Source organism: Sarcophilus harrisii, chromosome 3 (assembly GCF_902635505.1).
Source record: "Sarcophilus harrisii chromosome 3, mSarHar1.11, whole genome shotgun sequence".
NCBI classification, from domain to species: domain Eukaryota; kingdom Metazoa; phylum Chordata; class Mammalia; order Dasyuromorphia; family Dasyuridae; genus Sarcophilus; species Sarcophilus harrisii.
In genome coordinates, this window is record NC_045428.1 from 89,226,758 (window position 1) to 89,298,846 (window position 72,089).

At 36.1% G+C, this 72,089-nt stretch overlaps 1 protein-coding gene across 1 annotated transcript; it reads left to right on the top strand.

Moving 5' to 3' along the window:
- The first annotated feature begins 7,734 nt into the window (after nucleotides 1–7,734).
- OLFM4 (olfactomedin 4) lies at nucleotides 7,735–43,746 on the top strand. The gene is made up of 5 exons (XM_012546293.2): nucleotides 7,735–7,868; nucleotides 14,962–15,114; nucleotides 25,280–25,492; nucleotides 29,252–29,405; nucleotides 42,680–43,746. Exons 1-5 carry the CDS (start codon nucleotides 7,788–7,790, stop codon nucleotides 43,477–43,479), a joined length of 1,401 nt encoding a protein of 466 aa, XP_012401747.1. The 5' UTR covers nucleotides 7,735–7,787; the 3' UTR covers nucleotides 43,480–43,746.
- Nucleotides 43,747–72,089: the final 28,343 nt, after the last annotated feature.

Consider the following 72,089-nt stretch of genomic DNA (forward strand, 5'->3'; position numbering starts at 1 on the left):
AGACTACCTATTAAGAAGCAGTTGTGAAAAGTCACTTGCTAGATATATCACAGTATAGTTTTACTGTACAACTTTCTCCTTTCTCTGTCTCTTTTGTGGGCCTTAGGAGATCTTCTTTTTCTGTTTCTTGCAGATATTTGGAGCCCTATGCAGCCAGTGAAGAATCAGAACTAAAAAGAGGCCCTCATGTACTCATGGAGCCTGAGGGTTCAGCAGTGGAGTTGGAAATAGAATCAAGTCTCCTAGGGCCAAATGAGCCATTGGCCTTCTTGACCCCCATTCACAATGTGAGCTTTGCCAAGTACATCAAGCAAGAGAGAATAAAGAGCAGACTTTTTTTTTTTTTGCAATAGGAGCAGACTTAAGAGGCAAATCTAATAAAAGGGAAAATATGATGGATCTGGAAATTCTTGAGCAGAAGTTGAGTTAGTGGATAAGAGAAGACAAAATACAAAGTAGATTTTTAGAAATGCTATCGAAATAACAAGAAATAATGTTTTCATAGTGCTCTTAATTTTTTGTTAAAACTTTTTGTTGATGCCTTTTGTTTTACATCATAATAGTTTCTGAAGACCTTTTTTTTCTTTATCTAATGAACCCCACTCCACTTATAAAAACAAAAGAGAAAAAAATCAGGCAAAATAAGTTGACCTGTTAGTTTTATCTGCTGTGTCCTTTTAAGTTTAACATCAACCCTTTTGGGTGGAAAGTGCATGTTATTGTCTCCGTTTTACAGATGAGAAAATCATATTTGGAGAGGTTAAATGATAAACTCATGATTTTCTTGCTGGAAAGTGAGTCAGAAGTATTGTAATACTATGTAAAACATAGTTTGTTTTTACACAGTTGTTTGTGTGTCGTCTCCTGTGTTGCATTGTGAGTTCCTTTAGTACAGAGACTCTCTTTTTATTTTCCCAGCATTTGGCACAATGCCTGGCAAATACTAGGTACTTATTAAATGTTCATGGATTGATTGAATGATTTGAACTTGATTTATCTTATTCCAGGTCCAAAGTTCTATTGTTCTCTAATTATTTTGCATCCAGAAGATATACCAGAGATCTGATTTTGGTGTTAAAGAGTCATTTGTTTGAATACTACATTGATTTGTGATTTTAAGTGAATAACTCTGGGACTCTACTTTCTTTTCTGTATAATGAGACTACTGAATAGTCTCTAAATTTCTTCCAGATCCACCTCTGATCTTATATACCTCATCTCTTCAACAAGACTGTAAGCTTCTTGAGGGAAGGGGCTGTGTGTTTTTTGGTGTGATTTAAAAATAATTAATCTCTTTAAACCACTTAGCATTATTCTTGAAATAGCGCCAAAACTGACTAGGTTTTAGTGAAAAATTCCAGGGAAATATAGAATCTAACTGCATCCTGTATATCTTCTAGGGAGGTTGACAACTTTGATTGTATCCACAAGATGTGTACTCTCTCTCTCTCTTTCTCTCTCTCTTTGTCTCTCTATATCTCTCTTTGTCTCTTTCTGTCTCTCTGTCTGTGTCTCTTTGTTTCTCTCTGTGTCTCTGTTTCTCTTTCTGCCTCTCTCTTCTTTGTCTCTCTCTGTCTCTATTTCTCTCGCTCTTTCCTCTGTCCCTCCATCATCCCTCTCTTCCTCTTTTTCTCTCTCTCCCCTTCCTCAATTTTAATGAGTTAATATAGGAGTGGGGAACATCTGGCCCACGAGCCCTATAAGATCCAAGAAATCATTTGGTCTAGCCCCGCCAAAGCAACAGCAGGCTATGATGAATACAACAACAACCTTCCACTGCTTGAAATTCTAAGTTGATAATTTTGCATGGCCTGTGAATGATGTTATAAAAATTCAAATAGCTCTTGACAGAAAAAAAGGTTTCCCCACCTCTGCTAAGGTGACCCTTCTGACTTGCCATAGTCCGTCGTGCTTGAAGCAAGTGACAGGGAGCACTGTCTACATTTTACCAAAAACACTAGGAGCCTGAGTTAGAACACCAATATTAACAATAATGATCTTTCTTTTTGGCCCAGATAAAAGACTGCACTGGGCTAGGAAAGTTTTGGGAGCTATCTCCTTTTACAAAGGCACACACATTAGTGACCTTTTTGCCACTTTAGAGTCTTTGGATGTGTCCATAGCTTGGAAAGGATAAGGTACTTGCTGAGTCCCTTATCCAGTATGAATTAATAGCAGGATTTGCCCCTCCCTATCCTCCCTACCCTCACCCCCCTAAATAAAGAACTGTGAGCTGGAAACAAATTGTACTTTTGATGAACAAAATAGTCTTTTGTTGTACAACTGTAATAGTAGGATTATAAAATCTTGAGATAGCATCGATATTTGTTCAGTTCAAAAGTCAATGAATGAGGAAATATTTTTTTTCTTATTGGAAATTACTTTTTTTAGTAATGTACTGATAGCATGTTGAAAGTTATTTTCCTGGGATTAATTTAAGACATTTCCATTCTGCAATAAGGAAGAATAAGTAATCCCTTATGTTTTAACGTGCAATAATAATATTCCTTTATCCAATGGACATTGGAAATAATTCTTCCTCCCTTTTTTTTTTGTTGAACTTATTGAGCAATCATCGTGGGTGGGGAATTCAACAATTACAGTATCCATTATTTGAAGAATTTTTTGAGCTACTGATTATTTAAGGATATGGAGATTATGTTGCATTTGAGGTCAGGTAAAAATGTAACCTAGATTTCAAGGACATAGATAGTCATTTTCTCATCTAATAAGATCCAGCACTAGTGCTAAAGTACCTCAAATCAGCACTGAATCGCTGAATTTGATGGTTGGAAGCTTTTTTGGTAGTCTTACTGATATAGAGAGAGATCCCTTGGGTTAACTTACCTGACAAGAAATATCCATTAAGCACCTTCAACATATCAAGTGTCGTGCTACACATTAGAAATACAAGGAAGGCACAAAGCAGTCCCTTAACCTCAGGACTCTTACAGTCTAATGGGATAGACACCATAGAAAAGGAAGAAAGCTTTTCTTGATGACCTCTAAGGAAAGGTGGCCTACCACCTCTCAAGGTATTCACCATTTTCATGTTCATCCTAATATTCTCAGTTCATGGGCTTAAGGAACTTAGTCTTTAATTCATATATGAGGTCCAGTTATTTTCAACATTCTTGCTACATAGTCATCCATTGTTTATGGGATAAACTGCCTCTGGTTACTCTGTTGCTTGTGTTCTTTTTATTTTTTTGTGTGAGCACATAGGGTAATTCTATACATCCTTATTTCTTTGGCCTAATAGGTGATGATGATCTCCAGTGCTCTGCTCTTCATCATGTACTAACTTCCCAAGATCTGACCTTCTATTATGGACAATCCTATGGAAATTAACATTTCTGTAGTTAGCCTGATTATCACTAAAACTAAGTAAAAGATAATAGTTAGCTAGAAGAATTAATTCATATATTCATGGCAAAACAAATTACCCATCAATTCTTGTGCTCTTTCACCTTACCACATTGATTATATTGGGAGCATTGATCTTTGGCTCCTGGTCTGTACTATGCCTGGAGATGCATCTGTATTATCTGTGTTGTTGAAGAATTTCACCATAAGAACATACTTTAGTTGAAGCTGAATTATTTTATTCTCCTGGAAGGATCATTCTGACCTCTGAGAGCACAGAAAAAGCCAGCAGGCTCTTCTATATGCTTGGGTGGATCATTGGTTTGAACCACCCAGCAGCAATTCCATATTGAAGAATACTTTTTTCCATTTTTTAAAAATAAATATTTTTGTGGCTCCCTCCCCATTTTGGACATGCCTTTCTACCATTTCTATTAGCTGATCCTTTTAATAACCCTAGGCAGTAGCCCAGTATTGATGCTTTTACTTTAGAAGGAAAAAATATTTACTTGTAAATAATATAATTTTAAATGTGAATTTGCTGTATTATGAAAGATAAAAAACTGAAATAAACATATGTCTGTATGTTTACATCGATGTCTAACTCTATCTACTTCTAATTATTTAATTACAATGTTCATGAGCTAATCAATAATAACACAAATATAACTTCATTTTATAGATAAGTAACTTGAAGCTTAAAAGGGTTAAGGAACTTGGCCAAGCACTAGAATACAAAACTTTCTTAGGCAACTAGGTGGTGCAATAGATAGAGCATGGGCCCTGGAATCAGAAAGACCTGAGTTTCTAGTTTTGGACATTTACTAAATGTGTGATCATAGGGAAATCACTTTAACTCTTGTCTGACTCAGTTTCCTCAACTGTAAAATGCCTAGTGCCCCGCATGTGGGAGACACCTAATATATGATCTTTCTCTACCTTTTTCCTTCTCTTTTCTGTTTCCAGGTTCTTCTAACTCGAAATTTGTAATCATGTGATCTTATAACAATAATAAAAAGTGAAGTTGCTCCTGAAGAGGACACAAACAGATCTCAGATGTCCTCTTTTGAAATTAGATACCTGTGGGATAAGTCATATCCCTTTATTTTCTTTCTTGTATCCATTTATTCCAATACATGTTAGATTCTCTCTTCCCCCATTAGTCTATAAGCTTCTTGATTACAGGTACACAATTTTCCACTGTTATATCCCCAGCAACTTTATACATAGTGTGTTTTATACATAGTGAGCATTTGATAAATGTTTGTTTAATTGAATCCTAGTGTGTATATATATATATATATATATATATATATATATATATGTGTGTGTGTGTGTGTGTGTGTATACACACATATATATGTATATATATATATATATATATATACATAGATGTATGTATATATATTTATCTAGCTTGATGACATGACAGAGTGGAAGTTTTAGGGGGCAGAACTAAATTGAAGAGTGGATGATACCAAACCCAGACTTTACAAACACATATGATATATCTTACAAAATAACAATGACATATTTCATTTTATTTCTCAACATTCTAGGATACTGCTTGATATAAGGGAAAAACTATTTCCCTATGTGTCACAATGGTTTGTAAAATGCAATTTTGGGACATTCCCATAAAAAAAGATAAGAAAACAAAAGCTTCCATGTAAGATTCAAGTGTGGAATATCCCATTACTCATTGTGAGCCTTAATACTGGAGAGAACACAGAGTTTCAAATATATTTTATAAATCATATACTGTGTGATTTCTATCCCTGAGAACTTCCTCCTATCTCTGAGTCAGGTAATAACTAGCAGATCTGTTGTTTCTCCAGAACAAAGGTATTTGCAGAGGGACTGATCAAACCATTATTATTAATAATCTCATTATCCAGGCATCACCAGGGCTCTCATGCTTCTGTGGCTACTGAATAAATTAGAGTTATTATTCTGAAGATTGTTTAAAAAAAACAGAAGAGAGGAGTCTACCATAAGCCTAATGGGAGGATCATTCCTCTCAGGTTAGAGGTGTGTGTGTGTGTGTGTGTGTGTGTGTGTGTGTGTGTGTTAGTATGTGGATGGAGGAGAGACAGGATGAATTGCTCCATTAGTCATAGAAACAATACCTGGAGTCTTAGTGCTTTAATGTAGAACAAAGTGCTCTCCTTATAAAAACCCTTTTAGGTGGTCAATATGGGTGTCATTTTTTCCACCCATTTCCTCCCTCAATCTAGCATTTACATTTTGCACCTTGAGTTTAATCTTCTGTAGAGTGCTTTACATTTACTAACCATTTAAGACTTACAATGATCTTGTGGGGTCAGTCTTTAAAGATATAAAAAATTCTCCCTCTTTCACTAAGGGGGAAATTAAGGCCCAGAGAGGGTAGAAAGATCTATAGCTCTAGGTTAAATCTTAAAAAACACCCACGAAATTTAATAGGGAAAAAGTTAAAAGTCTTACACTTAAAAATTATTGTCACCTACCCAAAATGGAAGAGATGTAGCCATTCTGAAGTTCACATTATAAAAATATATGAGTTTTATCATATGAGGAATGGCTGAAGGAACTAGAGACAAAGAGGAGAATTTCATTGGGAGATAGATCGGGTGCTCCCATCCACATTTAAGGAGCATTTATTCCCCAACCTGAATAAGAGGACCAAATTTAGGCTTTAAATCTTTGTCTGTGAGGAGAATACTCTGTATGTTCATCTTTTTCCTCCAGAAATTAGGCAATAAATGGGGAGACCTAGGGTTGTTCCTTGCATTTACTTAAAAAAGAATCATATTCCTGAATCTTACAGATGAAAGGAAGTTTGAGATGTAATCTATCTATTTTCAGGCAGGTAAGATGTTATCTCTATTTTTATAAATTAAGCAACTGAGGCCCAGGGGGATGAATGAAATTGCCCAGAATCATTAATCTAATAAATGATATAACCATTACTCAAATCTAGGTCTCCTACCTCCTGATACAATCCTTTTTCCTTTACTTAACTCCTCTAAGTCTTGTTTTCCTTGTCTATTAATAGGGTGGTTGTTAGCTAAGCATACCAAAAGCTTTAACTACATCTATAAATAAATAGGGCAACTAGGTGGTACAGTGGATAGAGTTCCAGGAGTTAGGAGTCAGGAAGCTCAAATTTGGCCTCAAACATTTACTAGTTAAATCACTTACTGGACAAATCACTTAACTCTGCCTCAGTTCCTCATCCATAAAAAAATAAGCTGAAGAAAGAAATGGCAAACCACTTTAGTATCTTTGCCAAGAAACCTTAAATGGCATAATGAAGAGTTAGACACAACTGAAATGATTGAACAACAACAATGAATGAATGGAATATTGCATTGGGTATAAAAAAGCATTGCAAAAGAAGGATATGAAGATGGAAATACTTAAATGTAGGGCCTGCTGAAATGGGAAAAGAGTACCAATGAGATTGGGAATGGGAATGAGAAGGATTGCAATTCAGGAAAGGGGGATACATTTTTTCTTCTTGCTAGTTCTTTTGGAAATGTGTCTTTCTGGTCAGAGGAGGTAATTCTATGCTTAGTATTGCTTGGACAACTGAAAGCACATACCCTGGTCACTTAGCTTTAGATTTCTCATCTATAATATGAGGATTGTAAAGGTCAAATGGGATAATGTGTGTAAAGTGCTTTGGCCATCTCTCATCTGGGCTTTTGCACTGTCTGTTTCCCATGCTTGAAATTCTCTTTCTTCTCACTTCTGCCAACAGAGAAAGAATTATATGGGTCATTTGGAAATCATAATTATAGAGCATCCAAGGAACCTCTGGGTACTGACTGATGAAGCCCATTGTTTATACCCCATTTTGTAACAAATGCCCATCAAGGAGAAGAAATTATTAGAATAGAAAAGATGGATAATTGTCTTTCCTTCATATGGCTCCAAGTGGGTCTTACCCATAGGAACTGTTTGATCCAATCTTCTCTTCCTTCTCTTCTTTTTTCTAATTCTCCTCTTCCTCCTCCTCCTTCTGTTTCTCCTATTCTTCTTCTTCCTCCTCCTCCTTCTCTTTCTCTTCCTTCTTTTTCTCTTCTTCCTCCACCTCCTCCTCTTCTCCCTCCTTGTTCTCCTCCTCCTCCTTTTCTTTAAATAAAGTACAGGTCTGGAAACAAGATATTGCATTTCACAAAGGACTGCAAAAGTTAATATTGGCAGAAGATAATTGGCTCTGATGTAGGGTATACAATGCTGTTAATTTATGAAGTAGGATTATGAGTCATACATCTCCGTGTGTGTGTGTGTGTGTGTGTGTGTGTGTGTGTGTGAACTAATCATAAATCACATACTCGGAGAAATTTCTTTCTTAGGGAAATTCCCATTGAATAGTATAAAAAGCCTCCACAGACCTCCTCTTAAATATTGTCTACTCCCCCAAAGACAGCAAGATGAAGACCAAAGGCTTAGCTATCTTGCTAGCCTTTCTGCACCTTCAGACCACCCCCATCACTGGGCAGCTGCGTTCTGAGGTAAGAAGAAACCTTGAATCCTAACTTTCAGTCTTTTCAATCATTCTAATGCCTTTCCTTCTGCTCTTTGAGCTTCTCAATAGCATTTCACAATTGCCTTACTTTAAGGACTTGCTAAATAATTTGACTCTTTTTCTTTATGATATAGCCATCATAAAAGAAACATAATTTCTACTCACTAAAAAGGTGTCACATCTCAGCTCCTTAGCTGGAGCATGAGCAATTTGGAGCCAGACTTTATTCCATATTTTAGGTGTTGCTTAAAAGTTACTCCAAAAGAAAATAGATGCAAGTAGAAAAAATGCACTAAATCACTATTACAAATGCAAATGAAAACAATTTGGAAGTACTACCTAACATCCATCAGAATGGCTAATATGACTGAAAAGTAAAATATTAATGTTGGAGGAGATGTGGGAAAACTAGGACAACCAATATAGTGTTCATGAAGTTGTGAACTAATCCAACCATTCTGGAGAACAATTTGGAACTATACCCATGGGTTATAAAACTGTATCTCTTTGATCTAGCAATACCTCTACTAGGTCTATATCTCAAAGACATCCAAGAAAGGGAGAGAGTCATCATTGGAAAATATTATAGTAACTTCTTTTGTGGTGACTAAGAATTGGAAATTAAAGGGATGCCCATCAATTGGGGCATGGCTAAACAAGTTGTGATATATGATTGTAATGGAATACAAGAATTCAGTTCATAAGAAATGAAAAGCAGGATAATTTCAGAAAAATCTGGAAAAACTTACATGAATTGAGGCATAGTGAAGTGATTAGAATCAGGAGAACATTGTCCCAGTAACAGCAAGATTCAGTGAAAAACTGTAAGTGACTTAGCCATTCTTAGCAATAAAATGATCCAACATGATTCTGAAGGACTAATCTTTCATTTTTTTATTTGAGTCTTTTTGTACAAAATATCTAATGTTGAAATGTTTTACATCATCGCACACTTATAACCTATATCTGATTGCCTACCATGGGAGAAGGGGAAAGGAGGAAAAGAGGGATAGAATTTTGAAATCAAAATTTTAAATAAAAATGTTAAAAAATTTAAAAAAAGAAAATAGATGCAGAGACCCCTTTAAAGTCCCCCAGAGTAGATTTAAGTAGAATGCTATTAATGACAACATCCTGTCTATTCAATCAGTTGTTTTCCTATTGATGAGACAATCATTACTTGATAACAATAGTAACAAGCAATATTTATATAACACTTTAAAATTTTGCAGACTTTAAAAATTTTCAGGTTGCTTTATGATCATTATCTCTTTTGAACCTCAAAATAACCTTGTGAAGTAAGCACTATAGATATCACTATTTCCATTTGTACAAAGAAGGAAACTGAGGCATCTGATCTTCTAACTCTGGAGTCATGTAGTGAACTAAATGATATATTTTTGAAAGCATATTTTGATTGAAATTCAATATTTTATCAGTTTACATAGGGTTAGTTTCAAACTTTGTAAACTCACTTTCCTAGAGGGCTGGGGTAGTAGTGCAATATGACACAAGGGAATCCTAGTTTTCCTTTTAGGGAGATAGTAAAATGGAGGAGGAGAAAGGGTGAAGGACAAGAACAAGAACTTGCTTATCAACTTGAACTCTCCTTCTGTAGGAACTCTGTGCCAGTAAATCTTCTGAGTTGTTCATTGGTTAAAAATCCATTGAATTTGGAGAGTAATTAATCCTCTCCAATCACAGAATTCAGAGCTTATTATATAGTCCAATTCACACACTAAGCTAATAGGTGTTCATCTAATGTCTCTTTAAAGACATTCACAGAGATTATACCCACCCACTCAGGCAGCCTATTACCCTTGGACAGCTCCAATTGTAAGGAATTTTTTCCTGAGATCCAGTCTAACTTTTCCTCTTTGCAACTTCCAGCTCCTGGTGCTGCTTTTTGGGGCCAAACAGAGCAACTGTAATATCTTTTCCATATATTCCATGTCCTGTCCCTGAGATTTTTCTTCTTAACAGGGTTCAATGTTTGAATATAATGGATGATCTTATGGTCCTTATATATGTTTTTTGATGAAACATAGAAAAAATTATGACTATAACAGTAGTAATTTTTTTTCTTCAAGTACTTTTCATAGTTTAAGAATATGTGTACTTAGTATGGGGCTCACTGGAGGGGGAAATAGAGAATAGTCAGTGGTGAAATAGCAGGCTTTCCACTTCCCAAATCTTGGAACTTAGAATTGGAAAGGACCTTAGAAATCTTCTAGCCTAGCCTTCATATAGACATGATAATTGAAATTTAGAGGAATGGAATGACTTATTTAAAATCAGACAGGTAGTAAATAACAGAGCTGGATTTAGAACTCAATTCTTCTGACAGCTAAATTCAATGATGTTAAAACAATACATGCTGTTTCCTGAGTAGATAAGTGGTTCTTAAGTTGAGATCCCTGAGCTTATTTAAAAAAAAATCTGACTATATTTCAATATAGTTGGTTTTATTTTATGAATATAAAAATATTATTCTAAGAAGTTCAAAAGCTTCGCCAAGTGAGTCCAAGATATATAAAAGATTAAGAATCTAGGTTTGATTATATCCTTGTAGAAATGAAGACATAAATAGAATTCTTTGTATAATAAATATTAACTAAAACATTGATGTTAATAAACCATACTTTGAAAGGACTCAAGATCTCTTAATGTATCTCTGTATTTTTCTAGGGAGTATATATAGGAATGGTGGTAATGATTTTTTAAAGGACCATTTTATTTAGTGAGCATACAGATTAAAAATGCAAGCATAATAAACAAGGCAATAACTCCTAGTAGCCCAAACTCAGATCCAAGCTCTTCTTTAATACATGTCCTTAAAATATTTTTGGATATGATTAGCATTCATTGCTGTTTTTTCTCCTTTAGGGGAAAGTGAATATGAATCATTCATCAGCCCTATTCAGCAACCAATCAGACATTAGCATTTGGGTCAGACACGAGTCAGCTCCCTTAGCTAGATAGAAGTGGGTCAGGATGCAGAGAAATCCAAAATGCTGATTGGTTGCGAGGAGATGTCAAGGAGATAATGATTTGAATGTAGATAAGAAATTGCAGTTCTATCATGCTTAGAGTTTTTAATTTTCTTTCTATTTTACTTATCTTTAGCTGATAAATCAGTATCAGAAACTCCTAATACATGATTCTGTCATCTAGCTGCAAACTATTCCTGTTAGATAAAATAGCTTTTGAATCTACATTATCTTTGGGCATCCCCCAACTATTCTTTGTTAAAGACTAGATGTCACTTCTTTTGTAAATCTGGTTTTCCTAAGCCACCAGACTGGGTTCTTGTAATTTGCTGTGGACTTTCAAGCCTGATGAACCCTTTGAAAATGGTGGTAAACCTTTTGCCTTTAAACTGTCACTAGGTTGGTGTCAAACATAGTACTCTCTAAACTTTTAAGATGTTCAGTGTCTCCTTCCAAACGTTTATCCATCTATTTATTTATTCATTCTTTCAGTTATCCAACACCTTGATCTTTGCAGCTGTCTAGGCCCTGTTTTTAATCAGAGTAGTTTGAAATCTGGAATAAGAAAAATATGTGCTCACAACCATCTCCTAGGGAGCTCAAGGTAATTTACATTCCCTGGATTTCATTCTACAGAATTAGGGCAGCTATTATTGTCTTCATTTTGTTCATGGGGAAACAGATATAAAGAGGCTAAATGCTTTATTTAACACAACCACTGATGTAGGTGGAACTAGACAACAGATATTCAATACACAATCATAGATCTACAATTGGAAGGGACCCCAGAGACCCCCTAGTCCAACCCACTGATTTTTAGAGATGAGGAAAATGAGAGCAAGGGATATAAAGGGATTTGTACACAAGGTCATGCAGGTTGAGTAGTAAACATCAGAAGCCGGATTTTAACTCATATCCTTTGCAGAAGTTGGGCTCTTTCCCCTGTACCATGCTGGCTGCTCTATCTTGTGTTATTGGGCAGCAGATTATGCTATCTTTCTTCAAGAATTTTGGGATATTTGTAACACAGTGACTCTAATTTTCCTTTTTGCCCTTGAAAGGAGCAAACCAACTTCCTTTCCAAGTTTAGAGGGAAAGGAGAACATTCCTTCAGTTTCTAGCTCAGCCTTTCCATTCAAGTAAGTTTTATGCACTAGCCACAAAAAAGCGATTACCATTAGTATCATCAGCTGTGAACTTGAAGAGCAGTGATATATCTCCTGTGAGACACTGATCAAATTTATGGGCCACTTTGTAGTCAGCACAGCATGATGGACTGATGACAAGTCCAAAGACAGAGTTGGCAAGCTGGCTCTACTAGGCAGGAGGTACTAGGTAAATGTCCCATTTGCATGCCTTTCAGGTTTGCTTCAAGAGTGTAGTCATTAGCCAGGGGTTCCTAGATGTTTGTCCCCAGTCTTCTTAATGTCCACAGTTTTTTGAGTTGAAAGGACTTCCCAGAGAAGGGGAAGTACAGTCTAACACCTCATTGCTCAGTTAATTAACCTCCCCTGATCAAAATACTTCTGAAGTTTTCTCTTCCTCCCTTCTTTTCTTCTTTTTGGAATTATTATAATGATGTAATTTCTTCAAAATCCCTTGCCATGTTACTCCCCACAGCTAAAGTATTAGTGTCTTTGAACTGGAATCTTTCTTTCAAGTTTAGACAGATAACACAATTCTGACTCTAAGGAGGTATGGCTTGTCAGCTAAGTTCTACTCTTTCAGGATCATAGGATCCTTCTTGTATGAGGAACTTCTGTATAAGTTGAATCACATGGAGCATACCCACTATTCCCATGGATCAGATGGGGGAGATGATTCTCACCAGTGGCCCATTTTGCCTGGCCCTTCCCTTAGCAAAAGCCTTTTTTTTTCAATGCCCTCAACTCTGTGGTCATAGAATGAGACTTCAGTGTTACACTTTTAGCTAAAGTAAGATACACTAGATACAAATACAATTTTCTGTTGTGCTTGCCTCAGAAACCTGGAGAGATAAAATTTTTTGAAAGCTTTTTTTTTTCAATTTCTGGGAAGCTGAATTGGTCCACAGGTCCCTGATGGATTAAGTCTAGTTTATAGGGTCATCTAGTTTGGTCTTGTCTTGAAAACACAGTGGTTGGTGAAAATAGAACACACAGAGTATGTAATTACAGTTTCCTGAGACTTGAACTACGGGGACCAAGTCCCTTCAAACTTTGCAGTTCACTGCTGTTCAGACTCACAGAGAGGCCATTCAGGCTGACATCCCGTGGCCTGAGCTCTAGGCTCTAAGCAGAAGCGCCTGTTGACTCAGGCGGATAAAATCATTGAAAAAGTCCAAGGAGTGCTCAGGTCAGAAACAGGGTTTCTAATATTGACTTTGGGTGTTTGGGAATCATGTTGATGATAGTAATCAAAATGTTAATTGGGGCACAAAAGAGGGCAGAAAGAGGGCAAAAGAAAGAAATGTTTTTGAAAAATATGCAGTGGCAATTAATCATGACCCTGATGTTTTAAGGAAACTGTATTATTTAAAAATTAGTTTTCAGCAAAGAGGTTTCCCTCAAACTAAAATACTCTACCATTTCTTACAGACAAATGACTGAATCAATTTTCCTCCATCTTTTTTTGGAGGGTGTGTGTGTTAACTGAACATTTTTCCAGGTGTGGAAGAGATGAAAACCTACTCCATGTTCTCCCCCTCTGTCTTTCATTGCAAGGTGTGAAGGTCAGGAAGTAGGGGTAGAATTGATGAAATCTGAACAAGGAGATGAAATACCCATATTTCCAAAGGACACAAGAAAATAGAACCACTAGGATTTTGTTTCCAGAATGTCAGGACCAACAGGAACATTAATAATCACTTAGTGTGAGCTTCTTATTTGGCAGATGAGGAAATTGGGATCCAAGAATTGATCTTAGAATCTACAACTCCTGATTTTCAGACCTATGCAAAATATATTCAGTTCCTAACTATCAAGTTAGGAAAATATTTCTTCTTTTCAAACACTGAAGAGTTTTAATTGACCTTGGAAGAGCAACCTCTTATATAACAGCTTACTTGCCTGGCTTATCAAAGACATCTGTACTTCACTGTTCCTGGGAATTGGGAATCAGACCACCAAGAGGTAGCCATATAGCTTATCTTGTATGTATTCATTTTCTTTTTGAGAAACAATTGTAATAGAAGTATGGGAGTTTCAGGGAACTTGTAGCTGATGGGAGTGGGTCTAAATAGGAGTTGTTTCCTTCTTGTTGAGGTAGCAATGAATTGTTGAGGAACAATTTTACTAAGAGAAAAAGAGAGGGCCCTTTTCATTTGATTAGTGAAACTTATAGCAGGATTTGTTCATAGGATCATAGAGTTTAAACTTAAGATTATTTAGGCCAATCTTCCCATTTTACAAATGAACACATGGAGTCTCAAAGATGTTAAATGACTTGCTCCATTAAAAAAGTGGGAAATAAAGTTAGGAATCAAACCCAAATGTACTGTTCTTTCCTTTGTACAATGATGGTGACTTAGCTAACCGATTTGGGACAGTTGTGATTACTGGAGGAGGAGGAAGTGTCCTGTTTTTTTTTTCTGGGGTGGAAGAGAAGGATTTTCTCCAGTATTCTCCAGAGTTCATAAGGTCTGTGAGATTTGAAATTGTAAGAGATTTAAATAATGTCCATCATTTTATAAGTGAGGTAACCCAAGCCCTGAGGGATGATATGACTTTTCTGAAGGCACACTGGAGTTCAGTAATAGAGACAGGTATCAATTTCAAGACCCCCCAAGAACTCTGACTCCAGGGCTCTCAGGTTCTCTGACTACAAATTCCCCTCTTTATACAAATAAAATACCATTCTTTTAGTTGAGTCTATTGATTTTTCCTTAAAAAATTCTCTAGCCCCTAAATTTCACTTGTAGCTTATGTCGATACATGGCTCTCACCTGTGAAAATGAAGTAGTTATTACATTCTTTTCTAATCCTATTCATTTATGTATTTAACTTCACTTGTCTGCCTCTCTCTGAGTACTCTATTCATAAATGAGGATCTGTCATTCAGTTTGACAGTGACAGCTTTTCTGAACTGTATATATGAAATTTGTTTTTCCAGCTGTTCTCCAATTTCAATGGCTCTCTGGATGACCATGGAATCTGCACATGTTCGATAGAATTGCCAGACACATCTTTTCCTGTTCAGAAGGTGGAAAATTTGGAAATCACAGCTCACGCTCTCACAGAGAAATTTGAGAAAGAATTGACTAAAGTAAGCATCCCCCTTTCCTACCTCCTAAGATATTATCCATCCTTTATGCTAAAATGAGTGAACTCAGACTTGGCAATGTTTCACATATTTTGTAAGTAAACATTTTCTTTTTATATCAGAGTGAGAATGTGGGGCCATATTTTGTGTATATGGCAGCGTCGGTGAATAGTGGGTGTGCAAAGTGTCTCCTGGGTTCTTAGTTTTGTTTTTATAGAACAAAAAATGCAGAACAGTAAGTTTTATTTGTAATTGAAGGATTTATAATTTCATTGTGATTATTGATTGAATTAATGTGAACTGAAAGTTCCTCTCTGTCTTATTAAGTAGTTTTTGTGGTTGAAAATTTCTTGATCCACTAGTGGTCCAATGTGATTAGAATCAAGCAATTGGGAAGCTGGGAAGGACTTCAGTGGCCATCTACTCCTATCTATACATGAAAGGAAGCCTCACTACAATGTAATTGAGAAGTGGACATCTAGCCTCTTTTTAAAGATCTTCAAGGAAGATGGGTTCTCACCCATCACTTTTGGAGGTGTCCCATTTCACTTTTGGGTAACTCAAATTTTCAAGAAGTTTTTTCCTGACCTTAAATGACATTTTTTTTTCAGTGTCTACCCACTTCTGGCTCTGTCCTCTGTGGGTAAACAGAACTAGTCTAATTCCTCCTCTAAATGACAGTTCTTTAAATACTTAAGGACAGGTATCATATTTCCCTTAATCCCACTTCCCAAATCTTTTCTTCTCTAAAGAGGCTAGACTATCTCCAATCATTTTTTTTCATCTGACAATGGATTCAGGGATTCAAGGCCTCAGAATATAGATAGCCATTACTGTGTTAGAAGATTTCTTTTTCCTGTTTGGTAGGATTTGGCAGAGCTTATTCTTTATTGGAAGCCTTCAAGAATACAGGGTCACCTCTATGCTATGATGAAGCACTGGAGGATGACTTCAATGGATAGTAGGTTTATAAAGAAAATACAAACTTGCTGTGTCATGTATAAATGTTCACTTTGTGCAATCCCTTGCTTCAAGAGGCATTATGCTTCTTTCCCCAGGATTTTTTCTCCTTCTCCATCCTTTGTTATTATTTTTGTATTTTCCTTACTATCTTGATTTTATTTATCTCTCCTTTTCTTTCATTCCCTTTTCCTTTTTTGACCCTCTTTCTTTTTATACTCTCTTTTCTTATGTTTTCTTCATCCATTCTTCTTTTTATCTTTTCCCTAGCCTTTTTATTCTTTTCCTCCCTCCTTAATTTCCTCTCTCTTTTTCTTCTTTACTTTTTCTTCATGTCCCTTTCTTATTCTCTTCCATTTTTGTTTCTTTCCTTTTACTCCAGACTTAGTCTTCCTTTTTCTATCTTTGCTTTCTTCCATTCCATGCAGTTTCTATTCTTTTTTTTTTCTTCTCACTACCTTTCTTACACTTTCTTTTTTCTCTAGGTATTGGTTTCTAGTTATAAATTGCCTTGGTAGAGGCCCTGGTGCATTAGATGAGATAAGCTAAGCTCTTTTGGAGGAACTAAGAGAAGACTGCCCTGGGAGTTTGAACCACAGCTTTGCCCCATTGACCAATAGAACCTTCTTAGCATCATTGACTGTTTTATGCTGTGCTTTAGGGATGGCATACTCTTCTTGAGCATCTGAGCGTAGGAGGGATAGAAGGAAAAAATCCAAAAGGAAATAAGGCAAAAATAATTTGAAGTCAACTGATGTAAAGTGACAGAGAGTGCCAATTTTGGCATCTCCCACTATCTTGGCCAAGTTTAAAAGCCAATTAGAAAAGACTTCCATATACATCATCAATGAAGACTCAGCAATAAGATGCTTACATTTTGAATTACCATTTTATTCAACTATTAATTTATTACCATCTTGTGGTTTTACTGCAAGATTCAAAATAAGTTTTCCTGGCAATTTTAAGCTCAACTGCCTCAATTTCAAACATAGTTATCCTTTAAAATAAAATTATTGTGAGGATGAGACCCTGCTTTCAACTTGAATTGGTAGATAAATATTCCAAGTTTAAATGAGGTGTCCAAGAAATGTGTTTGACTGCTCCAGGAGCCAAGCTTCTTAAGAAATAAAATGTCCTTGAATTAATCAGCAGGAAAGGCACAGCACTAAATTATAAATTCTAGCCATTAATATTCATAACCCTATTCTAGCATAATCAAGAGTAGATAAGAAGTTATGCATAAAAACAAGTGGAGGAGAATCCTAGGTAGAGATCTTTTCAGTTAAAATCATTTGCTTTGAAATAAGGGAAGCTAATGATTTACATGTCTTCACTTGCTGGCAGGAATGTGAAGGACAGTTTGAAATCTGCATGCTGCTTAAGGGGGAATGTGTAACTTGGCAGATCCATGAATATGGGACATTTAATTCCCAGTCTGTAAGTCGGGGCAGACAGCAGCTGCCTTGTTAATAATTGGCAAGGAAGGAAAGTAAAGTAGGTGGGAAAACTCTCAGGTCTGAACAACAGTTATGAATTGGGAGAAAAATTCTTGAATGGGTCCTGATGGAACCATACTTCTGTAGATAACTTGCAATTGGGCACTAGAAGGAAAGAAACAAATATTTATTAAGCACCTACTATACCTGCTACATTATAAATACTATCTCACTGGATAATCACAATAACTCTGGGAGATTGTTGTTGGTATTCAGTTGTGTATGATTTTTTTGACACTATGGACCATACTGTCCATGAGGTTTTCTTGGCAGGGATTATGGAATGGTTTGTCATTTTCTTCTCCAGTGCATTAAGGTAAGCAGAGGTTAAGTGACTTGCTTAGGATCACACAGCTACTAAATCTCTAAGACTGGATTTGAACTCAGGTATTCCTAACTCTATCCACTGTGCCATCTAGCAGACTTGACTACATTTTATGTTTCAAAGCTAATTCATATCTTCTATGTTATTTGATCCTTACCAGTTTTATGAAATAAGGCAAGGCAGGTATCATAATACCCATTTTACAGATCTGTAAACAGTTTTCAGAAGTTAAATAACTTGCTCAGTTACATGTCAGTTAATTGGCTCAGTTGAAACTGGAATCCAGCTTTCTCAACTTCTAGCCCAGTGCAATTTCTGCTATTCCAGACTGCTTTATCAGAAGCCAATGACAAATTATTCTATTTTAGCCTCAGAAGACATGAATTCTATCAGTAATATCATCAAACCTACCGAATACAAACTCCATAGTGTAGAAGGTAGGATCTTGTGTGATCTGGCTCTAACCTACTTTTCCAGATTTTGATTCCATGCTCTTCTCCATAAACAATTTTCCATATTTTAACTAATTGTTAAACTTTTAATTCTATTCCCTAGTTACTAGCTCTCTAGTGAGCTTTCCCAGTGCTCAAGCTATTCTTTATGCTAGAGACTGGTGAGTATATATTATAGACTGGTATGCCCGGGTATATTTCCACACCTTGGAAGAGGGATCATTATTATTGGCCCTTCTTCATCACCTTGGGAGCAGTGCCAATGGTTGTCCTTGCCCCATGGCATGCTGGAGGTGGGATGGGCTCTATGCACAATTAAGCTTGGACCGTTTTTATCTCCTTACTCTTATTTAAGACTTAACTCTCATATTAGCATCTTTTCAGAAACTTTCTCTCATCCCTTTTATGATCTTTCTTTTTCTTTCTTTCTTTGTTTCTTTCTTTCTCTCTTTCTCGCTTTCTCTCTTTCTCTCTTTCTGACTTGGTTTGATTCTCTATTCACTGGTGTAATGGATAGAAAGAAGGACTTGGAGTTAAGAAGACTTGAGTTTGAGTCACCCTTCTCCCTTCATTAACTATGTGACCTTCAGCTATCACTTAACTACTCATCTATAATATGAAGATTATTATAATAATATCCAGCTCACAAAGTTGTTATGAAGTTTTTATACATATAAATTTTGCAAGACTTGTTTAATATATGTAAAATATTTTGTAAACCTTAAAATGTATATAAATGTTAGTTATAAAGAGAAGATAACATGTTGGTCTTCTTTATCAGATCAGCTCAAAACACATTTTTCTCTTTTTATTGAATTTTTGCTTTTAAATTACTTCCATTTTGGACAGCCCATCCTACCTCCTAACCAGCAAGCCATCTTTTATAACAAAAAGAAAAAAAAACAAAGAAAAAGAAAAGCAGTTTGGCAAGAACTAACTGATATATCAACCAAGTTTAGTATCACTTACGATATTTGATGCTCATTTTCCCCTGACTTTGTAAACAAAGGAAAGGGATCTTTTTCCTCATCTCCTTTTGAGGAGAAGCTTTGCCATACATTAACTAAGTAGTGATGTTTCAAGATGCTTTGCCATTCCCTGGAAGTACAAAGATCATATAAATAGCAGGCCCTACTCTCAAGAAGTTTATATTTTACAGGGGCAGTCCAATTTGACTGGAATCTAAAGTGCATGAAGGGAAGCATTTTAAAATTAGTCTGGAAAAGTAAAAAAGAGTTAGACTGTTAATATTTATAAATAAGCTGGGGAATTTGAATTTTAAGTCAATAAAAGTCACTAAATTTATTGAGCAGAGAAATATCAAACCTGTTTTAGAATAATTTTGGCTACTGTGGATTTGGAAGGAGCTAAGACTGAAAACAGAGAGATCAATAGAGAGGCTATTCCAATAGTCCATAAGAGATGATGAGTAACTAAACTAGCATAGTATCAAAGTGTGTAAAGAGAAAGGGGATAGATGAAAGCAATGTTCATGGGAGAATTGCTAAGACTTGACAGTTTAGTAGATTGATTGAATATGGGAGAAGGGAAAGTTTATAATTACTCCAAGGTTATGAATGTTGGTTCCTAGAAGATGGCAGGCTCAATGAAAAGAGGGAAATATGGAGAAATTGTAAGTAGGTTTTATGAGGAAAAAGTTGCATTTTGGATATGTTGAATTTGAGATGCTTATAGGACATTAATTTAGAGCAATTGGTGATACAGGGCTGGACAGGTTAAAAAACAATAGATCTGTGTCTATTATGGTTCTTAACAACCAAATCATCTTGTAAGTGGGTTGACCGAATTAGTTTTATTGTTTAAGAAAACAAAAAATGAATCCACTTAAAAATCCATTGGCATTATTAAAGACCTTGGTTTGGAGAAGCCTATAGAAACACAAACAAGACTAGCTTTTTAGCTTAATAGACAACAGTATGCTAATTATAGAAATAGAACAAGGCCACAGTCCTAGTAAGGAGTGGAAGAAATTAGTTTCCATTCTTAGAGTCCATTAACAGAGCAGGAAGGATATAACATAAATAAAGGGAAGCCCTGAGGGGCATGCTATTGACCTGAATCCCAAATAGAATCACAGAGATACAGAACTGGAAGGCATTGTAAGATAGTCAATGTATTACAGTGGTTGAGTCCTGGATTTGATATCATCAAGGCCTATGTTCAAATCTTGCTTAAGACATCATTTGTGTGATCCAGGGCAAGCACTTTAATTTCTTCAGGACTTTCTCAATTTTCTTCTTAAGGGTTTGGATGGTTTCTAAGATTCCTTCCTTTCTAGGTCTAAATCTATGAATCCATAGATTTAGATTTGGAAAGGAAGTTAGAAGTCCTTAAGTCCATCTCCCTCTCATTTTAGAGAGGAACTGAAATCTGGAGACACTAAGAGATTTGTCCAAATTTATTTGAACCTCAGGTTCTTGAAATCTAAAATCAATACTCTTTCCATTATACTGAAGGGATTATCTAGCTCAAATGCTTCATTTTGCAAGTGAAGAAACATTATACAAATCCATAATGACAGGATCTTAGTAAGCAAAGAGTATGTAAGATGTCAGACAAAAGGTGTTTTTAGTGACCAATTTGGATTTGGGATTTGGGATGGTTGACCAATGCTCTAATCAAATGGTTCTCACCAATCATCTTAACCTGTGTCTTGCCCCTGAACTCTGATGACTAGAGGAATGAGACCAAGAACTTTGCATAGCTCTGTCTCACTTAAATCCAATTTATTTGCAAGTCAGAATATCACCCTCCTGATGTCATTAGTCCTTTTTGAGAATGAAGGATAAATAATAACATCCAAATAACTTTGGCTCTTGGTGTCCCTCCTCTGAATCTCTCATACAAATCAGTGGCATGATGTGGAAAATTTATGCTGGTAATTCATTTAAATCACAGAGGAAGATCACATGTAAAATAATTTTACTCAAACCTAGGAATCTCACCTCCTTCTCTCAGAATTCCCATTGTGTTAAGCCTTTTAGTCTGTTCAAAACATTGTTGAATTAAATGTTGCCTACAGGGACTAGACCAAAAATCTATTTTTGCTTTAAGTTCTTTTCACTAAGAATTTCATCCATTTTTAAAAAAATGACACTATAGAGCCTCTTCATTTTGTGGCAGACAAAGACAAAACACTCTTACTTTTTTGTGGGAAACATGGTGCCGAGGACACATTGGACTTTATTGTAAACTGTGCAAGGGCTAGATATGGTGGCTAGCTTTTTCTTTTGCAGAACAATAACTGCACTGAATCACCAAAATGTTCAAGGAATGCTGAGAAATATTTCATTAGTTCCAAGAGCTAACAGACCAAAAGCCAATAAGCAGATTTGTTTCCAAAACTTGCATTTCTGCAAAATTTTGGCTCACTATTCCTGACAATATGTGAGTCTGTTCCCGGTTTTCATGGAAACAGAAACTCAGTCATCTTGTACATGTGTATGTGCTTCTGATAGAATCTTAAGAGGTTTCAGGCAATTTTAAAAAATCCATGTACCCACCTAAATGTCACCATTGTTGCTTAGGTTTGTCAAATTTGATGATTAGATATTTGATGACAGTGAGCATCAGTAGCCTGGAGAAATATAGTAGCAGTGTTAGAGGCTGCATTTTCTACTTTTATTCCCTGCCTGATTTGCCTGTAGCCTAGGTTCTTTCCAGTTTGTGGTCTATGAGTCTAGTCAAATTTACATGGCTGATTTAAGTGGGAGGGTAGAAATGACAGAAACATAAGACTGCCTTTGGGCAAAAAATGGAAGAATCTTAGATTTAGAAGAGACCATGGTGATTATTTAGCCCAACTCCTACATGAAAAATAATATTTTTCATATCATAGACCCTTTTGGAAGTCTGTTGAAGCCCAAGGTTTTCTTTATAGAATACCATTTCTAAATGCATAAAACAAAATACATAGGAAATCTGATTAGGCTCATAGATCTCTTTGCAGAATACTATTTCTAAATACATTCAATAAAATATATAAGATTACAAAGGAAATTATACTGAACACAAGTTATCTATTTACAAAATTCACAGATGCCACACTAAGAACACTTACTGTATAGGATCTCTGACAAATGAATGTTCAGCCTTTGCTTACATAATTCCGGTGTTGCTAAACTCACCACCTCTAAAAATATCCCATTCTATTTTTAGTCAGTTTTAATTGTTAGAGAAGTTTTCTCATATTGGGCTTAATATTATTTAGTATCTGTAATTTCTACCAATTCCTCTTTGGTTCTTCCCTTTGAGCCCAAGTAGGATGTCTAATTCTTTATTTTTGGTATGGAAACCTTTCAAGTTTTTGGATAATATTATTACTGTCTACCTCTCTCCTACTACAAATCTTCTCTTCTCAAAGATAAGTATAATTCCTTCTTTCAACCAGATCTTGTATGTCCTAGTCTCCAGTCATCTTACTATCCTACTCCCACTCCCTTTATCTTGATGGTCTCTAGTTTGTCAGTCCCTTTCCTAAAATGTAATGACAAAAATCAAACACTGTTTCAGATGTTATTTGACCAAGTCCAAGTATGGTGGAACTATTTCTCCTAACTTGTTTACTTTGCTATGAAGGTCCCTTCCCCTTGTCCTTTCCTCTAAGGTTTCAGTAACCAAGAAATTATTGGGCAGATATCAAAGTTCTACCCACGAAGGGTCCAGTGACACAGATTCAGAGGTAGCATATAAAAAGCAAGGTGAGGGTGGATAAAGAACTAATTAGCTTCAGTGCCAAAGAAACCTGGATTTAAATATCCTGCCTGTGACTGTGTGATCACGGCTATGTGATCCTGGGCATTCTACCTCAGAACCATAGACAGTTATTGGAAACATAAACTGAAGGGAAAATGCTAATCTATATTGGCAGAGAGAGTTTCCCCACTGGGAATAAAATCACAGACCTACTCCATTGCTCCTAAAGGGTTATACTCACTGCTTTTTTGGTTTAGATTTCTTACCATATTCTCATGTTATTATGAGATATAAATCATCAAGTCATCAAATGGGAAAAATGAAGCAGGGAGATGATGCAGTAGATAGAGCTCTGGGCCTGGAGTCAGGAAGAGTCATCTTTCTGAGTTCAAATCAAATTTACTAACTGCGTGACCCTGGGTTAGTCATTTAACCCTGTTTGCCTCAGTTCCATATTTGCAAAATGAGCTGGAAAACAGAATGGCAAAGCATTGCAGTATCTTTGCCAAAAACAAACAAACAAACAAACAAACAAACCAAAAACAAACAAAACAAAACAAAACAAAACAAAACTCCAAATGGGGTCACAAGGAGATAGACATAACTGAAATAATTGAACGACAACAAATTAATAAAATCTATATTGTTCATATTAATTTTTCATCCATTAAAACTTGTAGATATTTTACACTAAAATACTCTCTTGTCATCTATACTTGCGTATTTGATTTGGTGGTGGGGGAGCATCTGGCATTGAATTAATCTAGACATTGTGGTCTTGCTTTGTGACATTAATGCAGCCTGCTCACAGTGTATGACTAAAGCAAGAGGAGCAAAATAAAGCCAGCAACTTTTAATAAGCAAGTTCTTTAAAAAGCCCTGACATTTTCTTAAGAGATCATGCACAGAAAGAACCACCAACTGTGTTTATTGAAATATCCATTTGGAGATTCCAATTACATACTAAATACACTGAGGGAATTTTGGGAAATATTTTAACTTAATGATCAGACATTCAAATATATGCAACAAATGTGTAATTTGAAGGTCTGATTGCAATAATCAGTTCTTGGAATAAATGTAGGTGCATTTAATGAAATGTGCAGTTTTGCTGTTGTACACATACTTATAGAGTGCATGTTAAGTTGGTGTTTCCATTAGACCTCAGTAACATAAAGATATCTACTCTCTTATTGAGGTGGGCTGGGGTAGGATGGTGTGACTCTCTCTACTTGTACAATTGCAATTACTTCATGGCTTATCATACCACACAGCTCTTGTCCATGCCTTTTCAAAACTCCTCACAAGTCCTATGCAATGGCTTATCATGGTGTAAAAGTGACCTTGGATTTTCCAAGTCTATGCCAAAAGAATGCAAGCTCTGGAAGATCTTACTAAGCTATAAATGCTTCTAATAGATGAAGTCTATCGTCTGAATACCAGCTTAACTAAGTACAGAGAAATCCATGGCTAGTTCTTTGGCCAAGGGTATCCAAGACCTTGATAGCCACTTTACAACACCACTGAAAAGTCTAGATGCTCAAGATTAGCCTTTGTAAAGCAACCAAAAATGAAAATCTATGTCAGAAGTTTATGTCAAATCTACATTAGAAGATGGTAAGCTCTGGTCATATTAATATAGAAATCCTTCTAATAGACTTAATCTACTGTTTGAGTACCAGTTTAATTAAGTACAGAGAAACCTATGGCTAGCTCTTTGGCAAAGGATATCCAAGATCCACGTGTTTGGATCTTTATAAAAAAAATCTTTTTTCCCCATTTTTTTTTTGTATTGTTGTATGGATTGTTGGAGACAATCAAGGTCAAGTGCCAGATGAAGTGCATTGCTGAAAAGTCTAGGTGCTCAAGACTGACCTTTGTAGAGCAATCAAAAATAAAAATCAAGTCACCTCATTTTCTTTGTTATCAGAACCAAGACTGCTTGGCTTTTCTAGTGCTTTTATTTGTTGTTTAAGAATGATATGTCTTCATGCATTACTGGAGATGATGATATATTTACCAAACATGAAATTAAAGGTCACACTGTTTTCAACCAGTCCAGTTGGAGGACTAGTTGAAATCCACAAATACATGCTTTTATTTAGCTTCTTTAGAGAAAAATCCTTTAGATTTGGTTGTCGATTGATGGGACACATTCAGGAAGGTTAGGGTTTTGGGAATCATATTGTTATTGATCTGGATTCTTTTCCACCTTTCAGGTAAAGGAGTATACTAAAACGATGCAGTTATTTGAACAGAGACTCCTAAACCTAAGCATGAGAATTCAGGTCATGGAAGAGTCCAGCATTGCTTACAATAAACTGGACTTTGAGTTGCTTAAATTAGAAGTGAATGAGATGCAAAAACTGGTCACAGAATTGAAAGCCAGTTTTGCTGGAAGCAATGTCATTATTGACCAACTGGAGTTAGAGGTAAGTAGTTCACTATTTTCTTTTGAATTATTTGCTAGAAAAAAGTGAAATGTGATTTTTCTTGTGCCACAGCTACATATTTGCATAATTGCTATTTATTTCCATTGCTATCTTGCAAAAGAAACTGATGAAATACCTTTCCTAGGATTATGTATCAAGTTCTCTTTGAAAAACATGATTAGGTAAAGAGATAGGATTGTACTATTTAGTCATTTGGTAGCCAGTGCTATATGAATCAGGATTCTTTTTTTCACTCAATGGGGACCAGGTAACTGTGCTATTTAAATATAGTGCTAATGAGATCAAGTTTGGCAGGCTCAATCCCTATGTAGCCCTATGTCATGGGCTTCCCTGAAAACTATACCAAAATTGAGACACTCCCCATAATTTATTTTACTTTTGCTTGTGAGTAAAAGTAAAGTTTTCACTTCATGAAAAAGACATTTGTTCAAATAGGATAGCCAATAAAGTCATAAGAACAGAATCTTCAATGAATGTATATGTTACATAGACCCAAATGCAGATTATCCCACCACCAGTAAAAATGGGCAAATATGTATAGAATATTTATGAAGGGTCTGCTACCAGGAACTCACAGGTACATTTGTGAAGGACACCCATGTGAAGAAGGACATGAACATAAAGAGAATCTGAATGGTCAAGGCATATTCATAAAAAGTACACAAGCTGCAATAAGTAGGGTCTGTTCTCTGTTGAATGAATGTCATTTTTTGGGGATCACATCTTTTCTCATCATTGTTATTTCTCTTCTTCATCTCATTGTATCTGTTGGACATCTTTGCTAGTCTTGCAGTCAACTAGATATTCTCTGGCATGCTAAGCTTTAGCTCTTTAAGACTGTCTGCTCCCATCTATTGAAGTGCAATGACTAGAAGGTAGGCTGGAGTCATGTCCAAGATAATGAGCCACTATACCTGACTAAGGTATCAAATCAAATCAAGCCAAATTCCCTAGGCTAAGAGCAAATCTAGCTCTTTTTTTCTGAAGTTTATGACAACTCAACTGACTTGGGATTGGAAAATTATAGATAACTCCTGTTAAATTCAGAATTGTGAAACTGAATCACCCCCAAACACCACATGACTGTGCAGAGACTAAAGCATCAAGGATCATCTTCCTCTCCAAATTTTCTTTGCTTAGCATATAAACAAAACTATGGGCTAGAACAAAAGCTAGCCAAGCAGGGAAGAGTTTTGTCTTCTCCCACTTTAGTCTATCTTTTTGCCTTTATTCAGTGATTTGCAATAAGAACCCCATCCCCACCAATTTTTTCATTCTGTGCAGCCCACAATTTCACTATTTTTTCTGCACCATATGATTCAAAACTAAAAAAAATCCTAAAGGTCATCTGTTTCAACTCTTTCATTTTATAAATGAAGAGATAGATTTAAAGAAGTGAAGCAATTTGTTCTTAGTCATACAGGGAATAAGTAGTAGGGCTGGGATTTAAAGCCAAGTCATCTGGTTCTAAATAGATTATTTATTTCAGTATTCCATGTATTTTTGAGCTATTCCATGGTTAGGGGCCATAACATCAAGAGAAGTTGGGAATTAAACATCTTGCATATGTATGTGATTATCAGGCAGACCTGTCCATCACTTCTACTGGAAAAATAATTTAAAGTGCATATTTTGTGGACAGTGGTTTCATAGTATAATCTTTTTATGCTGTGGGAGACCACATTCTTTCATGCATACACTTGCATAGTGTATTAGAAAGATTATTGCATGGATAAATAGCTTTTCACTCAACTTGTCTATACCATTTGGCCTAGAAAGTACTGTCTTGGCTTTTTCCCACTCCCCTATCTGAAGGTAGAAATCCTACCTGTTTTTCAAATCCCAGATCACATACCATCTACTCTATGATTGCTTGTAGATATTCCATCTGGAAATGAATTTCTCGTGCTTCTGTGTTTCCATAGGACTTCAGAATAAATTTCGGGAGAAAGTCATGATGCCTTAATTCATGTCTTAATTGATCTTTGTCTCCCCCATAGTGCTTAGTAGAATCTTTACTAAAATCTGTCCAATAAATGAATAAACTGATCAATGAACTCCCACCTGATATAGTATGGTTCTTTTATCATGTTTTTGAACAACATGTCCATTTCCTTACTTCATTTACATTTTATTCTTGCTCTCTTGCCAAATTCTCTTTCCTGTTCTTACTCAAATCTGCTTGAATGAATCTCATGCTTTTGTCAAGGTTGTTACCCTGAGCTGTTTTAATGCTAACTCAGCCTTAATCAAAGACTGGATGTTGCCTCATGTCAAACTGAAACCTGTTAAAGACCTTAATTTTAAAAGGTCTTCCATTGCATATTGGTACCATTTCCAGACAATCTGTTCTATGTCTTGCCACTGGACCCAGGTGACTCTGGAGGGAAAAGTGAGGCTGATGACTTTGCAAAGCCCTCCCTTACTTAAATCCAATTCACTTGCAAATCATGACATCACCTTCCTGATCTCATGGTCCTCTCTGAGAATGAAGAATGAATGAGAATGAAGGACAAACAATAATCCTGAGATATGACCCAGTTTAGCTCCCAAGTGCTTCCTGGCTAATACTGTTTCTTATTCATAGCTCATTGTTTAGTCCACAAGATTCTCCAAGTTCTCAAATAATAATAATAATAAAAACTATCATTGAATAGAAACATGATTGTAACTACATGGATCCTGATCAGAAAGGTTTTTGCTTATTTGAATTGATGTGAGATTGATCACATGAATCAAACATCACCTGGTGGGGCAATGGGAAGATGATTGGACTTGAAAATGACCTCTAACCTCTCTGAATCCCAGTTTTTGTCATCTGCAAAATATGGGACTGAATGAAAGAATTTTTGTAAAGACACTTAAGAAATTACAAAACACTAGATATTAACAATTTATTTTCATTAATATCATTGTTGTTATAATAATTACAACAGGGTTTCAGAATAAAATTGGTCTTCCTCCTTCTTCAAAATGGGTGTGACCCACATATAATTAAATCTTGCATATCATGCCAAATCAAATAGCTGAGGCCTTCTCTTGTCTGGACTCAATTCTCTCACCCTACCTAGGAACGCTTTTATTTATTGTGTTGTGTTTGCTAAAGAACTGAAATGCAGAATAATAGAATCTGGTATATTTTTTTAAAATGTGGTTTTGTCCTTTAGATCCTTTTATAACTTTGTACTCCACCATTTGCTACCATCCTTAAAATAATATCTGGAGAATACATTTTGGTGAGGTCATTTCTGGTCTTTGAATAAAGACTATCTTATAGTATTATAGTCTAATAATGAATATTAACCAACACATTAATAAAAAAATCACCAATAGAAAAATTCACAATTCTTAATATAGACTTTTGAACTTGAAGTGTACAGAGAGCTTTAACATTCATTAGAAACATAATTATAAGATAGAATGAATAAGCACGTGTTTATAGGGGCATGTTATTAGAAATGAACTTTAATGGACATGTGTAGATGGTCTGAAAGAGGCTACAGTCTATTATTAAAGCTGTTAAAATTTTTGCCATTTTCTTCTTGTCACACACATTTGCCTGAAATCTGACAGGCATTCACGCTAACCCATAAAATGTATTCTTCCAAATGAAACCATTCACAAGCCCTCTGGTGTATTCTCTGGCAATGTTTCACTAAATGACAAATTCATCCCCCAAATGTTTATGAAAGAAATTGCACAATAATATAAAGTCACTCTGAATTTTTATTTCCTCAGATCAGGAATATGACTCTCCTGGTGCAGGAGTTGGAGTCACTAGACAAAAACAATATCCTTGCAATCCGTCGGGAAATTGTGACCCTGAAGAATAGACTGAAGGAGTGTGAAGAGTTTAGAGGTCAAAACAATACAGATCCCTTTATCCCACCTGGTAAGCATTCTTTGATTTACCACTTGGTCAGGGTCAAAGAGGTGAGGAAATGGGGGAGAATGTGGAGGGTTTTTTTTTTTTTGACACAAGAACTAGGAAGACAAAAAAATATGTAATTATATCTCTGCCAAAGTACTCAAACACCTTGGTGGATTGCATTCTTGATGTAGGAAAGCAGAATAAGTGGATTGCTGAAGTCAAAAAGGGATAGGATTTCACCTTCCTCCAGTGTTCCCTACAGGGGTTTGTTCTCATTATTTTAAATCTCCTTTCCACATAGTTCTACATAATACACACCAGGGGACTCTTCTGTGAAAGGTGCCAACACATTGGATTGGTTTTATTTTCTTCAGTTCCATACAACACACATTTATTAAGCTCCTTTTGCAGTGTGAAAGGCACTGTGCTGTTTGCTGGGGCTAGAAAGAGAACAACACAATAGTTTCTGTCCTCAGGGAGTTTACATTTGGGGAGGGGAGATGCAACACAACTACAGACAAATAAATAGGAGATTTGGGGGATTTAATACTAACAACGAGGAAAGTTCTAAGGATGTGGCAACTGGAATTGATGGGGTACAGCTTCTAGGAGAAATATTGCAGTAATCCTGATGCTCCCAAAATTTAGAAGTGCTTTTGTTTTAACAATCTGTTTGTCAATGATCCTAAAGTCTTCTGGCTTTAGGAATAGTATAGTATAATCCCATGAATATTGCTGACTGCCAGATAGCAATCTGTTGGTCAGTGATAACAGGATTTCTGAGACAAATTGTGAGGTGCATACCAAACTACTCCTTAGTTCTACCTCTAAGTCATGAAATTAGCATATCAGTGACATGAAGAATCAGATCTCTCTATCTTTTCCTGTAATTTTATCTTCTTGCTCCTGGTTCCTTGCTAAATTCTTTCGGAACTTAGCCTGCCTCAATTGGTATTACAATTACAATAAAGTTTGCCCCTTGACTTGGAGATGGGTTCAAGCCTGCAAAGTCTTTTGAGACAATTCTTTACACTTGTTTGCAACCCAAATCTTTTGCAGTCTTCTTTTGAATTTCAACAGACTGAATCTTGGAGGAAGATAAGGAATCTTAGAAACAGGAGGGAGTACTTTCAGGACACTGCAGATGGCTTGGATGAATTCTTGGATGTAGGAGATGGGATACTGAATTTGAGAAACACATGACAATCTAGCCTGGCTGTACATCAAGTGTATAAATGTGGAATAATGTGGAATTGAGATGGAAAAGTAGAGTCGAATCAAATTTTGGAGAACTGAGAAGTTTGTATTTTATGAGAACCATAGAATTTGGGAATTGAAAGGGATACCCATTTCACATCACCCTGAAAAGTATCCCTCCCCTCCCCAAATTCCCTATAAGTGGTCATCTATCTGTTCCTTGAAAGCTTCAAGGCAGGAAGAATCTGTTTCCCAAGATTCCAGTTTTTGATATCTCTAATTTAAATAGATATCTCCCCTCACATTAAATATCTATTTGCTATTTTGCATCTTCTACCCATTGCCTTCTGGGAACAAGCAAAATAGGACAATATGGAAGCACTGAAGGATTTTAAGCAGGTTAATGACATGTTCAAATTTGTGCTTTAGGGGAATTTTTTTTGTTTTGGCAGCTGCGAGGAGGCTGGATTGGAAAGGAGAAAGTTTGGAAGCAGAGAGATCAATTAGGAAGCATATATCTCAGCTTACGTTTGGCTTTAGAATTTGATAAAATGAATCCATATTGACATCAATGTTGGGGTATTAAAGTATATATAGAGAGAATATGTAGAGAGAATAACTAAGAGTTAAGGACTATTAGAAAAGGATTCAGAGTGGAAGTGAAAAAATTAGGCATAAAATGTTGTCCAATTATAAGTATTCTGTATTAAGGATGGTATCCTAGTCTTTGGCCTTTATGATTAAAATAACTTCTTAGGGAATCAGCTTCTTTCCAGAGCTGAGCCAAGGCACTTTTGGTCTTGGTCCAGGACTTCTTCCTTTATTATATTATAAGCTCTGATGACCTCTAAGTTCTAGTTCATGGTTCTAACTTTCATGAATTGTTTGGTCTCTGAGCCTGACTGACTCTTTAGATTCAAAGATTTGCTAGACCTTATCATTGATATCCTTCTACTCTATTTCTCTCAGTGCCATCAAAATCTGGTGTTCAATTTTAGCTTTTTTTTTTTTTCCTATTCCCTCTATAATTTTACTATATAACTGCCACATACCAGACTAGAAGAGTGCATTTAATAGAATTCCTTCAAATAGTAAAAGAATTATATATGGAAACATTCTGAGTAAAATGAAATGATAAATAATTGACAATGCTTATAAAGGAAACCAAGGAAAACTGACCCTATTGAGAATACATTTTAGCATTTCTGCTCATTGAAATCCTACTCATCCTTCAAAACTCGGTATAAATCCGGTCATCCTCATGATTGCCTCAGTCTGAAATGATCTCTGACCCTTCTAATTTTCTAGTGTTTTTGTTTGTTTATACCTCTCATAAGACACTATTTGATGACTTGAATTGTTGCTATTTTAGATTATATCTATGAATCTTGCCTTTTTTAAAAAAACAGAGAACATAGTCTTGGAAGGCAAAACTAGTATTTTGGTCTTTGTAAACCATAGAGCTCCTTGAATATAGAGTATACAAAGAGTATGTATTTAAGAGTCAATTTTATCAATAATGCATCTATTAAGTACCTGTTATATGGAGAGCAAATTTTAGTTCCAGGAATCACTGTCTAAGGAATGCCATTGACATTAGGAACATGTCCAAAGAAGGATAAGCAGAATGGTGAGGACACTGAAGACAATGCCCTGTGAAGATCAATGGAAGGAATTGGACATATATAACCTAGAGAACAGAACATTTGGAAGGTGGATAGAAGGGCATGATTAAAGCCTTCAAACCTTTCAAGGACTGTCACCTGGAAAAGAGATTAAATTAAGTCTGCTTGTCCCCAGAAGGCAGGAATAGGAGTAATAGGCAGAAATCGTGAAGAGACATATCTTGGCTTTAATATTACAAGAAAAAAACTCTTAACAAAGAGAACTATAAAATCTAATGGACAGCCTCCATGGACAGTAAGAACTCCATCACTAGAGATCTTCAAGCAGAGGCTGGATGATCACTTGTCAGAATATTGTTGAGGCAATGACTGTTTAGGTCCAGTTTGGACCAGATGGCTTCTAATTTCCCTTTTAACTTGGACTGGGATTCTGTGATTCATGCCTGAAACTATTGCAATAGTCTCCTTACTGGGCTAATTATGTCCTGATGGACATGATATCAGCAGAGCTCAGCTTCCTGGGCTAGAGCAGTCCCTCAAATCCACCACCAAGGCCTTAGGAAAAAAACTATTTTTTTGTCCATCTGGATTTCATTTTTTATTAGATTTTTAAAAATGGCTTTTTAAAATTCAGCTAGCATGAACTGAACCAAATTGCTCACTTGGAATACCCTCCCCTTGTGTTTTTGCTCATTGAAATCCTACTCAAAGCTCAGCATAAATCTAATCACCCTCATGATTACCTCAGTCTGTAATGATCTCTGACCCTTCTGAATTCTTAGCATTTTTGTTTATTTGTACCACTCATACTAGACTTATTATTTGGTGATTTGAATTGTTGCTATTTTGGATTATAGCTAGGAATTTTGCCTTTTTAAAAATAAGGAATGCATTCTTGGAGGGCAAAAAAATAGTATTTTGCTTTTTGTAAACCTCAGAGTACCTTGGACAGAGAATAGTGTGCAAAGAGTAGATGTTTAAAAGTCAATCTTATCAACAATGTATTTATTAGGCATCTCTTATATGCAGAGCACAGTAATGAAACAAATGTAGTTTTAGATATGAAGAGACCCAACTTGATCGATAGAAATGATAAGGAAACTGTGAATGCTTATACAAGAGAGTATGCTGTAAATGCACCAGAGAAAGAGGTAAACAAAGTACTGAGCTAGTTCCCAGAAGAGGTTATTGGCTACCAGGATGATCAGGAAATTCAACTAGCAAAGATATGGAAGCTTACTGATGTAGAAAAGTCTGAGAAACAGAATTTTCTGCTGTCTAGAAGCAAGAAGTAGCAAAAACTGATATCGATATTGTACTCAATGCTTGACATCATGCTTTGCACACATCATCTCATTGAACCTTCCAATGGAGGGATAGGGATAGGAATTGGATTAATATTTGATTGATATAAGAAATTTTTGGGTGAGCAAAATGCCTTTCACAGATTTGTATTTTCTCCATAAGTGGAGTCTTAGGGATCTAGTTTTGTTGAATCCCAAAAACATAACTCTTTCCACATACCATGCTTCTTCTGACTCAGTGGAAGAGAAAGAGATAAAGCTGGCACTGGTTTGTGGACAGTTATTCATCAGTCAAAGAGGTTTGAATTTTGAAAGGCAGTAGGGAAGTACTGGACATTTTTTATGCAGAGAAGGAATGAAATCTGGTTTCTCTTTAAAGAAATAGGCCTAAAATTGTTGAGCTAGAGAATGAAATGAAAAAGCCTTCCGTAAACCAGACGGTGCTAGCTTCCAATGCACTCAATGTATTCTCTAGACAAGCTAAATAAATGGTGTGAGCTAACAGCACTGTCACCAATCCTTTCTAGCTGTATCAATGATAGAGGAAGGCTGCATCTGACAACAGTGAGGATCATTGCATTGACTTTCTCAGTGCTTTCCATTTTTATTGATTTTTATTGCCTACAGTCAGTTTTCTTTTAAGCCTTTACTTTGTGCTACATGGCCAGGTGTCAGTCTTCTATAGAAGATCTCACCTAAAAAGTGTGAAAGTGTGTCATGGTTACAATCCTTTCAGTTTTGTGCCAAGTAGAAGAATCACTCAGTATCCCTTCCAACCCTTCTTATAGTTGATTAGAGGCCAATATGTGATGCAGAATTGGGAGAATTGGGAAAATGTCTTTTCCTTCACTTATGGGACTGAGGATGATTTTTTCCTTGTTAGTGAGGTGAAGTGCCCTTGTTTTTTAATTAATCTTAGAGGATGATACCTTTTAGCACTGGAAAGGACTTTGATATCATCTAGTCTCACTCCATTATTGTAGAGAAGAGGAAATTGAGATGTTAAAAGATTGTGTCTTGCCCACATTTGACACCTAGAAATTTATGATATGTATAATAGTTGCTTGTTAATTAATTAATTGATTAGAAAGAGCAGAGCTTGAATTCAGGCCTACATTCTCTGACTCCAAAAACATGTGTTTGTCTATCAGTAGTTATTGCATAGACCTATGCATGACATCTCCTTATGGTTTCCATGGGGATAAATTCAAGTCTGCGAATAGAGGAATTGATCTTTGCTTCTGGAAATAGAAAGGTGGTGTTTTTTTTCTTTCCTCTTAACTTCAGAAAGGTTCCCCAGTGAAACAGATTATTCTAGCATTTGAAAATTACTAAGAAAATCTTAGACATAACATTTTTGGAGTTGGAATGAACCCCAGAGGCAATTTAGTCTAACCCTATATGTAGATATGAAAACAGAGATTTTTAGAGGTTGAGTGACTTGCTCAAAGTGATACAGCTAATTACACTTGAGACTGGGATCAGAATCCAGGTCTCCTGAGTCCCTTCAGTACATCATATCAACCTTTCATTTACTTGGGTTATCAAGAGTCAGTGACCCAAGAAAGAAGGAGGCCATTATTCCTTAACGGTCAGGCGGGAAATAAAGCATAGTCAATTTCTCTATTATGTTTTTTCAGGGTTCTCTCTTGGGTCCCCACACATAGACTTTGAATAACACCCCAAGCTGAGCTGGGTTGTTTGAGCAAATTGATCCCAGATTTTCTTTCACTTTCCCAACAACCTTGGACGTACCTGAATTCCTGCCAAGCCACTTGGCTACTCTCCAGGTTTTGTTCATATTATATTTATGATGTTTATATTAAACTGACTTTTTGTCATGTTTTTAAAATCAATTTCTTTCTCTCACTCCTTTTCTGTTTGGTTTGCTTGATAATGCAGAATTGAGAGAGCTTGGAAAATCCCCAGGCACCACAAAGTTGTGAGCCTGTGGAGACTTTAATTAAAGTTACTCCCGATTATAGGACTCTAAAATCTGGCCTGTCTGACTTTTCATTGCATAGCTGCACAGAGTAAGGAAACCTATTCGCAAGTGTCAGCTATAAAAGAATTCTGGGCTCCATTTTTCCTTCCCTGCAGCTACAAATTTCCAGCTCTTGTCCCATCCAGAACTCAGATTCAGTCAATATATTTGCAGCATCATACCAAGCATACTATCATTTATTTTTGCTGCAAACAGCATCCTTCTTTTCTGCTCCATTTCACAGAACCCTCTGAACCAAGATAATTGGCCTTATCCCCATTAATTCTGTGCCTGCCCAAAAACCCAACTGACTATATCTTCCTATTGCCGAATCTAAGTGACTACATCCAGGCGAGACTAGATTGGAAGCTTTAATGATAGAAGTCAGTCATGGGGAGGCAATATGATCCAGTGGAAAGAGCGCTAGATTTGTCATCAGAAGACTTGGTTTGAATACCTGTGTGCCTTAAGGCATATCATGTCACTTTTCTTAAGAAGTCAGTTTGCTTATTTGTGAGGGGTGTGTGTGTGCGTGAATGAAATGATCTTTAAGGTTTCTTTAAATTCTAAATCTTTTTGATTCTATGCTTAGCACAGCGCTGGACATATAGTAGATGCTTAATGAATATTGATTCATTAATGCTCTGGTAAAGCTAATCTATGAAAGGGAAAGAATGAACTTCCTGGAAGCCAAGAAACTAGAGAAGGATTCAGCCTGAAGCTGTGTATCCAGCTGTCCTGATTTTCTTTAGTCTTTATCTAGAATTTGATAGCTATGGACATTTAAATTTTGTTAATATCATAAGTCAATAGTATTCTCCGCTTGCCAGATAAGGTTAAGTGACCTGCCCATGGGAGATTATTATGAGGTTTGGATTGTATTAGTATTAACAGTGTATGGCATTAATAGCTGATAGCATTAATAGTAGATCTAAGATTAGAGCATGCTTCTCTGCAGATATCTGAAAATGGCATTTTAGAAAATGCCATTACCCACAGCACTTTTAAAATAGCCACAGTTGAATTTTCACAAATCATTTCTGAATTATGGCTTTTCAAGTTCTTTTACAGAGTGCTGAAAAGCTGTCCAGTAAATTCAGAGATGTATAAAAACAAACAATTAAATCTGACTACCTGGATTACACTTGGATAGAAAGCCATGGCACTATGGTCTTATGTGACTGGTCCTATGAAAAATTAATAGAATCATACTATTAAGAGTCAGAAAGTATCTTATGAGATATCAAAGCCTGTCTAGATGAAGATATAGAGGCTCTTGATGTTAAATGACTTGACCAAGATCACATTGTAATAAGAAACAAATGAGAAAGAGGAAATATATACAAACACAGATCTTCTAATTCAAAATCTAATGTACAGGTGGCTAGTCTTATCAATTTCTAATGGAGAGGGAAGAAACTTCTCATTTTCCTTTATCTGTACAGAAGACAAGAATTTCTTCCAAAGTTTCCCCAGAATTTATAAGGATCTTTAAGATTTAGACCTAGAGAGAATCCCATAGAACTTATTTAATTGGTGACAAGATGGAGGTTAGTAAAATCTGCTTAAGGGCAAATAAATCAGAAATAGCAGTCAGATTTCAAACCCATGGCCTCAGAATCTATAGGTAGAGTTCTTTCCAATCTATAAAGCAAAGTTAGGAAGTGAATTTGTAGTTGTTGTTGCCAGGTGATTGCGATTAAGTGACTTGCCCAGGATCACATAGCTAGTAAGTCTTAAGTGTCCGAGGCCAGATTTGACTTCAGGTCCTCCTGACTCCAGAGCTGTTGCTTTATCTGCTATGCTATCTAATTGCCCCATAGGGGGTGAATTTGAAAGTACTTATAATAGCTTTCATTGATTGATGGTTGTCATGAACTTTTGGACTGGTTTTATTTCTGCAGGAAACAATAATAACACAATAATACTAAAAGCTAGTATTTATGTAGCACTTTTAGATTTGCAAAATGTTTTACAAATATTGTGTCATTTGATCCTTACAACAACCTTGAGAAGTAGGTGATCTAAATACTAAATTCACAAAGGTTAAGATCCTTGCCCAGAGTCACACAAAACTAAGAAATGTCTGATTTTCAGGTTTTCCTGACCCCAGGACTAGCACACCTATTCACCATGCCACAAACAAATCAAATCTAACAACTAGCTAGTTCTTAGATGTTCTATCTTGGCAGTATAGACCCCTCCAAAGAATAATCTTGCTGTTGTTGGTCCCAAATCTTTTGTAGTATTTGGAACAATGCAAAACTGGTCATGTTCTTAGTAGGTGAGGCAGGAAAAGAATGATTTTTGAGCAGGCAGTGTAAAGTGGAAGAAATGAAGAAAGCTGGGTTAGAGATAAGAAGGAAAGAGGAATGGTGTTTTTAAGACTTTGGAATTAAAGAAAGAGTTGGCAGAGGAATGTGAGAATATTCATAGCAATGTTGCTTCTTCAGCCTTGAGTAAAGGGTGAGGATGGAAATGAAGGTAAGGTTGAGTTGGGAAAGCAGAGGTGGATTTTCTGGTTGATGTTTCCTGTTATTTCTTCAAGGTGGCCAGAAATCAGGGAGAATCTGGCATAGCCTTCTCTTCTGTGAACCATCACAATTTCTCTTTCTATAGTGTGGGACCACTCCTCTGTTCAACATAGACTATAGGTATTGTTGTTGTTGACAAATCATTTGTTTTCAAATTGTACCATGACATCAGGAAGGTGATGTCATGACTTGCGAATAAATTGAATTTAACTGAGGGAGGGCTGTGCAGTTACCAGCTCCCTCTTTTCTCTAGAGCCATTTGGGACTAGTGGCAAGATATAGATCAAGATGACTGGAGATGGTCCCAGATGCAGTTGGGAAACCTTGGCGTTTTTAAGCTAAAGTCTTTAACAAGTTTCAGTTTGACTGAGACAATGCAAATTCAATGCAATTCCATGATTAAGGCTAGATTAAAAATGAGATAAAGAATGGCCTCTTTTTTCTAGTTCCAAGAAAAAAAAATCAATCTGGGAAGTGAAGATCCTCAGAGCTTCTAGCTAAAACAGAAATAATTTATATTTACATTCACTTTAAATCATCAGGGTCCAAACAATGACCAAATGAAGCTTGGGTTGGTCCTTATTGTTGGTCAATCAATGAAAGCCAGAGTGATTTGGATTTAAAGAAACGTCCTTAAAGAAATCTAGCTCATAAACCTCAAGATATTTTGCAAGGTTTCAACAATCAAAATTTATATTCCTTTGGTCAGAGGACCCATAAGTAAAGATATGATTCCCTATGAGAAGGAGGGAGGAAGGGAATGGAAATAAAAGAAAAGAAGAAAAGAAGGAAGTGAAGGAGAGAGGGAGGGAAGGAGGGAGGGAGAAAGAAAGAGAAGGAGGGAGGAAGCAAGGAAGGAAGGAAGAAAAGAAGGAAAAAAGAAAAGGAAGCAAGGAAGAAGATGCATTACTCAAATGGAATTTGCTAATTGGGTCCCTAGTGGGACAGCTACTACTTCTTTTTCTCTATCCACTATCTGTATAATCAAGAACACAAAGATCCATTCTTCTTCATGCTCTTTGCCACTGAAGGAGGGATGAAATAAAGGAATAGCCAATGAGTAGGTTTAAAGGGAAGACAATAATAATTCCAGGGCAATTGTGAAACAGCATAGAATAGTAGAAAAGACATCTTCCAGAAGAATAGATTTTAATCTTACCTCTGTGACTGTAACCTTGAGGAAGTGACTTAGCTATGTAAATTTTAATTTCTTCATAAATTACATGGAGGTAATAATTCCTACCCTATCCATTTTATAGGAATGTTGTAAGTATAAAACTGAGTTGCTTCAAGGGCTGGTGCCCTATCCTCTTGGTATTACTGTTTCTGGGTATATATTCTGTGTTTATATGTCTGGAAACTTAAATTTGTATCATGTTTACATGGAAACTTAGATGCTGTTCTCCTTCCACCCCCATATAGAATGTAGGCTCCTTGAGGGGTCTCTTATTTTTGTTTTTGTTCCCCTAGTGCCTACTTGACAAATAGTAGCTAATTAATAAATGCTTTTTGAATAAGGTAATGAACATCACATATAGATTCATTATACATGCATGAGACTTACTTGTGAAATGTCTTCATTTTGGAATGACGAATCATTCCAATTGTTTTCCAACAAGACACACACGAAACCTGCCACAGTTTAGAATTTGGGCTTGTGAAAGCTGAATTACCTAAAAACCTATAGTTCCATGGTAGTGCCTGAATAAGGATTGCTTTATCATCCTTCTCGAAAAGAACATGGCACTACTTGTTTGGGATATTTCCTTCCCAAGATTCCATCAGGAAAGTTGGGTGGCAAGTAAATAATTGTGAATTCTTTTGATCAAAGATAAAAAATAGCCTTGCTCACTACTACTCAGTCTAGTATAATTTAATAAATAAATGCTCTGGAAGAGATTTCAAACAGGAAAGTCAGTTTATAGCACATGGAATCTCAACACAGTTTCTGTTATCATTAAACTGAACACACTGCTAACTTTATTTTAATAATTCATGCATTGTTTCATAAACAAAAGCAAACAAGCATTCATCTGAGAGATCACTTTTAGGGGAAGAAATAATAATTTATAATTTTATTTATTATTTCTTTGGTAGAAAGCAGTCTCTTGGTTGAACACACTTTTTTATTTATGAAACGGGACATGCATTATTAAAATAAACCCATGACTGTGTTCGGCTTAATGATATGCAAAATTATTTGAGGTTGGGTACAGAATGGTTTCATTTCTCTACCTGCTGTAATGGTTGGTAGGTTTTCTCACCCAGTTGCAGATTTATGGGAACATTTAAGGGACACGTACTTAATTCTGGAACAAAAATGCAGCCACATTTGAAAAATAAAAGAAAGATTTCTTGTAATAGTTTCACCTTTGAGCAGTCCTTGAGAAACCAAGAATGTGGGACTGTCCTCTGTTGCAGTAAGTGACAGAAATTCAGAGACAAAAGCTGGGATTTTTTTCCTCTCTACAGTACTAATCTTAGGCAAGTCATTGGATCTGTGCTCTTGGCTCCCACTCTCCTTATGGGCTTGGTAAGCTTCACTGATCTCCCCCATGCACTTAAGCCAATGTACAATGAGTAACTGGCTCTTCTCCCTGCCACCCCCTCCCTTTGCCCTCCCCCGCTTGCTTTGCTCTGTGTAGCTTGGAGAGAGAAAGAGAGAGAAGAGGGCGAATGACCTCAAATGTTTTTGAAATTGGATTTGCTATGTTTGTGATAAGCCACCTCGCTAGGTATCCCCCCCCTTTCATTCTTTCTAAGAGAAACTCTGAAATGTTTTTCAGAAACTGGGTAGTAAACTACTTGGATTGTTATTGCAAAAATACTGGCAGAATTCTGTTCTCTTTATAGCTCATGAGCTATTTGGATTGGCAGTCATTACAGAATGAGAGCAATGAGGAGGGCCAGATGCCTACCCTGGATCATTTATCCACATGTTAGAGATAGGGTGTTTTCCCACGGATGGGCTAGATCATTGATTCTGGGGTCTTTTGTGGTAGATTTGTTGTGTTAAGATCCAAATGACAAAGCTTCGGTTTGTTTCTACTATATCCAAAAGGATCAGCACTCTAATGATGATAATGGCCTTCCAAAATATGTAGTGTAAGTGATTATGTCAGTGGAGTTATTTGAAGGACATTAGTCAAGCTCCTCTTTCTTAAATATGAGAGAAAATCTGTCATAATAGTTAAGGTGCTAGATCTGAGTTCAAATCTGGACTCTGACATGTACTTGTTAAGTGTCAGTCACATCACTTTTATGTTTCTATTCCAAGGAACCTCAGTTTCTTCATGTCAAATAGGATCAATAATAACTACACTACCCACTTCACAGGGCTGTTAGGGGGACCTCAGATATGAGACAGTATAGATATCACCTTTTGCAGACTTTAAAGAACTATATTAATGTTAGGTATTGTAATTACATTTCTTTCCCATTGCCTGTTTTAGGGGACCAGAAAAGCCAGAATTAAAAGGTTAATTTTCATCAATTTTAAGATTCCTTATTAGGAGGCAAATACTTCCTGAAAGAAGAGAGGAGTCTTAACTTGTCATTAGCTAACAGTTTATTAAGGAATGGTTGACAGTTTATTTGGGAGAGGGTGGGAGTCTGGAAGATATTGAGGACAAAATTGTCACTGCCTAATTTTCCTTGGGGGATGGATCTCATTTATACAGGGCTTTCAGGTTTCCAAAGTGCTTTTTTCATTACACCCTCATAGTGTGAATATCATTCCCCTTTTATAGATAGAAAATTGAGACTGAGTAGTTAGTTGAGGCAGCTAAGTGGAGCAGTGAGTGCTGGGCTAAGAGTCAGGGAGACCTAAGTTCAAATCCAGCCTCAGACACTTCCTAGAGGTGTGCCATTTAATCACATTTAACTTCTTTCCTTCAGTTTCCTCAATGGTAAAATGGGGATAATAATAGACCTACTCTTAGGGTTGTAGCAAGAATCAAATGAAGAACTATCTGTACAATGCTTAGTATAGTGATTAATACACTAATTAATAAATGCTTGTTGCCCTCTTTTTCCTTTCCTTTCCTTTCCTTTTTCTGTGACCACAGCCACAGAGCTATTAAGTGCCAATGCTGAGTTTTGCATTCAGATTTTCCCTGACTTCAGATATAGCATTCTTTCCCTCAGATCATGTTATACGTTTTCCTGCTTTAGTTCCCATTTTTGTAAATAAGTAAACAAATATTCCAGAAGAAGAGTTGTGAAGTACTTCCAACGAAATAAAGAACATTGGGTACAAGCTGAATGATCTCTATTTACCAAATGATGCAGAGGCAGCTCAGCATAGTGGATAAACAAAGCTAGGAAAACCTATTTTTGGACACACTTCCCAGTGCTCTAAGACTATTTGTTGCAGAAAAGATGCTGGTCTGCATTTGGTAGGAGTTTCCTATTCCAATAAATTATAAGTTTGGTCCCTATCTTTTTTTTCTAACATAGTGGAAGAGTAATTTTTTAGGAAAATTAAGCAAGTCAGCCTTAAAAACTGAAATAGAATTGAGATTTTGTCTCTCCTCTAAGAGTCCAGACTACTATCATTAAACCTCTTTCATGACTTCTGGTTGTTTGAATGTTATAACATTAGGATTCTTTAGTTCTAAAAAGTTTCCTCTTATTTTCTTTTTGGATATAGGAAGCTGTGGTCATGGAGGTGTGGTGAATATCAGCAAACCTTTCATTGTTCAGCTAAACTGGAGAGGAGCTTCCTATATCTATGGAGCTTGGGGGAAAGACTATACCCCACAAGATCCGGAGAAAACCCTCTACTGGGTGGCCCCCCTGAACACAGATGGACGATATTTTGAGTATTATCGACTTTACAACTCTCTGGATGACTTGCTGCTCTACCAACAAGCCCAAAACTTTCGAGTCCTGTACGGAGAAGGCAGTGGTATGGTCGTTTACAACAACTTCATGTACTTCAACTTTCGTTCCACAGGTGACATTGCCAAGCTTGACTTAAACACCAATGTTATTACTCTGAGACGGACTCTTCCCAATGCCGTTTATAACAATCGCTTTTCCTATGCTGGTGTCAATTGGCAAGATATAGACTTGTCTGTGGATGAAAGTGGACTGTGGGCTATCTATTCAACTGAAGCCAGCGCTGGTAACATTGTGATTAGCAGAATCAATGACACTTCACTTGAGGTGCTAAACACTTGGCAAACCATACAGTACAAGCCATCTGTCAGCAATGCTTTCATTGTATGTGGGGTTCTATATGCCATTCGAACTATGAACACCAGAAAGGAGGAGATTTTTTACTACTATGACACAAATACTAAGAAAGAGGGCAGACTAAGTATCATCATGGACAAAAAGCTAGAGAAAATACAGAGTGTCAACTACAACCCCCTTGACCACAAGCTCTATGTCTATAATGATGGTTACCTTGTGACTTATGATCTTTCATTTCAACAGTTACAATGACTTTGATAAATAGGAGGGGAAGAGTTAAATGGAACTTTTCCTAAAAAAGTGAAATGTTCCCATTTCTTCATGTCCTATTTAATTATATTCCAAATTGAGTTTGCTTAATCTTTGGATCATTTGTATCTTCATTTTGTATCTTCAAAAATATTTTAGGGGTTTGGGATAGTAATATTTCCAGTGAATCTTATTCTTCCTAAATCAGTGAGCATTGGGTTAAGTACCTACTGTGTGCCAAACACTGTGCTGGCTGCTGACAATAAAAAAGAGACAAAAATAATAGTTCTTGTCCCCAAGGAGCTTATATTCTATTGAGAGGATTTCAACACATACACACACAGGCAAAAACAAGAAATCAACAGTATTTTCAAGAGACAGAGAACATGAACAACTGGGGAATTCACAAAAGCCTCATCCTGGGGGTTGTGCTCCACTTGAGCTGTGCTTATACAAGTGTGTCTTGTATCTCCTTGGCACAGCTAAGAAAAGATGACTCTGTAAATCCTGGTCCAACCTAGCAATGACTTTAACTAATTGAAGAGATTGAATTTCTGAAAGATGAAGCACTTATAACACTTACCTCATGCACAACAACAGTGCATGATATCAATACTTCTGTCATTCATTGCAGTAGCTTATTCTAGTCAATCCCTGGTGACCCTTTTTGACATGGAAGGAAAGAACTTATATAACTCATAACTTATAAGAGTTCCTTATACCTTTATTTAATGTCCATACCTTATTTGTGTCCTCATGGGGGGCTTCAGTCATAAGGCTAGGGATTTTGCAGAGATCCAGATTTATCTGTGTATGTGTCTGATAACAGAGCAATAATGATAACAGCTGAAAAGTTGTACTGTGACCCAAAGGGTCTACCTCCATTCTCTAAGGAAAGTATGCAATGACACAACCTTTAGTGTAACAGGTAATATGATTCTAACTGTAGTCCTTGAAGAAATTAGTCACACAATGCTAGAGACTTAGATTATATCCCCTTTCTCTGTCATTGATTTATAGCGTAACCTAGAAAATCACTTAATTCTAGCATTGAAAGATTTGGACTTCAGTATGAAGAAGAGAGTATATGGTATGGGACAATGGATAAAACACAGGCCCTGAAGCCAGGAGGATCTGAGTTTAAATCTGAACCAGACATTTAGTAGTTATGTGATCCTGGCTAAATTATTAATCTGATTGCCTCAAAGAAAGTATTTGGCAGATGCTCTGCTTTTGATGTGTTGAGCTATGGGACCTGTGCTATATCCCCTGCTTCTCCATCATGATCTTGATAACTAAATAAATTCTGGGACTAAGACATTGTCAGCTCCTTGAGGGACTATATCAAATATTTTCTCATTCCCTGTGGAATCTGGTATAATATCCTTTATTCTATCAACACACTGTTTTGAACTTGAGGAAAGGCACTTCTGTAGGTCACACAGAATGTTGCAGATTCATTCTGTCTATTTGCAGATAGCTTGCTGTAAGAGATGAAGATTTGATCTCAGATCCACCATGACTTAGGTCTATGTTCTTACCTTTCTGTGTGATCCAGGCCAAAACACTTGTCCTCTGATGATTCTAGAATAGTTTCTAAGACTTTAAGTCACAGAGAAGGTACTGATTTGCATTGGTAAAGAAATTTTCTTCATCTGGAAATTCCCTGAACTAATATAATCACACTTCCAGTCCCTGTCCCTGTAGTTTCTACAGGCAAGCTACTTAACTCTTATATGCCCTGTTTCTCCATCGATAAAAGGGGGCTGACACACACCACCTATCTCATAACTTTGCATATATGGCAGCTTTGAACATAAGAACCAAAGAGTCACCAGTCCATTCTGTTTTGCTTTCTATGGCACAGGCCATAAAACAAATAAAATTAAATTTTTTATTACTCAGCTCCTCATAAAGTTTTACTTGTTCCAGGTGTATAGGCACATGGATGATGGTGTTACTGACATAAGGTATAGGGCTGATGGTAATATTAATCTACTTTGTTTCTGTGATTTTTGATTATGTGAAAATGTGATTGAAATGTATTTGGGAATTTTAATGTGAACCCTTTTAATTGTTTTATTAAATACTTTAAAATGTGTTTTTCTCTTTCTCCTTTAGAAATGTAGAATGATTAAGAATAAAAAAATCACAATTTTTCTTGGTTTATACTTGTTTTATTGGAAAAGTTATGGGGGAAAGAGGTGGAATATACCTTTTTAATATATACATATATATGTATATATATTTGAATTGCCTCTATTTGTTTATCTCTGATGATTGAGTATGTAAGAATAGGTCCTCAGATTTCTGTTAATAAATTATTAAAAGTGCAGTTTTGAAAATTCTTGTTTGAATTATCAGGGATGAGTGCATTGGGAAAGATAATGCCACCCATACTTTCCTGTGACCCTTTGCCAAGTGATGGTATTTCTTTGCTGCAAGAGCTAATCCCAAGACAGCTCCCTGACAATCATTTCTAATTTCATCAACCACTGTCCCTCTTTGTATTGGGTTCCTGGAAACCCATCTGACTCTTCAGAGGAGAATGTTGAGTCTTTTCCATCCTTTCCCCTAAGAAGTAGCTCCTCACCATCCCCAGTATCTAAAAACAATTATTAAGCATTATAGTATAGAAAGCATTAACATCTGAAGTTCGGAGGGTGGATGGCAACAGATTTTTTAAAAGAGTAAGATTGACAATAAATTAAATTTCTTAGAGGATGAACTATGGACTCAACAGACCAGTTACAGAAAGTAAGCCTTACTATTTCTTGGCTCTCTTTGTATTTCTTGTTCTTCCGCCCTCCCCCCTTCAAGTATGTCTTGTTCTTAATGTTAGTTCAGTTATTTAGTCAACTAAAAAAAATTATTAAGTACTTACTATGTGCCAAACATTGTGTTAATTACTAGGAATACAAATAAAGGGGAAAACATGGTCCTTGCTCTCAAAAAATTCAAAATCAAATTGTACAAACATATACATGGAAAGTAATATCAGAGGGAAAGTGCTAATATGGAAGTGAGATGGAAGTATGAAAGTCCTGCAAAAGGTAGGATTTGAACTGAGTCTTGAAGGAATCTTGGGAAACCAGGAGGAGCAAGGAGAACATTCCAGGAGTGAGGGACAGATAGCAAAAACAAGAATGGAGTTGGGAGAGAGAAGAATAGCAAAGAGGTTAATTGTCACTGGATCAAGAGTATATCGAGTAGATTTGTGATTGAAAGAGACATCTGCATCCAGAGAGAAGACTATGGGGACTAAATGTGGGTCACAAGATAGTATTTTCAGTTTTTGTTGTTATTGTTTGCTTGCTTTTTGTTTTCTTTCTCAATTTTTTCCTTTTTGAAATGATTTTTCTTGTGCAGCATGTTAAGTGTGGAAATATGTTTAGAAAAATTGCACATGTTGAACATACATTGGATTACTTGCTGTCTGAGGGAGGAGTTAGGTGGAAGAGAGGGAGAAAAATTTGGAACCTAAGGTTTTGTAAGGGCAAATATTGAAAACTATGCTTGTATTTTGAAAATAAAAAGCTAAAAAGAGTATATTGAATAAAGCATAAGAAGAGTGGAAAAATTAGGAAAGGACTGAGTGGTGAAGGTATTCAATTGCTAAACAATATTTGATTCTAGAAGCAATAGGGAGCCATTGAAGTCTATTAAGTATGAGTAGATATGGAAAGTGTGACATGGTCAGACAAACTTGAGGAAGATCATTTTGGAGCTTGAAGAGGGGACATATTAGAATGGGAAGAGACTTGAGGTAGGGAGACCAGCCAGAAGGCTATTGTAACAATCCAGATATGAGGCAATGAGGATGTACAATAAAGATGTATAATGAGGATGGAAGCTGTGAAGATGAAGAGAAGAGGATATAATATGAGAGATGTGAAAGTACAAATAAAGAAGTGAAAATATATTGGATATGCTAGGGTAACTTTTATATCTAGTGTTATGGTTTGAAAAGTGCTTTAAATATATCATCTCATTTGATCCTCACAAGAATACTTGAAATGGAGACTATCATTTTTTTCTTTTGTATGATACTTCTGATTTCATTGGTATAAGAAACTCCCTTTGTTAATGTAGATGGGTACCTGTCCTGGCAAGATGGGCTTAGAAAGTTACATGGGGGCACTGAGAGGTTTAGTGGCTCTACAATATGTGTCAGATATCAGGTATTCTGACTCCAAGCTATCCCTATCCTGTGTCTCTTGAGATTGTTATTTTCTCCATTTTATGCATGGAAACTGAGGTTTGCTAAAATATATCTGAGATGGCAATCAAATCTAGTTCTTCCTGATTCCATGTCCAGAATCTTGTCCATTTTACCATACTTTGGGCTTCTGACATTTTTCCCTTACCCTAGTCTTGCTGACCATGAACCAGTGAATATAATGTTTTTGCTTCGCAATTAACTAGTCAAAAATGATAATTTCACATATAGCTCCCAAAGCGATTTCCCTTACCCTTCTCTATACAAGACAACAAGTATTTATTATTTAATATTTGTTATTATAATTCCTAGAAGTTCTCTATCTTTCTCCCTCTATCATTTACATTTCTGATGGGCTGTTATTTTAAACTATTTCTTTAGAGCCTCAGGGGTTCTTGATATGGGATTCATGAACTTGATTTTCCCCCCTCCAATATTTTGATAACTGAATTTCAATATAATTCATTTTCTTTGTAATTCTATAGCTTTTGTGCATTTAAAAAACTTTATTCAGAGAATAGATCTATAGACTTCATCCCAATTACCAAAGAAGCCAATGACATACAAAAAAGGTTAAGGACTCTGATTCATCAGACATAGGACCCAGGACTCCAAGGTGAAGTTTTTCTTCACTGAATCTTGTATCCTTATGCTGTGCCTTGCCTTATTTTTCACTCTGGCTAAACCTTAATCTCCTATTGACATTTCTCAAACAAAGGATCAGGGAAGGCCTTATTCTTAGTTACTGGCTTTAACCACATCTTTATATCCTACCTTTATGCTTGGGGCCCTTCTTCTCTTGATTGGATCTATAGACTGGATGCTTTTAAAAACTATTTCAAAGTATGTGGGACTCTGTTGTTTTGATTTTTATTGTTCTGACCATTTTCTGACTATAGAAAATCAGTTCTTAGACTCACCATCTTCTTGCTTATTGGTCTAATCAGATTAATTATTTAATCACAAATAAGATTATGTCCATGTAGTATTACATCTTTTCTGAATGATATAAGGATATCTTCAAGGGATATGATAAAGATGTTAGGTGGTAAAGATGTAAAAGCTTTAATTTTAATGGATTAGTAAATTTCAGTTTGAGAAAAACACTAAGATTAAGCTGTTTATATATTATTAAAAAAAAACTGTTTCAAGCAAAACCAAGTGGGACATGTAGTGATTATGTCACATATCCTTATTAGACTCTTCTCCAGTCACTAATTGAACAGAGTCATATTTTCACAGTTGCCTTAAGTTTTATTATTACATTTCTATAGAAAAACTTCAACCTAAAAATTCCATTCATCTAATTCAGCCTTATTGTTAGGTACAATGAGTCTTTGCTTTGAAAAATATAACAGTGTCATAGACATCCATCCAATTATCTCTTCATGTTAAATTTTTTTTACAGTTTCATTTTTATATTGCACTTTATCTGACTATATCTCCCCATTCTATCCAATGAGTCAAAAAAACCCAGTTAAACAAAACAATTCAACATTTTTCTTCTATGATATTTCACACTCATAGTCCTCTTTTTCTACAATGAACAGAGGAAAGTGTATTATGTCATTTTCTCTTCAAGGCCAATCTTTGTCATTATAATCACATGCATTCAATTTCATGTTTTTTTTTTTGTTTGTTTGTATAGTTACAGTCATTGTATATATTATTCTACTCATTTTGCTTATATCAGATCTTTCTTTTTCATATGCATCTACACATATATGTCCATGTTTTCTAATTTCTTAATATTTATCATTTTTTTGCTGTTTTTTACTCATTGCCCAAATAATAGGCTCCTACTTTGTTTGTATTTCTTTGCTACAACAAAATGTGCCACAATGGATATTTTGGTATATATGGGACAGTTCTTTTTATCTTCAATTTCCTTGAACTTGTATAGTAGTAATGAGTGAAGATGGATATCTTAATTGCCTTTCTTAGCATAATTCCAAATTGCTTTTCAGAATGGTTAGAACAATTCACAATCCCACTGATAGTGCCTTAGTGTGTCCAGCTTTTCCAATGTGAACTCTTTTAATCTTTTGCTATTTTTTCCCATTTTGCTAGGTGTGAGGTGAAACCTCAGAGTTGTTTTAATTTGCATTTTTCTTTTTAGCAACTTGGAGCAATTTTTCATATGATTTTTGAGACTTTTTAATTCATCTTCTGAGAATTATTTACTTATACCTTTTGACCACTTGTTTGTTGGGGGGCATCCAATTATTTCTCAGAATCAATTACTAAGTCCTGTTGAGTCTAACTCTGCAACATTTAATCCAGCAAATATTTATTGAGTGTTTTTATTTAGGATACTTGGAATAAAAAGTCAATAGGAAAAAATAGTCCCTGCCCTCAAGGAGATTAAATGTTACTGGTAAGTTAAAACATGGACCCAATTATATAAATATAAGGTAATTTGAGGAATAAGAACATATTAATAACTAGAAGAACTGAAAAAGCCAGCCTCATCATCTGTTTTACTAGCTGTTTGACCTTGTAAAGGCCACTTAATTTCTGCCTGCCTTATTTTCCTCAACTGCAAAATGGGGATAATAATAACACTTACCTCCCAGGATTGTCATGAGGACTAAATGAAATAATATTTGTAGTCTACTTGGCACAGTGCCTGGTAATAATAGGTGTTTAACCAATGCTTGTTCTTTTCCCTTCACCAATATGGGCTGAACTTTGAGTGAAGTTAGGAATTCTAACAGTTAGGAAGTTAGGAATTCTTACCTGTGGGGTACAGGAAAAAACAGGTAGGTCAGTTTGGCTGGAATGTAGAGTGTATAAGAATGATCGATGTGAAATAAATGTGGAAGGTAAATTGGATCTAGATTTTAAAGAACGTTCAATGAGAAACTGAGAAAGTTTTTATTTTATACTAGAGTAAATAGAGAGCCACTGAAAGTTATTGGGTAGGTAGTGACCTCTTGAGACTTATATTTTAAAAAGACTATTTTGTCAACTGTGTGAGGATGGCCTAAATAGAAGGATATCCTTCTATTTAGAAAGGTTGAAAACTACAAATCAGTCAATAAAAAACTTGTTATTCATTCATTATATGTCAGATTCTGCTAAGAACTGGAAATATAAAGAAAGGTATAGATGCTATCATGGCTCTCAAGAAATTCACATTCCAAAAAGGAAGACAACATAGAAATGACTATATACTAGAAGATATAAAGTACAGAAGAGGTGGAAAGTAATCTCAAAGGGATTGTATTTAATTTAGATATGAGATGATAGGGACCTGGCCCAGGGAAATGAGTGGAAAGAGGGGGATAGATGTAAAGTGTAAACACATAAAATTCTTTGTGTATGGATAGAATTGACAAGTCTTGATAGCTTATATATAGGGCAATTAAGTGAAGGAGAAGAGTCATGAATGGCTCCAAATTTATGAACTTGAATTACTAGAAGGACAATAGTTCTTTCAATGGATATTAGGAAGTTTAGGGGAGGAACTGGTTTGGGGAAGAATGATAATTAGTTCCATTTTACACATGTTGAACTTGAGATATCTACAGGTCAGTCAGTTGAAGATGTCTAATTGGTAATGTAGTATTATCAGTCAGACAATAAACATTTATTAAATACCTACTATGTTCCAGATACTGTGTTAAATGTTCGAGAAAAGGAATATAGTTGGTTGGATTTGTGAGTCTTCTTACACAGAGATCATATTTTAATTCACAGGAGCTAATAAGATCACCCAGAGAGGGTAGAGAGAAAGAAAGTCTAGAGTAGAGCCTTGAAGATTATCCTTCCTTTCTATTTGCACTAATTGTTTTCTAGGGATTTATGGGGTGTCCAAGGAGGACAAGCTCCTCTGGTGTGAGGGCCTGATGAGCCCTTTTCAAGGCTATTCATCCATTTTCGGTGTCCATCTATCATCCAACTCTCACTTGTGGCTCCAAGAAACTATAGCATTTACAGCAGCCATATCTCGGTAAAAATGTTTTAGTATACAGTCTAAACCAGGTTGAGGGTAACAGACAGGCTTTAAACTTGTCAGTGAGTTGGGGGGATGTCTATCCCAAACATGTGAAGACTGGCAAATGAGAAAAACTTGTTCCGGTGCTCATAAAGGCAGCTGAAGTAGATCCTGTGAAGCACTTAGGACTTGGTCAAGCACTGAAGACACCAAGGTCATCCACTGCATTCCAGGCTATCAGCAGACATCTTGATATTTGTCTTACTGGACATCAGTGACTCTGGAAGAGACAGTGAGACTGATGACTTTGTGCCTCACAAATTCATTTCATGCACAAGTCAAAATATCAGTCCATGATGCTTTTGGTCTTCTTTGATATGAAAGATGAACATCTGCCCTCTAGAATGGTCCCTTATTACCAATTCCTAATCTATGTAAGAGCTTTCTGAAAGATCTTGCTATTTCCATTCATTTCCTTCTCCAATTCCTCTATATTTCTCCAGAATCTTCCCTATACATAGATCTGGTCATGTAATGCTTCTGGTCAGAAATCTACAGTAGATCCCTTATTGCTTCCCAATCATTTTAGGAACCTCCTATGTTTCCAGTCTATAACTTTTATTGCCTGTAACTACCCTCCATGTGTCTTCAACTTCATTCTAAGTTGTCCTACCATGTTTTCAAAACATTTTCTGTGTCTTTGCCCAGTTTTTCCCTCTTTCCCACTATTCCTTCTTCTTATTATTAGGAACCCCATTGAGTACATTAAAGCCCAAATCAAATGACATCTCTTCCATGAAACCTTCTTTGATCTTCCTTAGTAATAACTTTGGGTCTTTAGAATTTTGTTTTACATTCTTCTAATGTATGTATCATATATGACTGTGTCTCCTTGTTATCCCTCTACTAAATGGTAATTTCTCCAAGGGTAGGAATCATATCTTTGAATTTTGAATTTTCCCAAGCATTTTGCACAATGTTTTGCACATGGTAGAATAAAGCTTTAAATAAATAAATGAATGAATCCTGACCCAAATTACCTCATCATGTATCCATTTTGCATAAAATTATATGTGTCTACTGTTGTAGACATATGTACATGTTCTCTTTCCCAATAGAATATAAGCTCTTTGATGGCAGAAATGCTTTCATTTTGGTCTTTCTATTCCCAGTCTCCAGCATAAAGTAGCCTCTCTATAAATGCTTGCTAATTGATTGAGCTTGAATTTGATATTAGGCTATTTCAATGGTCTAAAAACTTTAGTAAAATTATTATTTTAATTTTTCATTAATATTTTCATTTTTTTTTCTGTAGCTGAATATCTTAAAGGACTGCTTTTATTCTTTTAGGATGTAGCCACATGTCCTCATTTGCATGAATAGATTAATTATTTTGAATTCTCTGCTGTATTTGTGTGACTTTTGATCTTCTTCCAATTAGAATCATTAACACGGGTCAGAAGCCACATGACTTTTTCCTAAACAACAGAAAGAATGTAAGGATGAGGGATTCCAGCAGGTCATAAATGAGAGAAGACATGAATTTACAATAGATAATATACAAAGGAGATAGATGACATATAGCTGGAGAGATAAGAAAAAGCTAGAGGGAAATGCTCAAAAAATAATGACCCAATATTCTTATCTCAACTTCCTTCAGTATCTGTGCCAAGGACTTTGAGGCAGACATTAACCAGAGCGTTTAATGATGGGAAGCCAGGTTTGCCTCTAGTTTTCCAGCAATGAGAATAGTTGCATGGATGACTGGCTTCAAAGGTCATCAGTGTAAAGATAAGGACACACATTTCATAAAATCCAGGGTAAAAACAATGATGCTAGTTTTAAGCTGAAATTAAAACAATTTTATACCAAGAACCCAACCAGACCCAATAAAAATAGGCAAATGATGACAAAGAGTGATGATAAACTCTATCCTCTCATGGGTTTTATCCACACACCCACACAAAATCACTCTTTCATGGAAATTGCAGCAGTAGTCATGTGTTTGAAGGATCATTGCAGAAACTCTTCTTTACTGGGTTTAGAGGACCACTCTGTTGCTTTTGGAGAGAATTTCTTAGCCAGAAAGGTCCACCTCAATGCTAAAGCCTCCTTCTGATCTTTTCCATATATACTCTATATGTATTTTGTATGTACTTAGTTGTTTGCTTGTACTCTGTCCCATCACATTGCAAGCTTCTTGAGAGCAAGCCTTTCCTTCTCTCCCTAATGCTCCCTAATGCATGATGGCTTAATAAAAATTATAAATCAAGAGAATTCCATCTCTAGTTGTATGATAATCAAGAGAGCTGATATAAATCTAAGATTTAAGGCTTGTGAAATATTTTTGCATAGGTTATCTCCTTTCTGAGATAACAGCTGTGAAAATGTTAATTTTATAGATGAGGGCACTGGGCTCAGTTAAATAACTTGCCCAGGGTCACAAAACTAGTAAATCTATTAAATGGAGTTCGAACCCTAATCTTTCTTATCCCAAGCCCATCATTTAGGTCTGGCCATGCTGCCTCCAGGTGCCTCTCACATGTTGTTTTGTTGCATTGCAGTTGAATTGTTGGAAGCCAGAGTGCAGTTTCAGAAGGAATCATTAGGTTTTAATTATCCTAGAGTTCTCTGTTGAGTGAGACCTGCTGTTCCCCAGGTAACATGTATACCAGTTTTTTATTCTGACAGAATTATAACAAAAAGATGCTAAAAGAAAAAAGGAATTTTGCTCCAAAGTGCAAACGTGTATGTGAGCATGTGCAGGTGCATGCTCAAATATGTATGTGTATACATGTGTATGTATGTATTTGTGGGTGTATATTTATGTGCTATCCTGATCCCCTTAGCCCCAGCTATCCTGTATCTTATCTCCCAGTCTTCTAGAAGTTCATGAAGACTCTTTGACCAACCTCCTTTCATTGCACAAATTAGTTTCATTGCACAACTCCATTGGTTCCTGTAAACCCTCCCCCCTTCTATAATCCTACAACTGCCTTCCTTTCCTCCATTAATTGAATTGCTAAATTTGCCTCAGGAGAAATTTTGTCTAGTTTGCCCATAACTAGACAGATTCTCTAGATTCCAGAGAAGACAACATTATTCCTTTTCTTTTGCTTTCATTTTTAAGTTCACATTTGCTTAGTGTCAAATGGTACACATATGACAAGGTCTAGTGCCTTCTCTTAGATATTGGTTTTGTTCAGTTAGGCATTTTACTTCCTGTTTCTATGCTTTTGCACAGACTGTCTCCCATTGTTGGGATGCAATCTCACCTCATTTCCACTTCTTTGGATCCCTTCCTTTTTTGGATCTAGTGCTAGCTCGTAGAAAATTTCATGTTTCCTTTCATTGTTCCTGCTTTCTCCTTCTATAAATTATCTTACATATTCTTAAGTGTATGCATGTTGTATGCATTTTAAAATTTGTATCCCCCACCCCACATTCTGGTTCATCCATGCCTTCTCAACTTATGTGATTGTTATTCTTGTTCCCATGTGATGAATGCTTTCTTTAGAATATGTCTTGGTAGGCTTTTCTAACTTATGTGTCCAAAACATAATTATCTGTCTTTCTCTCAAAAGCTTCCCTTATTCTTACTTCTGTAACTATGTTGAAGTCCTCACTGTTTTTTTTTCTATTACCCAATTTCTCTACTTCAGTTATCCTTGACTTTCCATTTTCCTGCAGCCACAGATTTAATCAGTTACTGAGGCTATTTGATTCTTTTCCTTCGAACATCTCTCATAGCCATTCCCTTCTCTCCAACTAGAGGCCATCACTCTAGTTTAGTCTCTCAGTTGTCTGTTGCCTGGACTATTGCAATGGTTTTCTAATTAGTCTCCCTGTCTCAAGTATCTTCTATAAAGGTAGTAAATGAATGTCAGTGCCATTGCTTTTTTCCTACACCAAACTGTCTCCCTAATCCTTATTTCCTCTCTCCATGTATTCTATGGTCCAGATAAACTGTTCTGTTTACAAGCCATTCCAACACCTGTCTTTATGTCTTTCTACAATATTTCCATAGCTGAAATGCTCTCCACCCTTAACTTTGTCTTTTGAATTCCAAAACTCAGCTTCAGCTACCTCATCGAGTTACCTCATAATGAAGACTGTCTTGATTCCGATATCTTCTAGTACTTCTTTAGTCCTTAAATTATCTTTTAATTGCTTTGTACATATTTTAATTTACTCGTTTTCCCTCCCCTACTCCTAAGGATGTAAACCTACTGAGGAATAGTGTTAATTTCATTTTTGTGATTGTATCCCTAGCACCTAATACAATGTTCAACATATAATAGTTACTCAGGAATTATATTTGTATTTTGAATGACTTAATTGATATTATTTAACTCTATAGACAACAGTGACAACCTAGAGGCTTTTCTTTAGACATTTTAGTATTTTATGGATGGCAGTGAGTTGTTTAGACTGTTCATATGTTGTCTCTAGTTCTCCCTTTATGACTGGTCATCTCTTTCTCTAGTCAGATACATCCTTACTATCTTTTATACTACTTGTTGGGTACAAGACATTGTTGGCAATATGATGAAGGACAGAATGAAGAGGTGAGATACTGAGAGCATGAAGTTCAATTAAATGGTTATTAAGGTAGTAGTTCATGATTCTCTGGTGGACTTTTGAGTCATCAACGATTGCTACAAGCTTTGTAGCATCCCTGGGGGAATGTTGGTTTTGAGGAGATGACCTTTGTATCAGAAAATAGCTTAAGTTACTTAGAATTGTTGAAAGTGTAGAGGCAATTTTCCAAATGTAATTCAATCTCCTCTCAACACACTTCTACTATTAGATAAAGGTCTACTCACTGTCCATCTGACATGCTTGGCCAAGTATAAGTTCTGATGTACTCAATGGGTTATTCTTCCGACTGTATTATACTTGGAACAACAAACATTCTTTAGCCTCTTGATTTTTCTTGTGTGTTTTGCTAGGATAATATCTTTTGAGACATAGTGGATACTCTGTTGGGTTGGAGGGCTTGATGTAGTCAACACAAGGTCATCTGAAAACGGGACTATTTGTGGAAACAACTATATAAAGAAATTCCATTTGGATTCTTTGTAGGATAGTCTACTCTATGACAGTAGGAAAAACTTTTGGTAAGAATTTATCTTTATTTTAAGACATGCTTGATCAAATGAGATAATATATGTAAATAATTTTGTAAACATTAAAATGCTTCATAAATATCAGCTATTAAACGAATAATCACAGGATTGTTAAACAAAGTTATTTTTGTGGTTGCTTTGATCAAGGATTCTTTAAAATTCTTCTATAATGTCAAGTTATATTGCAAAACAGCTTCAAGAAATAATAGAGAAATCAGTATGTTAAATTGAATTAAAATGTTTATTAATCATATATTATATGCAAAGCAAAGGATATAAAGGAAAAATAAGTCTTTGCCCTCAGAGTTTAGATAATAGTAGGTAAGAATCTTTATAATGGAATTAGTATTGCATGAAGTAAATTGAAGAGTGAGAGGACACTAATAATTAGAGGATGGGGACCTAATCACACAAAGGCTTAATAACAGTTGGGTTGAGCCTTGAAGAAAGAGAATAGGTAATAAAAGAGAGAGGAGGGAAAACATGTCAGGTGTGAGGACTAGCTTGTGTGAATATTAGAGCTAAGGAGAAGTTAGAGTCACATTCAGGGAAGAGGCAGTAGTAATTAATTTGAATGTTAAGTTTGTGAAGGAGAACAGTATGAAATAAGGCTGGAGAAGTTAAATTATAACCATTTGTAGAAGTTTGTAGATACCAGCCTGAGGAGTTTCTGCTTTATCCTTAAGGCACTAGGGAGTTCTGAAAATGTTTGACTAGGGAAGTGACAGTAGTTTAAGGAGATTATTTTGGTAGCTGTGTGCAGAAGGGATCAAGGAGAACAGAAAGTGAAAACATGGGGGCACTATTATAATAGTCCAAATGGGACATAATAAAGGTCTAAATCAGGGTGATTAGCCATAAGAACAGAGATAAGGGCATTGGAGATGGGGCAACTTTAGATATGGATGGTAAGAGGCAAGGAAAGGATCAAATTTATAGACTCCAAACTAGATAACTGAAAGGATGATGTTTGCCTTAGTAGAAATAAGGTAGTTTGGAAAAGGGTGTAGGGGCAGAAATAACTTCCTTTTTAGACAAGGTGAATCTGAAGCCTTATGGCTTAGTGCTCTTGAAATCAGGAAGACCTAGTTTAAAATCCTCCCTTTGACTCCGGGCAAATTATTGGATCTCTAAGTGTGTGAGGCAATTCCCTATAATTATAACTTTCAAAAGACAGTTCCAGAATGCATTAACAAAGGACTTTTTATCACTGGAAGTTCCTTATGTCAATGAAGTCACTTATTGAGTGCCTATCCTTCTGGGTGAATCCAGGAGCTATTCATCAGGCAATTAATGATATAGGAACTGGAGTTGGGAAGATAGATGCAGTAGATTTGAAAGTTATACATTTAGAGATGATCCTTGAACTCATAGGAACAGATGGGATCATTGAAGGGAAGAGTTTTATATATATATAGGAGTAAGCAGTGAAAGACACAAATGGAGAGATCCCAAACTAGATAATCGAAAGGATCAGAGAATATATAAAACTTCAAGAATCTTAGAAAATACTCAGTAATGGAGATACTAGGATAACAGTGTCATAGAAGCCTAGGAAGGAAGAATACAGTGCCCAGAAAGAGAGAATAATCAACAATGTCAAAGCTGCAATGGAAAATGAGGAATGAGGAAAATAAGGTCAGTGGATTTAGTATCTAATAAGTTACCATTAGCATCTGTAGCCTGGGAGAATTGGTTATTTGAGTAATAGGGCCAAAACATGTTGAGGGTGGTAAGAAGGTGAAAGAGTGAGTATAGAATATTCCTTCTATGAGTATGGCAATGAAAGAGAGTATAGATATGGGATAATAACTAGATAATAGATTTTTTAAAGAAGATTTGAGACTTTTTATGGGAATATTTAGTAGTGATGGAGGAGTTAGTAGTTAAGTACAGAATTGGAGAGATCTCAAAATATATTATCTTAATCTTCTGAGAAAAAGAGAGATGGGGAAGCAGAGAGAGAGAGAGAAAGAGCGAGCGAGCGAGAGAGATGTTATAGGTGCTTTGAGGAGAGAAGAGAGAATTTGAAAGTGTCAGCAAGAGAAATGACATAGGGATTCAATAATGGAATAATAGAAAAATTTCTATGAATCAGTAAGAGTAAATTTCTAGTGGATACAGTTGGTATGGTGTTATGATTTCTTCCGTTATAATATATAGCAGTCTGGGAGGATGAACAGAGAAAGCAGTTAGTGGGAATGATGCAGGTTTGCAAGCTGGGATGTTCTTACAAGACAACAAGAAAGTCAAAGATGGTGGTATAATGCATAGCTGAGTTGCTAAAAATAGATTGAAGACTGTGAAAAGAGAAAAGTGTGGCCAGAATAGGGGTAATTAATAGGGAGAACAAAAAAGGGATGGAGTGACCAGAACCTAGTGAAGGCAAAAAAAATAGGTATAGGATGAATGATACACAGAGTGAGATAGAAGAGGAGATCATAGTTGAAGAGGGAAAACTTCAGAAATCAGAGATGGCACAGTAGTGGATAAGACTGAGATGCAATGGATGATTTTCCATGTGGGTACTTGAACTAGAATGAAGATATGAGTCACACTAGTAAAAGAGACTGATGAATTGTAAGTTTATGGTGCTTAAAGGGATATCTAGCTTAAGAGTAGAAGAGCACATAACAGATAAGAAATTATTTGTAAAAGGAAAAAGAGAGACCTAGACATAGTCTATCATTAAGGATCTGGACCAGCTAATAAAGACAGTTGGCTTAAACCCTACATCTCCATCAGGTTTGTGACTATTAAGATGTGGTTATCTATGAGAAATTATCATCAAGATTCTACTTGCTCTCCTCTCAGACTTTCATCAGGGATACCTTAAATTTGTACAAAGACTGTTTTCATAACAATTTTATATAGCTAAGAAAATAAGCATATAGGTTTATAGTTACTATTATCTTCTCCATTGGCTTTTTTTTAGATGGGAGATAAATAGCACTATTATCTTCTTCGTTCTTTTGGAATTTACTCATTTTGTCAGTGAGAGACTTGAGGCTTGGAGAAGGCATTAGTTGACTTCCTGATACAGTAAGCCAAGACAAAGATGTTAAATATTCTCTCTATAATAACCACTAGCACAGTGGTTCTTTGAAATAGGTAGCATTTGGATATAACAAAGTTGGAGAGTGGTATTCATTTTAGCTTTAATATCATAGAGCTTCATGTTTAATCCTGGCCTTAACTGCCAGTTTCTATTTTTTCTATCTTCAATATTATTGCAGCCAAAATTGAGGCTGATTTTTTTCTTTTTGGCCCAGTGAAAGATGAAACAAAGGGTAGGTCACGTCTCATCCTCTAAACATGTCTAAAATAGTGAATAGTCCCTGGCTCATTTATGTTTTTCTAAATGCTCTGTTATATCTTCCAAAGGCATCAGAATCTCAAAGAAGATTTGTCCCTGGTTTGTGGCTTTTATGCTTCTTTTAACTATCATGTCTGTGTTCCTTGGATTTTTTCTTACTTTTGTCCTTAAACGTGTTTTTCTTGGTTATTTTCTTGATTTACATGTGTGCTGCTGGAGGGGAAATCCTGGTACAAGAAAGTACAGGGGTATGAGGATGGTCCATAAATCATTAAATCATTCCTAGAATGGGTTTGGAGGGATTCCGGGCAAGAGCAATAGCTTAGCATAGAAAGACATCAGTACAAAGAGAATGATCGACATTCCAGCAGTTTATTTGAAGAAGAAAAAGATGAAATCTGGCCTGTCAGAAACTGAAATGCAGGCAGGTTTCTGAAACCCCCATCCAGTGAAATATGCCAACTAGCTTGGCTCACTGATGCAAGAAATTATTTGAGTTGTCGGTGCAGTTGCCAGGTCCCACATCTGTAACCCCGGACCTGCCACTTGTCTCTGAGACTTGCATCTGCTTTGGCAGCATGTTTGGTATGAATAGACTTCAGAATCATGATAACAAAACAGCTGTTTTAAAACAGTCCCAAAAAAAGGCCTGTTATTGGAGTGCTACTGATATACATCCTGGCAACAGGGAAGGAAACCATGAACTCCACAAGGCCCAAATTAAATTTGCACTTTTGTTCCACCACCAAACAGCTATTTCTAAAATTAGATCCATTACTCTCCTTCTGTGGGATGCAGTTCCTTTATGATCTTGTTCTGTTGACCAACCTTATAATGAACATGTTCCCATTCTCCCTCTCCTATCTGAAGCCAATTCTACCAGAATAAATCATTTGGAGTTCTTTTTGAAGGCGGTAGGATGGACTCCATGACCACTGGAGATCTTCCTCTATAATATTAAAGCTGTTACATATCCAATCTAGATTTGGACTAAATGAAGAGACCATTAGAGAAGAAAGGAACTTGGAGGCCATAGAGTCCAATTCCTTCATTTCACAGATAAATAGGTAAGAGTTCAGAGAAATTAAGTGGTTTATTCAGTGTTAGACAGGTAGGATTTGACCTGAGGTTCTCAAACACTAAAGTCACTGCTCTTTTTATTGTACCATGATGATTCACTTATCATACAGGAATAAGGAATTTTCAAGTAAGACCGAATTGGCTTTCTTACATCTCCTAGTATTTTACAGATCACACTGGGTCATGTTCTAAGTTAAGCCTATGAACATGGATTAGTGATTTTGCCCTGCTGAAAAATTCAGTCTTTTTTTTTCAGTGGCAGAGAACACTTATTTCCTAGTGGGGACTCAGAAGTTGATGGATGAAAGTTGGGACCATCATGGTGAAAAGGAGTTCTGGCAGCTTGGGAGCATAGAATTAAGTTAGGAGAGAAAATATCTAATTTGTTTTAGTTGCTGCTGAATAAAACATGCAGAGAGCTTTCACTCTCCCAGTAGAAAAAAAATATTCCGGCAGCAATAGGATGATTGTTTTTTTTTAAATGCTGTTTTTAATAAAGCTGAATGAATCTTGTTGTTTGACCTCTGCCCCCCTCTTCCTCCTAAATATTTATTGAAGTGGCTGGGTACAGGCACAAGGCATCATGTCCTGTAGCTTTAATGTGGTCTGCTCATTTCAGCAAATGGAGAAGGAGCCATTTAAATGAACAGCCCAGGGAAGGTACAACCAGCTGCAAACCAACCAGTAAATATGGTTGTTACACATCTGGTAGGTAGTTCTGCAGTGAAGCAGCTAATGGTGCTAGTGTTTTAAATGGTCATTAGCTTGCTTTGGAATTCACATGCCCAATTAAGATGTACCTCTGGAAGTTCTGGCAGGGTGCTGTTCCATTCAGTCTGGCTGTAGACTCAACCAGGCAGTGGAGTGTATTTATGCAGGGAATTTGCATCACTAGTATCATTGCCTGGAGGGAGAAAATTTCATTTTTTTTTGATAGGAGAGAGGAGATTTTGTAGTACATGTAAACCATCTACAGGGACATCCCCAAAACGGTTATTTCCCTTGGTTCTCTGACTGTGTAGGTTTGGATAGTGTCTACACTTAATTACACAATCACAGAAGTTATTTTTGATCAGCCTGGAAGGTATAAATTCCTGAGATATTCCTGAGACCATTCGTGCAAATGAACATTAGGGTTCAAAAATTAGAATCAGGATTTTCACTAGAAGGGTCTTTAAATATTATCTCTTCATTTTAAAGTTAAGTAAACTGAGATTCAAAGTAGGAATGTTTCTTGCCTATAATCATTTAGGACATAAATATCAGAGGGAGAATTCAAGCTGAGGTCATCTAATTCTATTTCATGGTTTAACTCACTGTATCATAGTTTCTTTTTACTTTTTATTTTTAATACAGTAAAAATGGGAAGATGAGATGGTTTTCACCTATGAACAGATAGAGTTGTAACCTATGTGATATAGTTTCCTAGATATGATGAATACCCTTATTGATGATACATTTTGCAAATTAGACTATTGAAAATTCAGCTCAGACTTAGAATATCCCCTTCCCCTAATCTGTTTGAAATGTAAATTCATTTTGGAGAGGTAACTTAAACCATATCAGTTATAGCTTAGTGTGAATGTTTACAAGAACATTTCTTGAAAACTTTGTATTGGATAGTGTGTTAATGAGGAAGTCTTGAAGATACTGAGACTCTGCAGGGGAAGATGAGGGATACATGGTACTATGATCTTGAGGATAAAGGGCATAGAAAGGGCTGACAGGCAGACCAATTTTGCTAGTTTCACAGTTTTTCCAAGAAGTAGTCTTGTTTGTGAAGAAGCAAAATCAAAAGTAGATTTCAAAGGCCTTTTCTAACTCTAAATCTTTGATCTCTGTGATTCTTGTGATCTTTGATGTCTTTCTTGGTCGTCATGGCTAACATTTATAAAAAACCATTAGAGCAGTCTGGGTGCTGCTCAGAACGCATTGAATCTCTCCTAAATGGGCAAGGGAGAACAGTGATAATTTTTGTTTTTGTTTTTGTTTTTTGTCTGCCCTGTACCTATTCACGTGCTCTTCCACTTTTCTTCCCGTTATTTCTTCCTTTTGACTCATTTCTTTCTCTGCTTTAATTTTTTTCCTCTCAATCTTCCATCTACTCTTCCTCTTCTCACTATCTTTTGCCCTCCCTACTCTTTTCTTCTTCCTCCTTTTTTTCCTTTTGTCTTACTTCTCTCTCCTCTTCTTTCCCTCACTTTCTGATACTGATTTTATGTCCTTGTAGCATTTTGTAGTGTAGAAAGTGATGTGTTGGGGAGTAGAAAAATTGGTTATTTCCTCTTGTCTGCATACTCATACATTCCTAATTCCTTTCTTCAGAGATGCTTTTCTTTTAAATCGATGCCATCAGTTATGAGGATAAAATGAGAGTGGAGGTTTTTTCCCACTTCGCTAGAAGAACAAAGGGAATGCACCATACAAGAAGCTGCTATACTCTTTAGCTCACTTGTACCTGGCTTTCTTTGGGTCAGTATTCACTTGGTATTTCTCTGTGTTTGAGAAGTTATTAAAAATAACTTAACAAAATTTCTTAAGTCCATTTTTGAGCCCTCATTCCAGGAATGTCTCTAACCATTATAAAAAATATCTCTCCCTTCTTGGGTGCTTCTCCACTTATTACCCTTGATACCAGTTACATTTAACTTCCAAGGTCACACATTAACCAGTAATAAAGACAATAGCCTTTGTGTCTTCAGTTTCTTTGAGAACAGATGACAAAACAAAAAGCAAAAAGATTTATCAAAAAGGACTAATAGAACTGATTCATCTCTCCCTAGAGAGAGAATGAGAAGGTGAAGAGATAGAAAAGGGGAATGTAGAATTCTTGGCATTCTGTTCCACAGTACCATAGGCTCAGCAATTGCTAGGTATGACTTAGACTCAGCCAGGATCACATTGTCCCAAAATCAGGATTGAAGGATTTTACTGTCATCACTCTTTGTAGCTGTATGAACCCACAAACTGTAGCAGGGATAGGAGGTATCCTTGACTGTATTCTCCCTGTCGTGGCAATGGTGAAATTTCTTTAATATAAAAGCCATGGTCCAGGCAGCAGCAGCCCATACCTTTCCATACAATGCTTTGACAGGGGTTATATTTGATCTTCAGGAGCTGCTACAGATTCTTAGATCCTTTCCTTGGAATTGTAGTTCACATCTTGCTTCTCCTGAGATTTCAACTGTTCCTTAATATGAGGACAGAACTTTTCCTTTCATATACAGTCACAGTCACTTTAATTCTTTACTTTTTAAAATCCTTTTTCAAAAAACATTTTTATATTTCATGATCTTAATAAATTATTCTGTAAAAATAAAAAATAATGCTATTAAGTGATATATATTACATATATATTTATGCATATACACACACATATATGTAAAGGTAAAGTTGGAACACTCTCTATGGGTCTAGTCACACTGTTGATAAAACTGCTAGTCAATGGATGCTGGAGGTTGACATCAGATACTGCCAATTAGAAAGGTACATTTGAAATCTTGAATGCCATCAAAAAGGCTGACTGAAATAGTCCTAAAGCACTGAAAACAAAACTGTGAAGCCAAGGAAGGGTTGGGTTGTAGATAAAATACCAGACCTACAGTTTACAGGACTGAATTACAAATCTACATTTTCAAACTTAAAAACCTCTCTCCACTTCAATTCTTAAGCTAAAGACTTATTTCTGATTTTTCGGGTATAACCCAATTGGATTGTATCTAGCCCCTTGCCTACAATGACTCTATGCATGAAGAATATTTTCTTCTGCTTAGGCTTCTAGGAATGACAAAGTCACTTTTACTTGAGTTATATCACCAGATTTTTAGTCACACAGACATGGTTTCAGAAATCTTCAAAATGAATGATAGCCCAAGTTCAAAGTACTTACAGACATAAATGAATAAATAAGTAGGAAATTGAATTGGTAAGCAGTCTCAGATTCCCCATGCCATTCTTCCCTCACCCCAGTCCTACCTATTTCCCCCCAAACTGCAGCACTAAAGCATAGTTTTACTCAACTTGGCTGTACTAGAGATTTCTTTTCTGATCAGCAGGCATCCATCATTGATGTCAACACCAATTTTATAGATACCTTCAATGTGGCTGTTATACTTCTGTTTACTTTCCCCACTGATTCTTACCATCCCACTCCTCATTCTTGCTCTTCTATTTTTCCCTTCCTTTTTCTTCTCTTTTCTTACCTTTCTCACATTTCACATTTTCCCCTCCCACTGGCCATTATTTGAGGACCAGTAAGGAGGCAAATGGGAAAATGTATTATATTTTCTCGTAATATTTTTCTCAAACCAGTGAAATCACTTACAGCTCAAGTCTGCATCTTTATTCCTCTCCCTGTTCCTATGCCTATGAAAGTCAGTATAATAGTCATAACAGTCAATAGAGAACTAGCACAGGAATCACTAAGACTTGAGTTTATGAGTCTCTTATTCATACTGGCTGCATGACTCTGGCCAAGGTAGCTATTTCTTAGTGCCCCAGGCAAATTTCTAAGGCAATAATTTGCCACCTGAATTGATATAATTCCTCACAAGGAGTTTCCAGTACTGATAAAATTATGGATCTGACAAAACACATAAATGCATATAATAGATATATTTGTGTAATATATATGGATATATTAGGTATACTTGCTATAATGTTTATATAATACTTTAAAGTTTTTAAAGCCTTCACATATATTATCTCATTTTATCCTTAGAACAATCTTGTGAGGTAGATGTTACTATTATGTTCATTGTGCAGAGAAGAAAACTGAGGCTCAGAGAGATAAAAAGACTTCTACACAGTGTGTATATATGTGCATGTGTGGGTCATGTAGATACACACATGTATGCATGTATAGATATATAATGTATGTACACATTTATGTACATATACATGTGTGTATGTGTGTAAGATTCATGCTGTTTATGAAAGCCAGGGATGTCTGATAGGTGACTTGAGAGAGATACAGATGTAACTCTCTCTCTCTTTCTCTTTATGTATATCGTTGAGTTATGGAGCATCATTGATATATGGATATGCATACACCTTTTTCCAAGGGACCCTTCAATTCCTGATTCAAGGGAGCAGAAGCAAGAGGAACAAAGCTGTCTATCTTGTTCTTCTCTGTGAGAAAGTCATTGGACCAGAACACTATCTTCTCTGCTGACACAATCAATTAAAAACAAAAGGTTATTTTCCCGGCTGATAAATTTTAGCTTGGTATGGTACCCCAGATTCATATCCACTGGCTTGGCCCCTTCCAAACATTTATGGAAAAGATCATTACAAATAGAAGAAAGCAGGTAAATCAATTTGTATGAGCATAAAGTAAATAGAAATCAGAGTTTTACAGAATAGAATACCTCAAGAAAGAAACACAGGAGTGAATTAGATATTTGTCTAGGAGTGAGTTGAAAATTTGATCTACAAAGAGAGGTCCTGATCTGACCCATGGAGAAATTCTCTTGAGTCTTTGGTGAAGTAAGCTGAAAATCAAGAATATGTGAAGGACTAACTTTTTTGACATATCTGTGAGAAAGTCTTTCTTTTTTTTTTTCTCCCTGAAGTAAGTCCCCAAATAGCCTGGAACTACAAATATTCTCTCCTGTAGAAGGAAGAAGAATATTTTTCCTCTTCAAAGATCTCATACTAACTCTTCCCTTTCCCCATTTGTTATGTTGTTGTGACTGACTCTTCATGGCAACATCTGGGGTTTTCTTTTTTTAGCAGAATTTATTTTTCTAAATATATGTAAAGATAATTTCCAACATTGATTTCTGTAAGATTTTTTGTTTCAAATTTTTTCTCCCTCTCTCATTCACCTTCTCCCTCCCCAAGACAGGTTAAACATGTATAATCCTTTTAAACTCATTTGGGTTTTTTTTTGCAAAGATACTAGAGTGGTTTGCCATTTCCTTCTCCAGCTCATTTTACAGAGTAGGAAAGAGAGACACACAAGTTTAGGTGACTTGTCCTGGGTCACATTGCTAATTAAATATCTGAGGTCATATTTGAATTCAGGTCTTCCTGACTCTAGAACTTGCATTCAATCCACTGTGTCACCTAATTGCCATTTACCCTATTATTTTGTATCAATAATTCATAGTAATATTTAAGTATCATGTTGCTACTAGGGTAGCAAAATTCTAAGATTTAGAAAACTGAGTTACACACATCTATTTATATTATATATGTATGTATGGATATACTATGCAGATACATACAAACCTTGAGAGAACAGAGAGTCAAAGAAAACAAGACAAAGACCAACAGAGAAAGAAAAGTAGAAGGCAGAGCATGAAACTAATCAATTGAGAACCACAAGAAAGGTTTGAAAGAAACAGAGCTTTGGTAAAGAATGCTGATCACAGCTGATTTTAGAAAAGCTTGGAAAGATTTACATGACTTACACTGAGTGAAGCAAGCAGAAAAAGGAAAACATTGTACACAGCAACAACAAGATTGTATAATGAATATATGGTAGTCTAGATTCTTCTCAGCAATTCACTCATCCAAGGCAATCCCAATAAATTGGATGGAAAATTCTGTCCACTTTCAGAGAGAGACCTATGGAGACTGAATGTGGATCAACACACACTATTTTCACCTTTTTTTTCTTCTCATAATTTTTCCCCTTTGTTCTGACTTTTCTCTCCTAACATAACTCATATGGAAATATGTAAAAAATGAATTTACATGTATAATGTAAATGATAAAAATAATAATAGAATGTTGATCACAATGGTAAGAATGATCTATGATTCTATATTTCTTCAGACTTTCCTGGATGAACCAAGGTTTGAACATGGGTATATATGAGGGGTCTGACAAAATGGGTATTGACTGTCTAGCCTTATTTTGGACTTCTAGAGTTATCTGCAAAATGGGCTTAGGCTTGGCTAGACCCACACCCTATGTACAGACCACAGTCCAATTCAATCCCAGCTTAAGGAGCTCAATCAGCTAGGCAGGTTGACATATAAGAAACAAATCTATAAAACCAAAGCATCCTAAAGCAAAGGAGTCATTTGGGAAAGGGGGATGATAAATGGGACGTTCTTCCTAGAAGGTACCAGCCCTTGGGTGAAGTGAGAAAAAAGAGGATTATTCCTTAGAAAAAAGGTTCTGTTTTGGACTATTTTTATTATGCCTCTGTGTTTTGGCCTTGACTCTCATGTGTGCTACGATGTGAGTTGAATGACAATTGGTGGGGAGAAGAAAGCAAGCAGTATACTGCCAGCCTCCTGAATAAATCTTTTGGAGAAAAACCATGCCCAGAAAACAACTTCCATTTCTAATTCCCTAAATTCACCCAGAGATCCTTGATATTTTGACCCCTTGATTTCCTTTAGAAAGCATTTATAAAAGAGGAGAATTTAGAAAGGGAGAGAAACAGGGAGATGGAGAGAAAGAGGGGGAGACATACATAGAGGGAGAGAGAGACACACACAGACAGAAACAAAGAGAGACAAAGACAGAGAGAGACAGAGAAAGACCAGGAAGAAACAAAGAGACAGAGACAGAGAGAGATAGGAAGACAGAGAGATAGAGACAGAGACTGAAAGACACACAGAATGACAGAAATAGAGACAAACAGAGAGACAGAGAGAGACAAAGAGAGAGAAGCAGACAAAGATAGAAATACAGAAACAAAGAAAGAGAGAGACAGAAACAGAAAAACAGGGAGACAGAGACATAGAAAGATAGAGATAGAGTCAAAGAGACACAGAGACAAAGATAGAGAGACACACGGAAAAATAAAGAGACAGAGAGGGAGAGACAGAGAGAGACACACACACAGAGAAATGAGGTGATTATGCATTGTCCTTGAAATGGGAGAAGAGATCAGGAGCCGGGAGGAGGTGATAAGGGAAAGACAATTTGTTCTATCATGGGTCAGAATACATTCCACACCCTCTTCTGAGCCTACCACCTTCCCAAATAGTTCTGACTAAAATGTTTCTCTTTTGATAAATGTGTTTAAGGGAAAGACCTGTACAGTTTTAATCTTAGCAACATCTTTTGGTGGGAAGGGGTTCTCAGGTCTGAGGGAATCATTTATATTCGGGTGCCAGCCAGTACCCAGAGGGAGAAGGTGATGCTTAGGGCCCAATTCCTGTTTCTCAGAACCCAACTCTAAATATTTCAGGGACACATTTACCCTTAAGGACAAAGCTTTTCCCCCCACAAAAAGATAATTCTGAGCTGCCAGGGAATAATGGACAGCTCTCTCTTGTTTTCATTTAACTCTGATGTGGAAATAACACATTCCTATTTGTTTGTAATCTATTTGTAACTCCATTGACTAACTTGTGTGCTAATTGCTTAATACAGTCTAATGTACTTAATTAGCTAATTGTAAATAATGCAGTTTTCTCATACTTTTCTTATCTCTTCATTCTTTATCCTGAAGGTGAAGCTCCTGATTGTAGAGCAATGCCATTGAGCCTTTCCCCTAAAAAAATTTCTGAAATCCTGGGCTTAGAGATGGACAAACACCAAGTTCTCTTCCTTTATGTTCCCTTTTCCCAAGGTTACCTGTTTTATGATATGGGGAAAAAAATCCAGAGAAAAGCAATTCTTTTATTTCTTGTGATCTTACTTCTTGTCTAAGAATTCTAATCTTTTTTGAAAATAGAATCGAGCCTCTTGCCTTCTGGATCACCAAACGTTCCTTTCCCCATCATCTCTCCTTGAGTCCACATATGAAAAAAATGTAAATGACACTGGCTTGATTAGGACTCTTAGAAAAAGGTTTAATCTGAAGACCTTTAAAATATTCTCTTATATGTGCCTTGTTCATTCTTGTTTGACCTTTAAGAGTTCTAGGTCCAGAAAAAATCATTTGGGGCTCAGCTAATTTTATCCACTGCTGTCTATGTATGACTGCAATCTCAAGCATAGTCCATGGATAGCAATCCTATTTTAAAATACTTCCAAAAAAAGAGAGTCTATAATTTTTTTGAGATTGACTCTCCCTATCTTTCCCAGGTTGAAAGTGCTTGCCACTGGAGAAAATCTTTGACTTATATTTTGACCTAGACTCATTCACCTCTCCTTGACAATTTGGGGGCCTGGCCCCTTCACTTCCTAGGTGCTCACCCCATTGGTGTCAGACTTTGTGCAGATATCTCTTCAGTTTTATAGCTAAGACTTTCCAAGCCCAAGCAATCTACTATTTTCAACCTCCTGGTAGAAGAAACTACAGCCTCATGAGCCACCATTCCCAATCAGAACTTCTTTTCAAATACTTACAATTGAATTCAAGTTTTTAAAAATTCAATACCTACTATGTGCAGAATGTTGTAGAGATAAGATTTGAAGGAACATAGAGCTTAATGCAAGGATGTGACACAAATGAATGATGATGCTAAAACAAAAAGTGAAGAGTGAATAAGGGTCATGGATAAGAATAGAAAGCAAAGAGTACTGCCTTCGTTGAACTCTAGAATACAATGACTTATTTAGAATGGTGCTGCATAAGAATCTGTTACACAAATGAATGAACCAGCCGTTTATACTATAATACTTCAGGATCATAGATTTTAGAGTTGAAGGGTACTCTATTGCATTGAATCTCTTCATTTTTCAGATAAGGGAACAGAGGTACAGAGAAATTATTTGGTTTGGCCATATTTAGAACCTAGGTATTCTGCCTCCAAATGTACTGCTCTTTTCACTAACTCACAATACCCCTGGGTCTTGCCAATATTAGAAATAGGTCTGGAAAGCCTACTCTGATCATGGATTCATACTATTCCCTGGCTGTGGGGGATTATATTCAAGGAATCTAAAATTTACTGGTTGAAAGCAATACTGAATGAGCTCCTAGAGTGTGCGAATTAGTCAATATTAATTATTAATGTTTATTAAATATTCCAAGTTTGTTGGTCTAAGCTAAAGAATATAGAATTTCTTTTCAATTAAAATATATATTAAGTGCCTACTATGTGCAAGTCACTCTGCTGAATAAACAAAGATAAACCCTCAAGGCTTATGTCACAGACAATAATTAAAAACAAAAGACAATTTATTATTCTTCATGCTAAGAAGCAATCATGGATCTAACTGTTAGACACTTTCTGGCTCAAACTAGATCTCACAAGAAGCTAGAAGCAAATGAGGTTTGATGGATTGAAATTATTATTATTAATAATCACATCCTTCATATTTTGGAAGTATTTCATAATTTCAAAAATGACTTGCAATAGCTTTCATTTTTTTGTGTGCTTTGCTGTCAGAATCCTAGAATCACTGCCTTAGGGTTGGTTCATTTATGATAATGAATTGGGTTTAGCCCATAGGAAAAAAACTCACAAACTAGAATAGTATAATATAAAAGATGCTGCATCTAGAATCAGAGGGCTTGGGTTGGAATTTTGGCATTACCACTTACCACTAATATGACAAGCTGGAGATACACATTCTTGTTTGTAGGATTTTAAAACTAGAAGGAATTTTAAAGATCATTTAATCTAATCTCATTTTAATAAAGTTTATTGATATCTTTTGTTTTTCTATTACCTATGGATGAGTAAATCATTTAACCTCTCTCAGCCCCAGTTTTCTCACCTATAAAATGAGAGGATTATGTTCAATGACCTCTAGAATCTCTTCCAGTTTCATATCTATTAACCTTTTTACTTGGCAGCCTATCTTTACTACACTGTAGTTTTGCCTGGTTTCTCTGGGAATTTGTGTATTTTTGGCTAGCCTCTCAGTGGTTATGACCTGGGTTTATAAATCCTAATTTCCCCCTTCACTTGGCAAATATTCCTTTCCAGGCTATTGTGCCCTTTAACAAATTTTTCATCTTTTTGATGGCTCTGGTGAAGGTCAAAGGGTTGATGGCTATATTCTAGGCTGGTTCAAGCAATGTACCATCACAACATTCAATATCTCTGAGGTTTGGAGGTATTCTGA

What these genes read in the sequence shown, in the direction of transcription:
- OLFM4 (XM_012546293.2), top strand. Translation starts at nt 7,788, where the DNA reads ATGAAGACCAAAGGCTTAGCTATCTTGCTAGCCTTTCTGCACCTTCAG. An exon ending in TTGAGAAAGAATTGACTAAA is followed by an intron (nt 15,115 to 25,279) that starts GTAAGCATCCCC and finishes TCCACCTTTCAG; the next exon opens with GTAAAGGAGTATACTAAAAC. An exon ending in TTGACCAACTGGAGTTAGAG is followed by an intron (nt 25,493 to 29,251) that starts GTAAGTAGTTCA and finishes TTATTTCCTCAG; the next exon opens with ATCAGGAATATGACTCTCCT.